This window comes from Misgurnus anguillicaudatus, chromosome 5 (assembly GCF_027580225.2).
Source record: "Misgurnus anguillicaudatus chromosome 5, ASM2758022v2, whole genome shotgun sequence".
NCBI classification, from domain to species: domain Eukaryota; kingdom Metazoa; phylum Chordata; class Actinopteri; order Cypriniformes; family Cobitidae; genus Misgurnus; species Misgurnus anguillicaudatus.
In genome coordinates, this window is record NC_073341.2 from 11,013,150 (window position 1) to 11,085,238 (window position 72,089).

Here is a 72,089-nt window from a genome sequence, read left to right on the forward strand (position 1 = left end):
ACAATAAACCATATGAACAATAGTCTAGCTCAGTGATTCTCATCCTGTGGGCCTCGGAGCGCCATCTGGTGGGCTGTATAAACAGTGCTGGACTATTGCAAAATTAATGTTTATGTTTTTTTTCAATTGACAAATCTTCTTGTTGCATCAAATGTTCTTATGAATTTCACAACGTCAGGCAGTGACGTATTTATTGTTGCATGTTTACAAGTAAAAAAATATATATATTTATATAATTTATTATTTTTTTACTTGCAACTTCTGAAAGATGGAACTTTAAATCGCTTTTTCCTCACTAGAATTGACTAGCAATGGCATTTCTAGTTCGTCTAAGGCCGTTTCTCAATCCAAAGGCTGCAGCCTCCGGAAGTTACATCTCTAGGCTGCTTATGTCATTAAGACTGTCTTATTTTAAAATATTAACAATTATAAAGTTCACTATTATTCTAATAAATTGTTGTAATATGCGTATGACTTGGAAATGTTATGTTTAGTTAACTTAAGTAAACAGCCTTAATGACGTATGGAGCCTGCATATGCGCCCTCATTTGGATTGTGAAATGGCCTATATGATGCATAGGGTTACCTCATAGTAATTGTACGTACGCTTTTAATTTTCTGTTATTGATGTGTTCATACTAGCATATTTGGAAAGGTGATCCTCTGAATGTTTTTAATCAATCATTAGTGGACCATAAGTTGCAAAAGGTTGAGAACCACTGGTCTATTTAAAACAAAACAATCCAGCTGACCATAATGTATTTTACAAACAAACATGACATAATAGATTTTACACATAATCCACACACATGGTACGCTAAGTTTACATATTAGCACAGTTAAACAGCACAATGACCATCACTGTGTCCTTTACATTAAGGCATGGGGTACAGTTTTCTCTAACTGATAAGGAACTCAGTAATGCTTACAATCACTGTTTTTTTTATCTGTGGGTTGTGAATCTTGGTTGATAAAAACAACAAAGGTGTATACATTCATATCTCACAGTACATTCATATGTGCATCATGTTTATAAACTGTAATGACATGCTGTGTTTAATAATCTTAGGAATTCAAATAAGGTAATGATGACATGCTTCTTGTATGAAGGCCAGCAAAAATAAATAAATTCATAATCAACAGGTTGCTATGATTGTCAGAACAAATATACACCACTTAAACTCTTGCTATAGGCTTCTCCTTGTACAATTTTTGTCATTTTTAGGTTGTTTGGTTCAGATTTGTGAATTCCCAATGAATCATCCTCTAAAAATGATCCATCAAATTTCTCTATTCTCAGATTACATTTTTTATTTAGAGACAACATTTAAGGTCCCTTAAGTAAAAACAGACAAAAAACATTGAATCTGCAAATGTTCCTGAGTGTTAAATGTAATGCTTTGTTGTAAAATAATAATCCTTTATGCCATACTGTATACGTCATGTATTATACAGATAAGGTTGCCCCAAGTGGAGGGATTCAATGAATGCATTTATATGTTTGTTATATACTGTATCTACATTTAAAGCACATCATCCCGTAGAAAACATTCATATGTATGGGTTTCTAATGTATAACAATATTCCTCGGCATTCCCTTGCAGCCAGCTACAGTACAACAGCCTAATGCATGCATGTCAGCTTTGAAATAGATGTTCTAGATATCAGCTAAATTAATGGCTGAAATGCATATTGCTATAAAAGCAAGTTGCTCTTTTAGCGCCCTTGGTATTTGTATTTTATAAATATCGTATAATAAAAGTGAGAAGTGTGAGCTAATATCTTTATTCAACATAAATGTGCTTTAAAAACCTACTATTTTTTTATTACGAGTCATCCTATGTTTAAACTGCTATGAGTCTTGCGTGTGTTAGGTCATAAGGGTTTAAGTCTATGAACCATGCTTGCGAAGTTTTCTTTCCTCTGGGGTGTAAACTTAGTTTAATGCAACTTCAAATACTCATGTTAAGGTGTGATACACCTTAAGTTACATTATTAGTAGCTACAGTATATTAATATTAAAAAACTAATGCACCCAGAATGGGACTCTGGTGTTCTACAACTACTTTCATGCTGTGATGCATCATGGGATAGCTTTGTCACGGGCCTGCCCGTAATACTTCAAACATCCAAAAGTTATTTGGGAGCATTCGAAATGACAGCGGTGTTTGTTTGTAGTAGGGATTTGATACATCTAACTTTGGTAAAGAGAGCAGCAAGTACCCACACTTTTATATACAGTCAGTACCAATAGTGTTGAGGCACCGTTTATATTCCCTGTAGAGAAACCGAAAAGTTTCCCCTGTAGATTGTTCACTTAAGTGTCCTGTTTTGAAATAAGTGGTTAGACTATTGGAGGTTGTTATGAGATTGTTATCAAGATAAATCGCAGCTTTTTTGATTTCGATCTGAACCTGAACTTCATGCTGTAATACACAAATATGTGACATCGCATGAGTAAATGCAGATTTTTTTGTAAACCCATTATCATTCCAACATTTCCCTTTCCGTCGGAGCCCATGTAGTGGACAGTGCTTCGATATATGGTGCATTTTCTGGGTTACTTAAGCCCTTTCAACAGCATTTGTGACATAATACACATAATACGTCAGAGCAAGGTTAAATCGTGTTACCTTTTAAGATACATTGTTACAGTTCCCTTTTGAGGGAAGTCACACTCCGGTGACACTTTGGGGACGCCTCCAGGGGTAAGTGTGTCTGAATGAGTATATCAAATTCAACCAATGGTGAGGCTTAACGACAAAGACAAGCCAGGAAGTATATCACTATATAAAATATTGCCCAAGACGGCATTACAGGGACACAGGAAGTATGGCAAGGGAGACGCAGCGTCTTGTTCCCTTTTCAGGGAACAACAGTTACATACGTAACCCGAGACACTTTAATGTGTCAAACACAACTATGCAAAAAAGCATTTTGGTATGAATCAACATTCGCATACAGAAGATATAAGCATTTAAAGCGAACAGTTTAGCACGTGTGCTTAAAAAGTCTAGAATTTTTATGATATTATCCTACACTACACAGGGAATAATATGGATTTTTTTCCAGAAAACTTCTTGCATAAAATAGATTCCAGCACTTTCAATGACCTGTATCTATGTATGTATTTTTCAAAAACTTCCCAGGGCCTTACATTTTTTTCTCATTCACAAACTTTCAAGGATTTCAAGGACCCGTGTGCCTCACTCTGTTTTCTGGAGGAATTGACAGATTGTTAGATTTAGGATTGGATTAGTGCACAGGTGCCCAAACTAGGACCCGCAGGCAAAAGTTGGGCCGCAATTACCTTTATTTTGGCCCGTCATGCCACGTGAGATAAGGAAAAAGGATAAACGTCCACTTTGATGCAAATGTTTATAATTCTAATAAACATTTTCTAAAATGTAACCTTTTTTGTTTTATTTGTACGTTATGTAAATTGCAATTAAATGCAAGAAATTAAAGTGAATAATTTTTAATGCACATGCATACTTGAAGATGTATAACATACATTACGAAACTGGTACTATAGGCTAATAATGGAGAGGTCGAGGTAGTGGCACATTACCGAGCCCCTAAGGTTACATTGGAGTAAAAAAAATCTAAAGTTTAGTTTTATGTGCTCACACGAAACCTTCATGTGCAGAATTTTTTTTTAGTTTCGCATGCGCACGTGAAACTAAACTTTATAAAAAAAATTCTCCATGTCCCCTTAGGGGCTCCGTAGCACACAGACAAAAGATTTTTTTTACAACAATTACCTTTGAAATTTGCAGAAACAGAGTAATGTTTGCTCATTTATTTCTTAAAATATTAGTCAATTATAAATGAGGAGTATCAGGGCAACTTTCATTTTAACATAACACAGCAACATTTACTTTCGGCCCACGGCCCTCAGTCAGGTTTGATTTTTGGCCCTTGGTAGGAAAAAGTTTGGGCACCCCTGCATTAGGGGCTTTTAAAAAAAATCTCAAACTATTATTTCACACTAATTTGATGGGTAAAAAATGGTTAGGGTTTGAGTTAAGGAGTAATTTGGGGTTTCTTTGATTAAAACGTTGATCCATGATGGGGGGTTTGGCTGGGTAGAGGCTTAGCTTTGAACACTGGCTACTAGTGAAACTAGTGTGTCTATTGTTGTTTACCCGGCGATTTACCCATGTAAAGTAACTGTAATTTTGCTTTAAAAGAAAGAAGTGAACATAACCAAATCAATTTTCTGTGTTAATTGACATCATGCCACTGATGCTGTTGATAGAACTTAAGTTATATTGAACCCGTAACATTCCTCTATACCAGGGGTGGGCATTCCTGATCCTGGAGGGCCACAGCCCTGCAAGAGTTTCGCTCCAACCCTAATCAAACACAAATGAAAAATCTAATTGAAGTCTTCAGGATTGCTTGGATTGCTGTTGGAGCTATACTCTGCATGACTTTGCCCTCCAGTACCAGGAATGCCCACCCCTGCTCTATACCCATTCAGATTTCATATGGAGCATTCAAATCGTAAATTATGAGAACATCGCTCTGGAGAAGTTGTTTGGTTGTAGATCACTAAATAATTCATCTTCTTCACTGGATGCTCTAAAATGTTCCTGCTATCTTGTTCTTTAGAGCTTAAAAGCACTTCGACAGCATTGCTTGAGTAGTTTGGTTTGTAATGAAGACTGCGATGTCACAGAAGGATGTCAAAGCTAGGTTGATCTCTAACAATCCCATGAATAATGTAGAGAGATTCAACAATACACCCGGTGTTGTTTTAACAAACTTTCTTCATCGTTGCATTTTTGCTTTTTCTTCCTCATCAGCTGCAACAAGCAGGGCTTGGGTATTTTCTACAAAAAATGTGGACTTACGCAGTATAAACCTTTGCTTAAATCCCATTTTTGGATTGTAAGGTGGGTCGTGCACCCTGAGAGCCAATCAGACGACTGCAGAGGAACCCGGAGAAGATGGAGAATTGGAGGAAGGTGAAGACGGCAGGTTCCAGAAGAGCCACTTGTGTTTACACTGGCGCTTTTGATACAAATAATCTTCTTTGTCACGTTCTTTACGAGCTCGCTGATAATGATCTTCTTCCTTCAGATACCACACTGGAGGCCAGCGATGCTTCTCAAAGTACATTTGGTTTTCTGCAAGATAAAGGAAGACAGCTGGCCTATAGCTTTACGCACAACAAACTTTGGTACTGAGCAAACGATTTAGTAAGAGTTGTGGCTGAGTTTGCAGTTGGCTGAAAAACTTTTTATATGGCAACTTAGAGCCCACTGCACATTTAAAGTATCAGCTATTGTGTTAGCTTGGAATTTAACCCACAATAAAACACCAAGCTTTATCAGTTTATAAAAGGAATTATGATATCATGATGCTACGATTTGATTTTTCATTTCGATTTTATTCATTATGATGTTTTTGTTTGATAAGTAGTTTATTTGATGTTAAAAATTAAAGAGCTCAGATGCAAAACCCTCTAAGTGCGTCTGACTTTTTTGTAATGAAGCAGACTCTTATGCAGGGTTCACACCAGACGCGGTAGAGACGTCAAGCGTGAGTGATTTACATGTTAAGTCAATGCAAAGACGCGATTAGGCATCCTGCGGCGCGATACGCGCGGCACGAATTGAGCGTTGCCACAGAAAACGCGCGAGTTGAAAAATCTGAACTTCGGTGGATTTCCGTGCCGCGTTAACCAATCAGGACCTTGCTGTAGTAGTGACGAGATTACAGGAAGCGAGCGGAGTCTCAGCTGAGTCTAGTAAACTCAAATGTTCAATCGTCCAACTACGCGTGAATAGTGCGTATTTGCCGCCTCTACCGCGGTTGGTGTGAATGCACCATTAAGGGGTTCTGCCAGAAAACCGACATTTCTGAATGGCAGATTTTAAAGGAATATTACACTTTCATAAGAAAAATTCAGATAATTTACTCACCCCCATGTCATCCAAGTTGTTGATGTGTTTCTTTGTTCAATCGAGAAGAAATTAAATTTTTGAGGAAATAAAAAATTTGAAGAAACTATTCCAGGATTTTTCTCAGTTTAATAAACTTTATTGGACCCCAACAGTTCACAGACTCAATGTAGTTTGAAACAATAATCTGACATAAAGATAAACGCTCCTCTTTCTCCACACTTGTAAACATTGGAGTGGTTGTTTCGCATAAGTCACGCTGGCGCATCACACGGCTAGTGCAAGATGAGCAGTTGTGGTTTAAAAGTGCATATTTTAAAATTTTCTTGCTGAAAATGACCATTGTTTCGCTAGACAAGACCTTTATGCTTCGTTTGGGATCATTTAGAGCACTTTGAAGTTGTGTTAATACACTGTAAACTGTTGAGGTCCAATAAAGTCTATCATATTGAAAAAATCCTGAAATGTTTTCCTCAAAAACTTAAAGGTCTTGTTCTTCCTGATCCCATTTTTAAACCCTAGTTAGTGTGTAATGTTGCTATTATAGCATAAATAATACCTGTAAAATGATAAAGCTCAAAGTTCACTGCCAGGCGATACATTTTCTTTAACAGAATTCAAAGCCTACAGTGAACGGTCGGTTTGGACTACAGCCCTCTACTTCCTGCTTTAATTACGTCAATACGGACTACGAGCACATCCGGGAACTTGACTGTAAATTTCGTCACCGCCCCTTTTCGGGGGTTAAAAAAGCAGCGCCTCCATTGGCTTCCATTCAAAATAGCGGAACAAAGCAACGGTTTTACACAGCCGGCAGGCGTAAATAACTTATGAAATCACTCAGATTAAACATGTCGAGTATTTATCTGTCCATCCTGCCTGCCATAGAGCGCGAAAGATACATTAACAGATTTAATTTGGTCTATATAAAAACATGTCCCTTTCATTCTCACAGCGTCAAATTTGTGTAACAACCCCATCCAGTGATTGCTGGAAATATCGCTAAGCCAGTTAATTGTATGGCTGGACAGAAAAGTGCACTCATTACTCTAAATATAAAGACATAATAAATAAATACGAAGTAACTTTAAAATACAAAGTAAAATCATTCACTTGCTTCCCTGTTGACTTGATGAGGTACGTGTTTAATGTCCGGGTAAGACACCTCTGGCCAATAGGGAGCGTTGTTACACAAATTTGATGCTGGGAGAATGAAAGAGACATGTTTTTATATTGACCAAATTAAATGTGTTATTGTATCTTTCGCGCTCTATGGCCGGCAGGGTGGACAGATAATTACTCAACGTGTTTAATCTGAGTGATTTCATAAGTTATTTACGCCTGCCGGCTGTGTACGAAGGTTGCTTTGTTCCGCTGTTTTGAATGGAAGTCAATGGAACGTCTAGTGCGATTTCCCCCAAAAGTGGGCGTGAACCTGTTCAGAGACATTCTATGACGTTGCGCCGGTTGTGCGTATAAAACAGTTTTTATGACTAAACTCCACCCACAGGAATAGTCAGTCGCCAGCTAAGCTAACGGCAAGCTAAGCTGCTATCGAATCACAACACAATAAACAAACTATCGTATTTTCCGGACTATAAGTCACTCCAGAGTATAAGTCGCATCAGTCAAAAAAATGCATCATGAAGAGGAAAAACAATATCTGTGTTTTGGTGTTGTCCTTCACCAGAGTTTTCACATGTCGTGCCATATCTCAAATATTATCTATCATAAATTAATAAAACAATATATGCATATGAATTAAATGTTACTTGAACTAATAAACTACATGCACAGATTAACCATATTTATAAGCATTTTGTACTTTATTTTGCGTAATTTCTACCTGTCCCATGGTTTAGCTGTCATTACCAACACACTCTGCATAAAGGGACTTTCTCACTGTTTTTTCATCAAAAGTTTATTTGGTAGCCATGGTAACCTAATGGCATAGTGGAGCACATGGATTTCAAGCTGCAAGACTGACGCCTTGATTTCCAAAAAAGTAATTAAATCTACTCTTTATTCTTTGTGTTGGGCATGTATACTAATTATGCATCATTACCATATGTGTTGTATTTCTGTATTTTTAAACATTTTTGAAATATTTTCATCACTTTAATAGTTAAATTGGCATACATTACATGTAGAAAGCTAGCTACACTTGCTTAGTCATCATTTTTTGACAAAAATGTCATTACCAGCACAGTCATTACCAGCACAATACAGAATTTTGCCAAAAAAATATGTATAAATAACAAAAGCATCCTACAATTATACATTTCTGACAATGTATTAAAAAGTTTTGATATATGGCATTCACTTAAATAAGCTTATATTCCACGCTAGGGTAGATTGATGAATCAGAAATTTAGATACGTAAATGACTATAATTCATCTTGCAAGTAAAAATATCATTAAGTTCAAGATAAATTAGTTTACATGTGAAGCCACAAAATGTTTTAAAAGCACTGATTTATCATTTAAGTTTTATTTTTAAATAAATTCCCTTATTTTATGGTCTCAATCAAGCTCATAACGTCACTCCTGACTAGGGGTGTCCATGGTTAACCGGTTATAACAAAAACGAGTAAGCACGCGGCTTCTACTATTGTCTGGTCATTCAGCTCGCCTCGCAAACTCTGACAGAAATAAATGAAATCTGACAGCTGCTGCTTTGTGACGTGACTCGCGTTCAGCTCCGCTGTGAATTCATGCAGCAGACACATTCAGTTATAAGTGTTTGCTCTCTCTAACGAAGCTGAATGATTTAATTACAAGAAAATATCAAAACGACGGTGAAAGACGGTGTCGGGGTGGGCAAGTGATCTAACCGGTGAGAGGCTGAAGCACCGGCAATCCCCGTTTCACCGACTATCGCGGCAAACCCAGCCAACACCCGGGCATCAGAGAGGCGGCCGCGGAGCCTGCGAGTACCTTCGCCCAGACTACCATCCCCGCAAACGCAAAAGTCAGTGACATACTTAAGCTGCTCTGTCCTTACCACTGCGTTTTATTTCTATAAATTAATTTTGTTTTAAATGTCGTCCAACCAGTTATTAAAGGTGTTAAAAATTAATAACTACCCTTTCTCGTGTGTCTGTATCTCTGGGTTGCCTTGCGCATAATATGGTTAACCGAGTATTAACCGCTAAGGGTGTCGGTTAACGGTTAATTAAAAACTTGAAAACGTGCAGCCCTACTCCTGACTTAAGGACTAATAATTTGATGTATACCAATTAGTCAAATTTGGAATTGTAATTTTCAAAATTGCAGCAACCCAATTTGGCCCTTAATCTGAGAAATACCCATATGAGTCTCACTGGACTATAAGTCACATTTCTTTAGAAAATGATTTCACAAAATCCAAGCCCAAGAACAGACATTTAATCTGGAAAGGCAAGTTATTCAACTAAACAATAGCACACAGAACAACATGCCGAAGAGGTGTACGTACATGTTAACGTAACACATTAACAGTTATTAGCAATAGCATACAGAACATACCTGGGAGGCTGAAAAGGCTAAATTAACATCATAAGCCAACAAGAATCAAGTTCATCAAGCTCCTGAACTCATTCAACATCACTGAATACTGAGCAGCATATAGCGCCCTCTCGTGGCTGTAGACGGTAATGTTTTCTCTTGGTTCATGTTAGTCGGTATGAATTCATTTTTATATATAAGTCGCACCTGATTATAAGTCGCAGGACCAGCCAAACTATGAAAAAAAGTGTGAAAATATGGTACACAGTTAAAACTCGATCCATATTTCTGAAGAAGGGACTTCATAGAACAAGGAAGACATCAGCCCGTTTTGAGGACAGTGAAAACAGCACTATACAGATAAATTGTGCGAAAAATACCGCACTTTTTTACATGTGAAACATGAACACATTTTATATTGTGCACAGTAAACACAATCAAAGCTTCAAAAACACAGGAAGAACGGGACCTTTAATTTCTTCTCGACTGAACAAAGAAAGACATGAACATCTTGGATAATATGGGCGTAAATCATTGGGATTTTTTATTGAAGACTTTTAAGCAAAAGTATTTTATGAAATACGTACCGAGAGCATTCAGTTAAGATTTTTGACAGAGGTGACGTTTAGCGCCTTTTGCGTCTGAGCTCCTCAAATGTTTATCATTATTTGTAGGCTCCACTTATTATAAACAACTTCCGTAACTTTTTATGGTAGAAAATAAACAAAAAATCTTATTAAGCAAATAGTAATAAAGAGTTAGTATGATTGGAGTGCAGATTGAAGTTTTTAATATGATTATCCCCAAGTTGATAAATAATTTTATTTAACTTAAAAACTTTATTTAACTTAGCATTATTTATAAATTTAATCTTTAGTTCAACTAAATGTCTAAATCAGTTTTTCTCAAACTTTTTCGGTGTGCGACCTCCCTGTGTACGGTGGATCCCTTCGTGGCCCCCCAAAGAAAATTTATGATATAAAACATTCCAAAGCCTAAAATTGTACATATTAAATTATACAGTGTAGTGGTATTGGTTAGTAGCCTTATTTTTCTAAGGTTTAATTACACAGAATTTATAATAAATACATGTTTTTTTTCTAAAATGTCATTAAACTGGGCCCCCTGGCACAATCTCAGGGCTCCCAGTTTGAAAACCACTAGTCTAAATGATGCATGTAAACAGTGGCGGCTGGTGACTTTTTTTGAGGGCGCTCGATACGAAATTCGTCACAACATGTATGTGGCCCATCATGTGTGTGGTTATTTTTTTCAAAATATGTGTTCTGCGCATCGAGAGATCCTGTGTGCATCACGTGTCCTGCCAAAATAAGTCCTTGCTGCAGACACATCTAAAGGGTTTATGATATAAAAGACGCTCGCGTTTGCCAGAATTTGCATAATCTCATGCGTAATCAGAGTTTAGTGTTAAGAGAGTATCTAGCGTGTATTTTGTGAACATGAGCGTCTCTTATTTTGACAAAACACGTGATGCACACAGGATCTCCCGACACGCAGGACACACACTTCGAAAAAGTGAACCACACACATGACACTCCAAACACTAATTTTAAATGAGCTCCCCTCAGATGAGGAGTCACGAGCTGCCACCGCATGTAAAGTGTTTAAATACATTCATGGCTTTTAAAGACAAAAACACGTCTTAACAAATATGCAACACTGGGGGGAAGGGGTCTTAGCATTAATTTGAGAGCTGTTCAGATAATACCTGTAGATTTAGCCTTCATGTCACGAGGGAATTTGCAACAAACTCTGTTGTAGTTGGTGCAGATGTGGTGAAGGCACCAGTCAGTCAACTGATGGGCACAGTGAAACTAAATTGGAAAACAAATGAGATAAATAAAAACACAAGGGACAAAATTACACTTTACTAAGATGTTACCCCACCTCCCCTCCTTTAAACCTCTTGTAATATATTGGCAAAAAAAAATGTGATTTATGTAGTCTGAAATGTATTTTTCACCTTAAATGAAAATTACCCAATTATTTACTCACCTTAATGCCATTCTAGGTCGGCTCCATGTCGGTAAGTAAGACTCGCGGTTGTGGTTCTCGCGTGTATCGTGATTGCGTGTTTTGTTGCATCACATATGAGTAGTCACAAGACTTGCGAGAACCAATGAATAAACTCGTTCGACTTCATGCGGCACCGCAAGAACCAAAAGGCGGATGACATCACAGTACCACAAGAATGATTCGAAATCACTCATCGATTTCTCCAATCGCTCTCGCTGTATTTTGATGTCATCTTTCTGTCGGTTCAGCCTATTGTGTTACCTGCCGACATTGAGGATGGATGGGTTTCAGAAAACCAGATACTTTTTAATGCATTACAAAGCTATGAAGAGCCAGGATATTATTTAATATAACTGATGATGTCTGGCTGATGAAAGGAGGTTGTATACACCTAGGATGGCATAACTGTACGTTTACAACGCCACCGGCAAGAGTTTTAAAAAACACTCTGGCTGCCCTGCCAACGACGGTTTTAGCAGTAACAACATAAACAAGCGGCGTTCGTGGTCCGCACGTAACTTCCGGTAAACTCCGCTAAGAATAAATAACAACAAAGTACTTTAAACGTAGTTTATTTATATAACAAGCAAAGAAACAACATAAAGTTGAGCTGATTTTTACTCTCCTTGATGCTCACACTGTCCATGAGGTGTTCAAGGAAGCTTGCTGCTGGCACATATTGAAAATAAATGACTTCCGGCCACTTTGACGCTCTGGCCGGTGGCGGTGTGAATGCACAGTAAGATGAGTAAATTATACATTTTTTTTTTTTTTTGGGGGGGGGGTGAACAATTCCTTTGAGCAAAATGTTCACCAAAATAAACAAAAAAATTGTCATTATTGACATTATTTTCGCCAAACGTGTATGCTAACATTTTAAACCAAAAATTGTCTATAACTTCAGAGGTCCACTTACCTGAGCCATATCCAGGTACAGCAGAACATCTCCATCTATATCAGCTCCCATCATGGCAGCTTCTGTTAGTACTGTCACAGTGTATAACTCTAGAAAACATATACACAACTATCTTTTAATACAAATTAATATAACACATTTGTGTTTTATCTTTGTTTATAAACATTCATCCGCATACCTGGACAGTACAGTACTGTGAAAAGTGTAAGGTACTTGTAAATATATGGTTATGTAACATATCAAAAATAATGTAATAAATAGATTTTGTTTAATTAACTTAAGTATTTGAGAAACATTTGCCTTTAAAATTGCTTTTGTTATTTTGTTATTGTCATTAACAGTGTCCACACTGTATAGATACTACATACACCGATGAGCTATTACATATTGTCCACCCACATCCTAGAGCAATGAGTGGACCTAGCAACCAAAGGTGGCACAGGCGCAGCTCATAAAGCAGTATATATACTGTACCATTTTATTAGAGGACAAATTGTGATGGCATGGCACCCTGGAATTTTTAATCTCAAAAGTGGCACGCCTTGTGTGTTGTTCACATGCCACTGTAGTGACTATATATTAAAAATTGTGCACGGATGGCCAAATGACGAACCGGCTGGGTGGTGTTATCTTGAGACATGTGAGGAAATGTATTCACAATTGCACCATCCCTGACAGCTGTTAGGTATCTGAACATGATTGTGGACCAAGTGCACCCATTCTTGGCAACTGTGTTGCCTGATGGTAATGGCCATTACCAACAGGCGCCATGCTACACTGCCAGAATCATCAAGGAGTGGTTCGAAAAACATGATGGTGAATTTTCTCACAAATTCACCTGACATGAACCAAACTGAAGATTAGTGGTTTCACTTGGAAAACAAGCTTGCGTTTCATTAGCACCACCTCACAATATACAGGAACTGGATGACCTGCTGTTGAAATTATGGTACCAGATGAAACCTATTGCTAGCCTGGCTAACATCAGACCAGTGTCATAGAGAATGAGACGTGGTCTGGGAACTCTATGCTCATTTTCTCATATTTGAGGCGTTGTTTACGAAAGCCCAGAGCTGTTTATTGGGCACTATGAATGTCTATCAAATGCGTGTGTATGTAGCTCATAGCCAATCGTTTCAATTATACCAGATGATGTATGTAGAGCGACATAAAATCAAGCGTCAACAACTTTTATTGGTACGTGTGCACACAGCTGAAAGCTATGCAACTAAACCGGTCGCTGTATATTGATATTGAAAAGCAACACAATTTAGTGGCACTGTGACAACCACAGTACAGGAATAATGACAATATGATATTAATAAATACCACTTACCATTTATAAGTTAAATGGACTTCGTCCATGACGATGCCTAGCAGGTTGGTCCTATAAAACTCAGTGGCTATCATGTCTTGCCATATCCAAACATTCTTCTTGGATATGAAATTGTGTAACGCCAAAAATTGCTCTTTTTTTAATAAACTTGCGTTCAAAACTACTTCGAACACTATCTAAGGCTGCATTGAAAAGTAACTTCGCGTCTGCTGCCATTTTGGATAAACAAAACGGCTTGGGTGTGTCGCATAGACGTCGTCATCGTCTTGCTGCGCCCTCCCCGTTCTGTGATTGGTTCCAGATTTCAAGGGCAAAATTGGTCCATAGTTTCCATGCTAGACTTGCAGCGTGAATAAATTTCCACCCAAGGCAGCATGGGGAAATCCAGGCTAACCTATTGCCACCTTGTCAAATCAATACTTCACCTCATAACTGCAGGTTAAAAGAGGCTCTACAGGATATTAGGCAGGTGGTCATAATGTAATGGCTCATCTGTGTATATATAAATATATACTGTATATCTGCAGAGGCCTATGTTTAAAAATAAGGTGATAAATAACTACAAAAAATCTATATGAATAATTAAGTACGATATATATATATATATATATATATATATATATATATATATATATATATATATATATATATATATATATATATATATATATATATATATATATATATATATATATATATATTCTTTTTTACTTTTTTCTGTTTGTTTTCTCTGTGTGTACCTTTGTATTTATATCTTCATAAATTGTCTTATGTAACAGTATGCTTATTTTGAATTGACCAATTCGCTTATTGCGTAATTATGTATAAAGGGTAGGCAAGATAAGCATAAGCTTCAGCCTGAACCTTTTTCGGTTGATATGTATGTATATATTTTCTTTGTTTTGGAAATTATGTGTGAGGACCGAAATAAATTCTGTTGATTGATTGATTGCCCACACTATGCAGAAACTGTGTATGCATTTGTAGGTTTGACCGTGTACCTGTGAGTGCCACCAGATGAGGTAGACAGAGACGGTTTGCGAGTACAATAAGCTCCATGGCGTCCAGATCTGGACGAGAGCAGAAGCGTCCGGTATACAGATACTCCAGCACAGCACGCATACAGCTACGTGTGGTGTTAGGAAATAGCACCTGAAACAACAGAACAGCAACACATGCAATTGCAAAAAATCTAAATGTTTTAACGTTTCAAAGTAGCATGCAAGAACATAATGTCTGGAAAAAATACCCCTGTAACTAAGAAAATAAGGTAATTTTTCTGAGCTCCATTTTATTTAGTCTCCTGTAATGAGTGCTTTAATCCCGCCCCCTAGTGGAACGTTAATTTCGCACCTAGAAAGGTGGGACTAATTAGTGAGACGAACACACGGAAAAGGAAAGAGCGCATGCTGCTTGAAAACGCTCTGAAATCGTAAAGATTGCTCTAAAAGGTTCTCAAATTTTTAAGGTAAGTTTTTAACATTGTTAATATTGACAGATGTAACATTACAAAAGGAGTTTTTTATAAATGTTTATTCGTGTTGGCCTTCGCCTAATGTTTATGTTCGTAAGAGCTGATTCTATGTTATTTATCTGCCCTGTAGCTCTTACGGTGTTTCATCAAGAAAAGGTGTTATATAAGGAAGGCAGATTTGTGTTTTTAAAGAAAAGGCTAACGGCTGAACACAAAATAAAGGCTTTTTGAAACATCAGTACGCTTCACCATTGTCTGGCTGGGGTTTTGCTACAACCCCGCTCCTTACCCAAAATCACATTATTTTTTTCTACATAATGTAAAGAGTATTCTGTAAAATTAGTTAAGGTCATGTCAAACATTGAAATCAATGAATAAAAATTGTACTTTTATTCTCCTTTGACTTTAAAGGTGCAGTGTGTAAAATTTAGTGGCAACTAGTGGTGAGGTTGCAGATGCAGCCAACGGCTCAGTTCACTGCTCACCCTTCGCTTTTGAAACACATAGAGAAGCTACGGTAGCCGCCACCGGAAAAACATGTCATCGTCAGAGACAACTCAGTAAAAAATGTTTGTCCGTTAAGGGCCTCCGTAGAAACATGGCAACTTCCATGTAAGGGAACCCTCATGTAGATAAAAACGTCTCATTCTAAGATAATTAACACAAAACGGTTAATTATGAAAGGTTTTTATACACCCCTGATCATATAGTTTTGTTTATTATTTTGCATTTCTGTCAAGAGATCCTTCAAAAAATTACACACTGCACATTTAAGATGGATTATTACAGAGTCACATATATAAAAATATGAATATATATAAAATACAAATTGTGCCAAAAAATATTACTTAAACAGTATGGCCACACAATAGGCACCAAAAGATTTACATAACATATTAAACTATACAGCATTTAAACTTTATACTTCAGTAATACAAACTGCTATCACTGCATCCACACAATTTCATTTCAATTAATTTAAGTTGTACATTATTTTTTTCATTTTAAATACAGATAATGTATTTTATAATACGGATTTGTTATTATTTTTAGCATACAGTGAGTGCGCTGTACCTCTTTTGTACAACTCTCCACAAATGGTCCACCAAACATGGCCGCCATCCAATCACAGCTTGAGATAAGCAGCGGTTTATGGGCCTTGATAGTGCCATCATCCAACCTGAACACCACATCTGAAGCAGAAAACACAACATTTTTTCTGAAGCTTTTCAAATCACTTTTACATTATAATAAACCTAGTGACCATCCATTAAAATAACCATCTATATGACATAAACATGCTTATCGCAATAAATCTCTCTTCTAAAAGTCCCCATGGTATCAAAATGTAAGTACTTTTGGAATTTAGTATAAATGTGTTAGCCTGAAGTATATGAACTAATGTGCTCCAAAACATTGACAAAATAAGTGTTTACTTTGAAACTTGCAATCTCTTATCTCTTCCAATACAGATCAGCGGTTTTTATGACATCACTCTGCACTTCAGTTTCTCATTAAACATCACGCTGTCAGGTGAACTAATTGCCCCTATTGGCTATTTTAAAAGGGGGAGGAATTACTCAATATGTATGCTTAATGACTTCATGTTTATGTAAAATTACGTCAACTGCACATTTTAAGGCACTTCAGTGGGTCTTTTTACATAGTTTTCAAAAAATATGGATATAGTATTCGTGACGTCACCCATTGTTTGTAAACAGCATTTTTGAAGCTTAAAGTAGGCGGTGCCTGTCGTCGCCATCTTGTCCGCGTGTCACAGTGCATCACTCGTGGATAAATGGGTAAAGAGGCGGGACAAGGGTGTAGCTGAGGTGGCTGGTTGCTGAAACCACAGCCACATAACTAAATTCTAGTGACAGCAGTGGCTCACTCAAGAGGCCACGCCCCTTAATTATGCAGAACTTAAACGGATGATTTACAAAAAAATTCACCCCCCTCACAGTTGTCATGAAGGGCAAAAATAGCTATACAGACCAAAAACACTTTTTGTACCAGGCTGTAAACATATTTTCTAGGGCATTTTGTAACATGGAGGTCTATGGGATTGACTCCCTTTTGGAGCCAACCTCTAGTGGCCAGTCGATGAATTGCAGTTTAAATCACTTCGGTGTTGGCTTCATCAGAGAGATCGGAAGATTGCCCCTAGGTCTTTAATCAAAAGTTGTTGTTTTTTAAAGAAAAAAAAATGTCATTCTTATCAGATGCCTAATCCACTTGTTTAAAGACCTATTATTTACAACCCAAAAAGCATTTTGTGTCAGTGAGTCAATATTACAGTACATTTCAGTAAATTGTATATACAGTGCTTAAGGGAAGTATAATAAAAATGCTTGTGTTTATGTTAGGGTGGAAAGTGTGGTCAGCGTTTGAAGACAGCATGATGTCTTTTAAACCCTGAGAGTGATGAAAAAAATGGCGCACTCACACAAGAAAAGCATTGATTATAAAATCTTAGAAAGCCAGCTGACAAAACATTAGAGACTTGTTTTCTCTACAGGGGTGAATGACTGTCAGTTGTTTCATTCTGCAGTAAAGTGGAGTGGAAAAATGCTTGTAAGGGATATTCTGCTTAAACAAATTTGTACAGTAAATAAATAAAAACATTACTTTGGTAATCTCACTGTAAAATAAAGTTGGTTCAGCTTAAAAAAGTAAGCTATCTGGTTGCCTTAAAATTATGACACAACATTTTACACTTGACCTTTTATTTTACTTTTTGGAGTAACTAATATTTTTAAGATTAATTTAATCAAAATTTTAAGGCAACCATGCAACTTTTTAAGTTGAACCAACATTTTTTTTTTACAGTGAAAAAATGCTGAACAATCTTCTTGTATGATGGACATTGTACAACCAATGTGTGCAAAAGCAACAAAAAAGGTTTAAATAAAAAAAATTTATGCAGCTTAATAGTCTTCATAACAGATGAAGGTTACACCAAAAAGATGAACATTGAAAATGCAAGCAGAAACAACAACGAATGTGTTAACTATGGCTGCCTCCAAAAGCTCTTAAATGTTGCCTTCGGAGGCAGCATCCCAAGGCAGGAAGGCATCAAGGCACGTCCGAGTCTGATGTTTGGTTTACTTCTTGTCTCCTGAGATACCTTTATCGCCTTGTTCCACAATTCCATGCGTAAGCGTGGGCGGGAAATGTGATTGGTCGAGCCTGGTCGAGTTCGAAAAAATAAAATGCCGGCCAAGAAAGTGGCTGAAGCACAAATTAAGTGTAAATGAAATTATATTTTCACATTTTACACTTGCATTTCAAGCAAGAAAGTAATATTGTAGTTTTCAAATAAGGGATTAGTCATTACAAACGCGCTCTTTGTTTATAACACAAACTGAATGCCATTACGCTGCCTATGAAGTCTGTCCGAATGTGTTTCCCAGAGCTGCCTTCATGCCACCAAAGTCATTGCAGCTTGGCAACAAATCAGCTGCCTAAGCTTCGGACGCAGTCTATATAAAATAGTGGGTGGATTGTCCAAACAAAATCCATTGTCTTAGGAAAGGCTATTTTAGGGTCACGTTTACCAGACACCAATGTATTTTAAATGCTTAGCACTGCCCATTAATAGGCTAACTGATAGATATTTAACAAATAAAACTACTTTTAGATTTTGATGTTCTCTGATGTAAAAACTTTATTCTTGCTGGCAAAAGTGGGCCTTAGGGAACATTACAATATCAAAAAATGCAGTTCATTACACCATTAATTCAGGATGAGCAAATCCCCAGTGCCACTTACCAAAGAACGTCCCTTTGGCCAGGCATTCTTTCACTCGATTGGTGCGTCTCACATGAAAGGCATTGGTGATCTCCTGATTCATGAAGGCTTCATCGTTCAGGATGTTAGCCACCATCATGCGCAGGTCAAACACTTCCAGCAGTTCTGCAATGTGAGCCACCTGCATCAGCTCCTTCTCATGCTCATCTAGTTTACCCGTGTATAGGTATCGCAACACTGAGTGAAAAGGACCGGGCTGCATCGAAGGGTCCATGTGCACCACAGTCACCCTTCTAGGGTTAAAGGTGACAGGGTCATCTACAGTTTCTTCCTGGATGCTAATGAAAGCACGGCTCAAAGCAGCGAGCAGGCGACCGCGGCGATCTCCATCTCCGCCCTTAAGAGTTCCATCACTGGTGCAGGCACGCAAGTTGGCTCTATCTCCGTCACCGTTGCTCTCGCTAACGTCAAAACTAGCTGCCCGCATAAACAGATCACGACCAGAAAGCGGCGGACCTCTGGGTCGTTCCCCGTCGTTCTCCTCAGAGCCCCGGGGTTCGGTCAAGAACAGGTCGTAGAACTTCGAGGAGGAAGTGGCGAGGTAAATGCGGTGTGCGAAGATCCTGTGATGTTCCTGCAGGACTAAGATGACGTCTGCACACAGTGGGTCCTCTAGTAGGCGGCTAGGGTGCTCTTCAATGTTACTTGGAGGGGGAGGGACCATGATAATGGGTGGAGGGGGTTTGGGAGGAAGGAAGGGGGCTTGGAGAAGGGGTCTTTGAACATTTCGTAAATGCGACTTCCAAAACTGCAGATGTCGGCGGGAAATAAGGGCTGCACGTATAGCATTGTCAAAAACGTCCTTAACTCCGAACTGAGCAACGACGCTTGTCTCATAATAAGGGACACCTAGCTCCTTAGCCACTTCACGGCCTTTCTCTGGGGCCAGTATCTCATTGGATTTAATGGGTCTGAAATAAAACGTGAAATTTAAGGAATATTAGAAAAAACTATCAACACTCAGCTATAAAGGTGTATGATAAATTGTTGGGAAACACTAGACACTGAACAATTTGGAATTAATATGGTGATAATACCTAGCCAATGGACGTCGAGCTCTGTTCACAGCCTCCAAGTCAGCATATCGCAGGTCTAGTTGACAGCCCACTAAGATAACAGGAGCTCTGGGACAGAAATGCTTGATCTCAGGATACCACATGGTCCTCACATGGTAAAGGGAGTTTGGGTTTGCAATGGAGAAGCACAATACCACCACATCAGACCTGTTAAGACAATTCAATTTTAACATATTTAACACACACTTTCAAACACATTCAAAGTGTGTCAAAATCGTTATGCGCTTTAACGCTGAATCAATTTCATACTTATACACATTTAAAGATTTGGGGGGGGGGGTTGCTGGGTTATATTTTTTGAGTCACTATGGAATAAAGTGACTGCATCAGTTAAAGGTGGAAAAGAGGATGTTTGTTTAATACATTTTTGCAATGTTACCTGAAACTGTCTTTACTAAATGATAAAAGACTATTTAGTAGGCGCACTGAAAGTAATAAAATTAATATATGTCATCTGTGCATAAGGTAGGGCCTTATAAACATCAGCCAATCGTTGATGCAATCATCGCAATCGTCATTGGCCCTCTGGCTTGTCAATCACTGCCATTACGTTTCTTGGGAGAGACGTGCGCGCTCCAGTAACGTTACACGAGTGACGCATGCGCATAGCGCATGAAACTCCGTCTTAAGTTTCGGTTTGTTTTCATTTTCGCTCCTGCTTTCCTCCTCGAATCTGCACCATGGAAGAGAAGAAACCCGAAAGAGGACGCAAAAGAGAGTTTTTAAGTCGCTGAGAAGAGGAGAAAATTGTCAGAAGAATGTTATCTAACCAGAGTCGTTATTGGAGAAACATTTCAACACTGGAGAGCAATGAAGGAACAGAGAGGTGTCAGACGCGCAGGTCGCAAAAATTCTCTTCGACAGATAACAGTGATTATTCTTTCTTTGTGGAATAATTATTGTTGTACTGTTATTCAGGTATATCGACGTTGTTCTTGTACTGTAGTTGTAAGTGACCAGGCTGCTACACGCTAGTTGAAATGGGAGTAGGTAGCGTCGACTGATCTAACGTCTTATGTGTTTATTATCATATCATTTCACATAATGAATCCACTGACGCAACACAGCATATGCCAGTGGTAAACAAACACTCGTGTTCAAATACTCGTGCACGAGTTATGGAAGGCGTTTCCTAGAAATGAGCTGTGAAGGAGGGAGGCTGTTCTTGCGCATGCGCTTATTTAAAAAACTCAGTAACGGTCTTTGGATTCTCAGTCGGCGGAAACATCCTCTTTTGCGCCTTTAAGACAACTTCAGTATCTTTAGAGTTAAACATTGGGAAAAGTGAACGTGACTTAAAGGAATAGTCTACTCATTTTCAATATTAAAATATGTTATTACCTTAACTAAGAATTGTTGATACATCCCCCTATCATCTGTCTGTGTGCGTGCACGTAAGCGCTGGAGCGCGCTGCGACGCTTCGATAGCATTTAGCTTAGCCCCATTCATTCAATGGTACCAATCAGAGATAAAGTTAGAAGTGACCAAACACATCAACGTTTTTCCTATTTAAGACGAGTAGATATACGAGCAAGTTTGGTGGTACAAAATAAAACGTAGCGCTTTTCTAAGCGGATTTAAAGGCGGAGTCCACGATGTTTGAAAAACGCGTTGGAAAAGGAGACGGGCCGACTACCAAAACACACTTATAGCCAATCAAATCAAATGCCGGGTTGCGTATGTGTGGGGCGGGTCTATCAACAGAAGGTCCAGATTCTATTGGGGTAGGGGCGTGTTTGTTTAGGTGATTTCAAATATCAACATTGGCTTTCAAACATCATGGACTCCACCTTTAAAAGAGGAATTATATTTTATGGCGTAATAGCACTTTTGGGAGTACTTCAACTCGGCCCAGTAACACCCTCCCTCTCCCATTACGAGAGGGAGAAGGGGAGCGGACTTTTCAGGCGAGTCGAAGTACTCCCAAAAGTGCTATTACGCCATAAAATATAGTTCCTCTTTTAAATCTGCGTAGAAAAGCGCTACGCTTTATTTTGTACCACCAAACTTGCTCGTATAACTACTCGTCTTAAATAGGAAAAACGTTGATGTGTTTGGTCACTTCTAACTTTATCTCTGATTGGTACGATTACAGAAATTACAGAATCATAAACAGCAGCAAATAAATGGAGATCAAATGTAACCTTTTTCTCTATCCTTACTGCTGCAAACAGTCTCTAACTTTTGCCTCTCTTTTGCCATCTCTGTTTGAAACATAAAATTGCAGGTGACTTTCCTACTTATGTATAGACCCCTTTTACTGTTTGTCCACAATAATGGCGTGGCAGCGTATGCGCGCGCAGTTTGGCAACGGAAGTATGGCAAGAATCAGCAGTAAAGCAACACAGACAGACAAAGCTAACACGTTAGAACCAATGGGGAATAACACCACTTCTGTTGCCAAAATGTGCGCACAGGCTATTTGATCACGTAGGCTGTAAAAGGGTCTATATTTGTGATAAATGATTGACATTTCCTGCAAAATCTGGGCTAATGGCTCAAATTATGAATCTTTATTACAGAGGTTTTAATCGCATGAGTGTACGTCGCGGTTATGCATCTGGCCCGAAGTTAACTTCCAGTCTCTGTTTGTTTAATGGTCTGGCTAGTGACCAGTGTTGGGCAATAACGCGTTACTAGAAACGCGTTAATGTAACGCGTTACTGTAACGCAGTTACTTTTGACAGTATACTAATACTCTAACGCATTACTTTTTAAATTAATTAACTCCGTTACCGTTACCATATGGTGCGTTGTTCCGTTGCTTTTTTTTAATTAATTCTTATTAATGAATTTTGTCTGAAGTGTAGCCCACAGCCTAACCTGTTTACAGCAGTGACGCATTGTATGATTGGCGGATGCCACCACTGTAAACACGAAGAAGACGCACTGTGGGCGTGTTTCCGTCATGGCGAGTCAATTATGCTCATTATTTCACTTTAGTTTAGCAGAAAGACAAAAACATTTTGGTCAAATGTAAGCTGTGTCTTTCTGGATCAAAGGTCCTATCTACTGCGACAAACAGCAACTCCAATCTGTTGAAGCACCTCCATAAACTACATGCCTCGACGAAGCTAACCCGGTGCCGGTGGACACATTAGAAGTGAGTGAAGCACCTCCAGCCAAACAACAGTGACTAGATTTTAACCGCACTGTTAGCCAAAGACAGATCAACAAAGCTATCGCACATTATGTTGTTGAAAACATGCAGCCTGTCTCTACTGTGGAGTCACCGGCAGCTTGTTAGCATGATAACATGTTCAGGGGGTACACAGCAGCAAATGGGATGAAAAACTTTTTCCAACTACTTGGATAAAGAATATTCAAAAATGGAAAATGAGCTGAAAAAAACATTTGAGGGGCTAGACTACATCGCGACCACTGCAGATATTTGGTCTGTCCACAACAAAAGCTTCCTAGGCATGACAGCCCACTGGATAAACACCGCTACTTTAGTGACTAAACTGACCTTTGGAACAAATACCTCGTCGAAAATAGAAACTTTTTTCCTAAAGACGAATGTTATTTTCTTTGCTTGTTATCAGAGAGAATCTTTGTGCATCTTTGTCTATCGGAAGATAAGGTTGGCCACAAAAACCTTATTGTTTTTGTTGTTGCCACTGAAACATCTATACGCTTAATTGGGCATTTCACAAGACTTTTAAAGATGTAAAATAAGCCTTTGGTGTCCCCAGAGTACGTATGTGAGGTTTTAGCTTAAAATACCATATAAATAATTTATTATAAGAGATTGCCAGGGGTGTGAGCAAAAATGTGCCGTTTTGGGGTGTGTCCTTTAAAATGTAAATGGGCTGACGAAATGCAAACACTGATCGCCATAATGGTGGTTTGTTGAAATTGAAGAGTTTGTTGCAAAACGAGATAACTTTAATTGTTCAGAAATCTCGTTTTTTGGTTGTGCATTCCAATTAATATCAATTCAACTGCAGTTGGTTTGTTTTGATTTAAACTTTCATAACTTAAAAAATACAGCTAAGTAGCACCATAAAACAAAATAAAAACATGATAACATAATAATAAACATGTTTTGACAAAATGTAAAAAAATGGATTTATCTCATTTTGCAACGAAACACTTCAATTGAAACTCAATTGTGCTGTCAAAAGTTAAGAGTAAGCTGATATTCAAAGTTCACCTGCCATACGCAAACCGACGGTCCTTGTGATGGTCACCAAAGGTGTCCCAGAGACGCAAAGACACACTGACATCATCCACCACATCCCTGGACCTTTCTAGAACCTGACCAGAGAAACATACCTATCACATGCATGGAGATTTACCCAAGAAATGTGCTTTCAAAAATGTATCTTTCATTTCATGAGGCAGTTTTTGAGTAGATACTCTATGATCAATAATAATTGCTATATTAAAATGCTATATAGAAATTCCATAAAGGTTCAGACATTTCTCACCTCCTGGCAGACTCTGTACTGATCTATTGCCCAAACAGTGGGCACATGTGTGGCCAGCAACTGGTACTGTGTAAGAGTGGCATTACAGGCCCGGGCACAGATGAGCCGCGTCTTTCCAACTGCGTTGTCCCCAACCACCACGCACTTGATAGTCTCGACATTAGGCCTCTCATAGTCCATGTCAGAATCCATAAAATGAGGCCTTTTACAAAGAAATCAGACATTTAATTATTCAAAGCATGCAGTAAAGTAAAGCAAAGCATGCATATGACTAAAGCAAAAAAAGATCAAACCACACTTATTTAAGTAACATAAATAATATACTCCAGTCCCATGACTGCCGTATAAGCAAATTGTCCACCATTCTCACATCTTGACTGACCCCAAGGTCTTCCTCCTGCAAGTCAAATCTATTAAACCCTGACACACACCTCTCCAAACAGAGCTGCTTCAGCATATTGAGCAAACACAAAATGAGCAACACATGGGATCAATAGTTTAATTCCCCCTTACTGTGCTCCATTGTCAGATAATACAGAATTAGGGTACTTTAAACTGAACTGCCTATTGTTTGCGTACAGTGTGTGTATACAGCTTTAGCTATGCAATCTTGCAAAGAAAAGATTTTTACATCCTCAGAATTACCCCGGAGGCACAGGCATCTTCTGTGACATAAATATTAACATTTTTCTGAGTCTGGTAGGAAATATAACCGCAGAAGAGGCTGTAGGGCAAACTTGTGAAGACTTTACCGCATTAAGTCATTTTCACATACTGTAAAAATTTAAAATATGATCTATTTGAATTGTCATATGGCTAACCAAAGGTTTCATCCTGCAAAGCATGCAAAGAGTTGCTGTCGGGCCTGCATTCAGCCAACTCATTTCATGCTGTTACCATCGCCATTAGACGGGGTATGCATAACAGCAGATGGGGTAACCTGCTGGGTAATCTTAAAAACAGAAGAGCAGATGCTGATGATAAAGTGCAGAAGTGAGATATTGCCTGTCTGTAACGGATGTGTCCCATCAGACCATTTTACCAGCACTGCATTTTCAGGATATAAAATTAATGTTATGCCATGGCCAGCAGAAATCAGATTAATATTAACTGTGTAGAGACTGGGTATTCAGAAATATATGAACTGACTTCATTCACAATGCAGACATCAAATAGCTATACTATGTGAAAAAAAGAAGGAAATGTACAAATACTACTGTCCCTGCACTTAGTTGTGAAAAATTTTGTTTAAAAGGTGCATGTGTTCATTTAAAATAAATGTTTGCTGTCATATTTTGTTGTTTAAAAGGGACATTTCACACTTTTTAAAGATGTAAAATAAATCGTTGGTGTCCCCAGAGTACATGTGTGAAGTTATAGCTCAAAATACCCCGCAGATAATTTATTATAACATGTCCTTTTTTAATGCAAATGAGGTTATGCACTAATTGGCAGCATGTTTGGATAGTGCAGATTAAGAGGCAGTATTATCCCCTTCTGACATCACAATGGGGAGACAAATTTCAATGAGCTATTTGTTCAAACGCTTGCAGAGAATGGTTTACCAAATCTAAGTTACTAGGTTGATCTTTTACACATTTTCTAGGTTGACAGAAGCACTGGGCACCCAATTATAGCACTTGGAAAAAATCAGATTTTCATGATATGTCCCCTTTAATTTAATATCAGTCATACACTTAATTTACAAGTGCGTCTTAAGAGTACAAATATTGTGTCCTAGGGTGAACAAATAATGATCAAATTAATGTGTAACTGGTTAAACTAATGTAAGTTACTTTTTTTCTTTGCAATGCACATTGCATGGTGTGCTAAACAAAGCTCTTTTAATGTTTTGACAAATTTCTTGTTCCAAATTGTAATATTATGCGGCTGCCGATCACCCTCACCATGCATACTTAGTTTAACATAGGCCTACTGTGTAAACATTTTATGATCAGTACATTTAAATCAGTATTTAGCTATGCTTCATAGTCAAAATATGAACCGTTTACGATCATTTTATAAAAGAGTGCCAATTCAGACATATATAATCATTTTATAATCAATGATGTCATAGTTACCTGCTCATCAGTCCGCGTTGTCAGCTAAAGTAACGTTACAGAGAAAAGACTAAACCACGTGACTGTATCTACTCGATCACGGGCGCACCTTAAATAATCACTACTTTAAATAGTCTACTATAACACGTGAACACGATTCAACGTACTTAATAGAGATGTCGACATAAACTCTGACCATTAAATCTATATTGCGAATATGGGACGGAATATGACGTTTTCAAATTCTTCTAGGAAAACAAATTATGCTTTATATAATAATAAACAGTCGTATTATATTACCTCGTGTCTTAAAAATGGAGGAGCCTGCTATCGCATCTCAGCCTCGTGGTTTCCAAGGAAACAATTTACTTCACATCGGCCGTTTCTCAATCCGAAGGCTGCAGCCTGCGGAGGTCACATATGCAGACTGCATACGTCATTAAGCCTGGCTTATTTAAGTTAACTGAGCATCACATTTGCAAGTCATAAGCATATTACAACAATTTACGATTAATTAAGAATAATAGTCAACTTTATAGTTATTTATAGACAGTCTTGATGACGTATGCAGCCTAGAAATGCGACCTCCGGAGCAGAAATGGCGTGTTTGCATACATTATTTGCCTTATGGTTAAGCTACGCGTTTAAGAGATAGTCTATAGTACGGTTCAAGCCTTTAAAAGTCCTCACGAGTCACTTGAAGCGTATTTTGCAGAAATAAATTACAATTTTCTCCATCAGAGTCAGGCGATTTGTATGTTTATGAAATGAAACACCGGGCGATATTTTCAATAAGAATTAAAGTAAAGAAAAATGAAATATTAACTAGGCTACTGCGACCAATTGAAATTAATTTCTTCATATTCACATCTTGATTCGTCGTCGTTGTGTGAGTGTTTTTCATATCACCTAAGAGTCAGTTCGCCAAATAGTAAAAGAAAACTATGTAAAACAAATAAACCACTGGTCAATATGTAATTGTAAACACTGGACAACATAGCCTACATACCCATTTGTGAACGCATTTATTGTTAATTTCACAGTAATAAGTTAGGCTATCTAACCGTGTACAGCCCAACTCACCTAATATTTCTGAATGAGTGTTGATGCGCCGCTCTTATGTAACCACAGATGTCTCTGAGAAATTATAAATATCGTCTTAAAGTAGGCTATCTGCAACTTGACAAGTTCCTCAAAACAAATAAATTAATAAATGGAAATAATAAGTTGAAAAAGTCACAGAGAGAGGGAGGGTGTTGTGAAGTAGGCTAGACTTACCGCATCAGTGGGAAGTGCTGCATCGGCCTGCCCGATGCGGAGAACCGACAGCTGAGAGAGAAATCCATCGGATGCTGCTTGAAACTGAGGGGAGTCACTGAACTTCATTTTCCTATCAAAAATATACGGCTTGGAATTGGAGCAGTCAAAGCAATCGGTCTCAAGATAAATCGTTGTTTGTTCTTCAAACGCCATTAGAGAAAATGTTGCATTTTCGGCTGCAGCTGCCAGGCAGCGAGGTCGGACAGTCGGGTTTGATGTTTCTTCAGTTACCGTATCAACTGTACAACACAGGCACACCAACACAGCGGTACTCCCATAGATATGTATATAAAGGCTAGATGGCTCGTCCGCGCTGCTGGCCAATTGAGTGCAACGTCCGCATTTTGGCGGCCATCTTACGACAGGGCGCTCGCTCACTCGTAGCATTGAGTTTTAATGATGCAGGTACTTTTAAATGACCATAACTTGCTTAATTTTTTACCGATTTTCAAACGGTTTGGTTTGTTATAAACGTCAAAGATGTACCTATGACACTGCATACCTATACTAAAAATAAAAAATAAATTCATGAAACATGTTAAAGCATCCAGAATTATAGCCACGCTAATAACGTTTGTAAAAACCCAAACCGTTTGAAAATCGGTAGAAAATTGAGCAAGTTATGGTCATTTTAAAGTACCTGCACCATTAAACTCAATGCTACGAGTGAGCGAGCGCCCTGTCGTAAGATGGCCGCCAGGTGATGCCGTTAGGGACTCCGCCTTGAGCCATCTAGCCTTTATATACATATCTATGGGTACTCCCCCATTCACTGTACCACAGGCACACTACACTACACACTCTTTCATCGCCTCATCTCTCTGTCCAGCAAAAGCGTTTAACAATATGTAAACAAAGACATTTGTAAGCCTCAAAGTCGAAACGTTAACTGATTAAATGTACTTTACAAATGCAAATGCTGGGTTTATTTATTAATACAAATTATAAATAAAATATTTTTTATCCATTATATGTAACCAGAAAGAGAGAGAGAGAGATTTTGATTTTTACATCACTTTTTTCTCAAATAAATAGGGGGTTTACAATACAATACAACACTCACTCACATTTACATAAAAATTAACACCTAAAAAGTAACAAGCAATTCATCAGCAAAAACAACACAGCCTCCTTGCAGCACCATATTCAAACGTGATTGTATCATTCACCATTTTATAATACAATATATAATAAAATAAATTGTTTTTTTATATTTAAAATTATCCATTTTATAATGTAATATGAGAGGGAGAGAGAAAGAGAGAGAGAGAGAGAGAGAGAGAGAGAGAGAGAGAGACATTTTCAGCTTACGTTTTGTGTTGTGTTTTTGCACATTTTGATGCCTTGATGATGGGGAAATAATAATAACATTCATCTCTAGTCCTTCTATTGATTTCAGGAAGCCTCTAGTACTTTCTTTAGTTTCAGGTAAACGAATACTTCACCTGAAAGCTATCTTAAAATTTAGTCATGTATTTTTTTCTTTAAGACTGATCATAACGGTTTCAAGTAGCCTACATTGCATAAAAAGGTAGATTGGTCTAATCCGAATCCATATAGTAAGACTAATTAGCAATAACAAATTGCTAGTTTGTACTTAAAGGTGCAGTGTGTAATTTTTAGAAGGATCTCTTGACAGAAATGCAAAATAATATACAAAACTTCATTATCAGGGTTGTATAAAGACCTTTCATAATGAACCATTATGTGTTTGTTGCAACATGATCTCACAAAGTTCCGTGGGATAGTCACAGAATTTTTTGCTCATTTTTCCGTGACATTCTCAGAATGAGACGTTTTATCTACATACACCGAGGGTCCCCTTACATGAAAGTCGCCATTTTGGGCCGCCATTTTTCTACATGGAACCCTTAACAAACACATTTTTTAACTAAGTTGTCTCCGACGATTACATTTGTCCGGTGTCGGCTACGGTAGCTTCTCTATGTGTTTCAAAAGCGAGGGTTGAGCAGTGGAGTAAGCCGTTGGTTTGCAATTCTCAACCTCACCACTAGATGCCGCTAAAATTTACACACTGCACCTTTAAGAAGACGCAGTTTTAACTTCACGGCTATGCAACCGGCCACAGGAGAGTTTTTTTTTTTTTTGACCAAGTTTTGGTTATATTACCCAAAATCAGCTCCTATTGTCTTTGACAGGCGAGTCAAGGAATCATAAAATTAAAATGATATAAAAATAAAGAGTTTTACCGAAATCAACAAATTGCTCTTCCAACACACTCCGTGGGCAAGCCAACTGCGCATCCATGACAGGTGGGTGACATCAGAGTAGCTCGAGAGCGATTTGAAATCCAACTCCTCATTATTTCCCGAATAAATCTCGCGGTACTTTGATGTCATGTGAGCATCAGATCTTGCAGCGTTAAGAGGTCTGTGCACGTGCGCTATCAGTGGGTAAACTGGGTATGAGGCGCGATGCCCGTCGCGTTTTCAAACAGCACAGTGAATCTAATCATACAGTGTATAAATATGACTTCAGCTAGAAACGTGGCGTTGGTTTTTTTTTAAGAACAGTTCAGACAGAAAATGAATGGAATCATTACAAGCATTTATTTTATTCAGTCCAGAGAAAGACAAATACTGTATCTTCTATGAAATAATTGGGTGTGTCTGAAACCGTTCACTGTTCCCTATATAGAGAAAGAAAATAAGTAATTTTAGACACTGCTTAAAACCAGAACCTCTCTACAAGTCAGCTTTATCTATACGGGCACTTCAATGCAGGCCGGATGGGCCTGCCTGAGGATTAAATGGCTCCACAATGTCCTCATTTCCGCAGCAACAGCAGGCTTTTTTAATAGCCCGCAATGCTCTGGCCAAGAAAGCACGGATTTTCTTCCGGCTTTTTGGTTTTAGTTCTAAAAGACAAAAATAGAAAAGATGAACAACAGATGTTACCACCTGATTAGAGCCCGTTTTTTTTGGAAACGCATAAAGTAATAACACTGGGAAATATATTTATAAACTTGAAATCAGAAAAAATCCAAAGTGCTCAAAAATAGCTGGAAAAAAATTTTGTTTGGGAAAAATTAGTTAGGTGCTCTTTGGTGTAGGGTATTCAAAACGTGAAAAAAAGGGGAATCCAAGGCACTCTTCATAACCGTAGTAACCAACGCGTAGCGGGACAGATAGCCTTCTTCAGGGTACCCTGAAGAAGGCTATCTGTGCCAAGGCTATCTGTGCCGCTACGCGTGGGTTACTGCCCTGTTACATGTTTTTAATGTTATAGCCATATTTAAATAAAGGGTTTTTACCTTTTGATATATGAAGAGTGCCTTGGATTCCCCTTTTATTTATATTTATAAACTTGTTTATTAATTTATTATATCGATATTTGATGCCAGCGTATGGATTGTTGTAACGCACAAAGACAGACAGTGATAAATCCGCAAATCGATTTATTGTCCCACCACTATTCCTGATCAGAGATCTGTACATTTAAATCTCACTAGCCAATGGGATTAAAGTATGGTTAAGTCCTGCCCACACAAGAGATTTGTGCCAGAATGGCAAATGTAAATTTGTAAACCTTAAATGAAAACCTTGCTTAGAAAACAGTTAAGAAAGAATGTGAAACCCGTGTTAGATTTTTGCCTTTGAGTTGTTTTCTTTCGTTCTCATTTTAAGTTTGTTTGTTTAATAAAAAGTTCCATTAACATCCATCATGACCGAGCGAGACAGCGGGGAACGAACTCAATCGCATAATTAAAAGAGGGGTAAAAGTCTTAATAATGATCTGTTTGCCCTAAAAAAGTGGCTTTAAGTTAAGTTAAATCAGTTATTTTTCCTAAAAACTTGTATTTTTAAAAAATCTTGCAATTATTGTGTAAAAAGTGCAAAATGTTTGGAGTGAGATCTTGTTGCTTTTATGTTTTCCCCAGCAGGTGTTTCGAGCACTTCAATCATTTCTGTGGCTTTAGCTGAAGTTTATTCTAGATTCATTTAATTGCAATTATATTATCATAAATATTTATTACATGTATTTCGTAAAGTAATGTACTTTTAATCAGCTCTTAACTTTACAACAAAAATAAAAGCCAACAGTGATAACAGAAATAGCTGCAGAGTAGCAGTTTAATGTATGCATGATTGGTGAAATGTTCAATCCACAGATTTAAATAAAATAAGTTAATCAAAATGTCTTGATGAATGAGAGAAATCATGCAAATGAGTAATGAAGGGTATATTTTAAGGTTTAGGTCAAGTGTACTTATTTATTTGAGTTAAAACAGCATCAGGTTTAACATTGTGTCTGATTGGATTTACTACGTTAACTCCCAGTATTTTATACCAAGGTCAAGGGTTTGATATTGGATATGAAAAACATGTACATAAGTAACCCAATCAGTTTATTTAATCCGTTTGATCAAATAAAAAAGATAAGAAAAGTCTTCCATATCAGTTCAATTTTATTTATATACTGTAGCACTTTTCACAATTGTTTAATTATTTCAAAGCAGCTTTACATTAATAAACCTGACTCCCTAAACTCCTAGGAGAAAAACCACCCTAGAGAGAGAGAGCCAGACATAGCTGATTCTATAGAGGATAAACTATATATTAGAAACTACAACTTTAAAATATAAAAACATTAAGAATTTAAACATTTTTTTTAATGTGTTCAAGGATGAGACAGGATCTGCATCAGACGTTCAGCCAGCGGTCTAAGATCATGAAGTCTGAGGCTGAAATAAAACCTGAAGATGAGAAAGAAAGGAAATGTCAACATTTAATTTTTAGTCATCATATTTATAGTATATCTAACCTTAAAGGAACAATATCAGTGGCGGCTCGTGACTGCTCATCCGAGGGGCGCTAATTGAAAATAAGTGTTCGGAGTGTCATGTGTGTTGCTTGCATTTTTAAAATATTTGTTTGTTGCGTCATGTGAACCATGTGCATCACGTGTTTTGTCAAAATAAGTGCCTGCTGCACACGCGTCAAAACCGTTTATGATAAAAGAGACATACATGTTGTGACGAACTTGAAGTTCGCATAAAGCGCCTTCGGAAAAAAGAAGTCACCGGCCACCAGTGCACAATATGTATGATTTTTGTAATAAAATATACAAAGATAAATGCAGTTGTGTACTTACATTATGCAGAAAGTGTGCAAAAATGGGTTACTCCTGAGAAATTGTGGCCCTTTTAATCTCGGTGCTATTCTCGCTTTCTGGTTGTAGAAACTAGGGAGACACAAGAGGACAAATGCAAAAGTGTTGATTAAACAACATCTAACACACAGCTGTTAGCTAATTCATTATGATGCCATTAAATAATGTGATCAAACGGATAGTTAAAAAAGCATTCATTTATTACCTTATTTATCCATAAACATGATTAGCAAACTCCATATGTCTCAGAATGATGAAAACAGCATCTCCAATCATTCCCCTCTCCTTCAGTCATTCAGCTTCATCCTTTTTATTTTTGTGTGGATAGTGCCCTGTAGTGGTGAAAATGTACATTTAAACCAATCTTACCATATTACTAACTACAGAAAATAAAAAGCATGTAATCTGCAAAATGTAGTTTCCTACTTGGTCTGTTACCTCATTTTGTATACGAGTAGCTCTTCTTCGTCAGACTCAGTTTTAAACCAGTCATGATCTAAGATCTGCTTGAGCGTCGGACGATCACTTGGATTCTCGGCCAGGCACCATCTTAACAGATTGCTGATTTCTGTACAAGATTTAGGAGAGAGCTGGTTAGTCATCATGACGCACAAATGGTAATAATGATCATGGCATAAAGAGACGCTTTTGTTGTCATTTAAAAATACTGCAAAAAAGTCTATCATCTAAAGGGACCCTGGTCACAGACAGACAGTACCTCAGGTTAAGATGATGGCACAGTGGCTTTGTGTGTGCATGTTGATCAGTCATTTTCACTCACCGTTTGATAAACTATTCGTAGTTGTCCTCTGATTCCTGGAATTCCAGAAAGATCCATGCACCATATAGTACAGCAAATCACCTAAGGCCCAGACGTTTTCTTGCACGGCATTGAATTTTTCGAACTCAGGCGAGGTGCACCATGAAGCTCCTGTACACAAAACATCATGTTGAGTCATTTTGTAAAAGAAACAGCAGGTTTCAATACTCCGCTATATATAAAAAAAAATTCAGCTCACCCCTAAAGTCATAGCCATCATAGCCATCATCATGCGTCAGATAACGTCCAGCCCCAAAGTCAATTAACTTCAGTCTCATTGTTGATTGCTGCACCAAGAAGTTTCCAGGATGGATGTCGGCATGGAAAACTCTATTATTCAGACAGTGTTGCACTGCCCGTACCGCCTGACGCAGGAGATGTCTTGCTGTATTTTCACTTAGTTTTTCTTCACGAATAACAAATTGCATCAAGGATTCGCTGTGCAGTGGGTACTCCAACACCAGAATGTAAAGGTGTTTAATCTCGTACCAGTCATACAACTTTATGACATTGTTGCAATAGGGCGCATGTCTTAACTTAAGCATCAGCGCCACTTCTGTAATGAGCGGTTTGGGGTATCCAGGCTGGAGAAAAATGGTCAACAAATTACAATTAGATAAAACAAATATCTTGTATTGGTGCGTAATCGCTATACTGTCTATTTTCTGTTTAGTTCACTTCATCAAATTTTATGACAACTTACAATCTTAATAGTGCTATGAATTATTTGTCTGCTTATTTGCTTGATGGCAACCTGTAAAGAGAAAAACAGCAAAAGTTAATTTCTCTTGAGCTGACTGAAGCGGCTCACCTGACACTGCACACATAACTTTAAGGTTTGAGAATCTACAAACTTTTAAACATGGTTTAGATCAAGTGGACATACACATTTCAGCAAACATTGTGTTTGATATAAATACGAGTGCATTACCGGAGTGCCATCCGATTTACGGATCCCTTTGTACACTTTGCCACCGAAACCTTGCCCAAGCACTTCATCCTCCAAGAGTTGATATTTAGAATCAAAAGTGTCTGAAAAACACACAGAAAAATGATGAGGTGACAGAACATGTTAAAGGAATAGTCTACTCATTTTCAATATTAAAATATGTTATTACCTTAACTAAGAATTGTTGATACATCCCTCTATCATCTGTGTGCGTGCACGTAAGCTGATACCCACACAGATGATAGAGGGATGTATCAACAATTCTTAGTTAAGGTAATAACATATTTTAATATTGAAAATGAGTAGACTATTCCTTTAACACTTCATATACTGACAGACGAAAGGTACAGCATACATTTCCAGGTACAGAAGAATATGATGAAGAAACCATTTCACATATTGGTGCAAAGTAGGAGTAATGAAGTCAGTACACTCACCTTTAGGCACTGAGGGATCAGCTGCTTTCTTCTCGCTTGGCGGTTCAAAAGCTTGTTGAACAAAATTTATAACTTTTGGCCTGACAACTTTATCATCTTCTGGTAAAGGATTTCTGGGATTTTCAAGGGCTTTTGCCTCAGGATTTTCATCTTCTTTTGACCCAGGATTTTTAGCTTTATTTGGGTCGGGATTTCCGCCACCTTTTAACCCAATATTCTCTGTAATGGCACCTAACGTCTGTAGCCTGGCATTGGCTGCAGCGATGCCACCAAAACTGGCCAGATCCGCACCATCCATGGCATCAGGAATAGCTGGATCGGCATCTTTTTTCACTTTTTTACCTTTTTTTCTCAAAGGGTTGTGAAATAAGCGGCTCTTTGAAGCCTTTTGTTTGTGTTTCTTTAAGCCAACACTCTTCGATTGAGAATCTGCCAGATCAACAACTTCCCTGGCATCAGGGATAGCTGGATCGGCCTCAATCTGTGGAATCGGCATCGACTCCACTTTGCCCCTCCGGAAGCATCCAAGCAAGCGTTCCCACAATGTCATGCCTTTATCCGGACAAATCTTTGGTTTTGATTGGGGGCAGGCCAGATCAGGAACATCCATGCCAACAGGAATATCTGAAATGGCCTTGGGCTGTTGAGTTGGCACAACAGTCACTTTTTCTCCCTGGAGGTTAGATTTGCGGCTCTTTGAAGCCTTTTGTTTCTGTTTCTTCGGAACAACGTAGGTCTTTGACTGTGATGCTAGATCAACAACTTCCCTAACATTAGGGATAGCTGGATCCGCTTTAAGCTTGGGAGTCGGCACTGACTCCACCTTGCCCCTCCAGAGACAGTCAAAGAATGCCATTCGTTGTTTTTCCGGTTTTACCTTATTGTTTAATTCAGAGCTGGCCAGACTAGCTTCATCCTTTAGATTAGGATTAGCTGAATCCGCATTAAGCTGTGGAGAAGACCAGAGGTGGGTCAGACAGACAGACAGACAGATAAATGTTTCAAAGCCATGTTTAGAAGCCATGTTTCCATCCAAGGCTTTTTACCAAAAAATGCCTTAGCGCATAAACGCAATACCTCAAAAAATATTTATTTTTTTAATAGCTTTAACGCAAATAAATGTGATGTCACATGATAGATCTTCAACACGCGCAACCTCTGAAGGGCTTAACAGCAAACAATGGGCGCTCTTATTGCAGCCTGAGACCTTCTGTTTTGATTTGCAGAGTCGATCCTCCATATACGCAGAGGGTACGCAAGCTGCACTGAACTAACTTCATGAAGTGCTGAAATGTCAATCACAATCCATAAAATGATTCATGTTTATTCTCCTAAATATTCAATTTTTTCTCCTCATAATCGGGTGCCTTTGGTGAAAGCACATTTATTTTAAATGACTGAGACCACAAACATCAGACTCGACCTGGCTAAACTTTTATTGTAAGTGCATTAGAGAAATTAGGTAGATAATTTGCTCAAGGTCAGATTTTTTGCGATACACCAAAACTTATGTGACAATTATTCGTGACATCACCACGGACACCATTTTAGCTCCATTTGAATAGAAAACCTTTTTTACACATATTTACTTGGTCGATAAACAAAACCTGGATGGAAACACGTCTATAAATGGACAGATAGTTGTAGTAAATGTAATGATGTAACAAACCTCTGAAGGAATCAGTGTTTCCACTTTATCATTACGAAGGAATGGCTGCTTTACATTCTTCCACCCCTTCTTTATTGATTTAAAGATTGTATTCTTGCATTTGTCTACACCAAAAAACAAAAACAAATGATAAACTATTAGAAAATTCATTATGACAAAAGTGAATGACAAAGAACCGTTGTCAGTAATGATACTTAATAAACACATTTAACAAACTGTCCACCCAGATACTATTTGATCAAATATGTAATTGAGTATCTAATTCTTTATAACAAATTCCTAAAAATACAGCAATGATTATTGCATTAATAACGCTGTTAAAATAAGAGTCTAAAACACACTAGCAATGGTCTAAACTTAATTTCTTATTGTAAGATGCTTTATTTTACTGACTTTAATGTAATAAGATATCAGTATCTGTGAGGGCCAACAAAACTATTGAGGAACAAACATGGTACAGATTTAAAGATTGTCAAGAACACAAAACTTCCATCTGACCTGTGGGGCTGTTCGCCTCCTCAAATGCAGGAGTAAACTCCTTTACTCCTCCTCGTGGATGTGAACTCCCGGCGCGTCTGTCTAACAAATGTCCGTTGTTCGGGACAATTTCAGGGACAGCACACGGAAGAACAAAATCCATTCCACGGTCATCACATCCCAACACTGCAATTCAATAAATAATGTTATGAAATGAATGCTTTAACTGAAGTGATCAATACGTGTCTAAAACTTGTCACTTATTTTAATGTATTATTTATTCAACTGTATAAAATAAATATCACATTTGCAATCATGCTGAGCAGAAACAATAAACATCAGACAGTAACATACAGGGATGCAAACAATGACATGATGTTGTGTATTGTGTTATTGTAAATCTGATGAGAAAAAATACAACTTTTGTTAACTTGAGATAACAAGAAATTAAGTTGTGATCATGAGAAAACAAGCAAGCAAAAATAAAAATAGTACACAACCTCGGCTTCCGTAAATGAACAAAACATTTGCAGTCTGGTATGCACTGCTAACTATTTATTATTATACATCACTTATGAAAATTAAACATTTACATACAACAAAACCTGGTTAACGGTACTGTAGTTAAACCATTGTTACCACAAAATAACCATGGTTTTGCAAATAGTACTCAATAGGGCTTGGGCGCCGCGTTGCATTCTGGGACGTGGCGGCCATGTTGGTGGCCTCGCGAATGTAAACATACAGCAAGTAGGAGAAGCGGCAGAGTTGGGAGAATAAAAAGAAATAAAACAAATGTTAAAATCCGGAAAAGGATGTGGAATTTACTGGGATACGTTAAACAGGGAAGCAGGGACCGGTGTTGTGTCGAATTCAGTTCCCCCTATGTTTCCCTTTAGTGTGGTGCTTTTATAGCGTTTTCATCACGTTACATTTAGAAAGATTAAAGATTTGAATTGGTTATACTAAAAAGGCATAATATCATGTATTTTATAATACAATTTATTAAATATTTCATAGATTTGACAGTTTTCTATTAGGGTATTTCTTTTAAAATATAGCCTCTCTTTTCCTTTTTTTTTCCTTTACTGGTTGTTTTAAAAATGTTTGCATACATAATTAAATAAATATGATACATTTAATATGATTCATACTGTAAAAATAATTGACTTACCATTCAGAACAATACAGATACATTACAGAAACGCACACATATACATCTCAGTAGCCATTAAAACTTTAAATATATAAATAATAAAACCTATAACGTGATAAAAACGCCAATAAAAACACTACACTGAAGGGAAAAATACAGACTTCGACACAACACCGGTATGTGGACAAAATCAGAACTATTAACGGTTTGGATCCATATGAAAAAAGAGTGAATAAAAAGCCTTTTAAGATAACAGCGTGGTTGTTGTGAGAGCACGATTTTACGCCAATCTGTAAGCAAAGTCACGTATGACCTAGCTTCACAAGAAGCTTAGTTAATGCAGCAGTTTTTGCTGTCAGCAGAGGGATAGCAACAGAAAGATGAATGTTGAAAATTTCCCGTATTTTGGGCGAGCAAACCGGGACATTTCCCTTATGTTCAATGTTGACTTAAGCTATATAAATTAATATTCAGATGTTATACTTCGCTGTCGTATATATAAATGTCATTTATATGTCATGTATACACATTACTGAGGGGTCGAGGTTAATGTTTGGTTTCCGATATTGAATAAAACATAATGAAGTTTTGTCCTTATCTGTCATTTTTAATGTAAATTACTTTTAATTATTAATACAGCAACGGTTTACCATGGTTGAAAAAAATAACGACAAATCAAGACGATTGAGAGAAAGTATGTCCATAAACAGAGCGCCACGACAAGTAATGACGTCACGACGCCCAAGCCCTTACTACACTTTTACCACATAAAAACCATATTTAATTTCCGTGAGGGATATTAAAAAACAAGGCCTCATACGGCGTAATTCTTATCTTAAATTGCGGGGATGTTTTATTCATTTCGGTCGCTTTTTGTTAAATTAATGGAGTCAAAATTTGTCTGCGTATTCTCCCGGTCAAGAAAAACGGCGGGTAAAATGTCAAGTACACGAGCACCACCTGGTGTGTCTACATGTACACGTGCATTAACAACACAATAACTGTATGTAATCAGCATGAAAGTCAGACGTTTTGCCTTAACTTGCATCTTACCTCTTTGGCGTTTCGCCTCATGTGTTGGATAAACATCCACCATCTCCTCCTCATCATCCTCCTCTCCTCCACATGGATTTAAACAACCGGCAGCGCGCCCGACTTGTGACGAAAGTCCGATATCAAGGACATAGTCAAAGTTCGGTACAGCATTCGGCAGAAAAAAATCCATATTTTCAACATCTGCTCCTTCCATGTCCTTGTCGGACAATGGTGTTACAGGACGAAACATGATGTGAAAAAATAACTGAAAGACTTAACTGTGCTAGACTCGGTTCACAGAGAGTTGAAATCTAAGTAAACTGTCTGTCTGTACACAGTGCGTCGAGCAGTTTAAAGTTGCGAACTTTTTGAAAGTCTGCAAATTCACTTGGTAATCTGTACAGTAGCGTTCAGAGTCAACCAAAGGCAAGCGTTCAGATCAGCCAAATGATACCGGTCTCATCTGGCTGAGCGTTTTTATAGGCACCGAGTGTGACGTCATAATGGTTCCATGACAACGATGTGTTCTACAGTATGGTTGTCATGGAGTTTAATGACTTTGTTCTGTTTACAGTTCAACTGTGATGAGTTTTTATATATATATATTTATGTCCCTTGTGTTGTTTCATTAAAACAATTTACAACTTTTGGACTTTTTATTGTAGATATATATATATATATAATATCAAAACTCTTTAATATGTCTTACTTAATGCTTATTACTACATTTTAAAATGTATTTTACAGAATGTATAGATTTTGTATTAATATTTTTTTTATTGCATGTTCACTAAACATTACAGAAAAGAAAACATACAACACTACATAACATACATAACAGGGGGAGACGCATAACAGACCCTAATACATTAATACATAGTTTACACAGAGAAACAAAAAACAAAAAACAGTTACATTTCCATTACAAAGCCACACGAACCAGATCATCATAAACTAGATAAGATTTTTCCCAGTATAAGAGATGTTTACTTCTTTTTCTTAATTTTGTATTCATATATTTAGACCTATTGTGTTATTCATTTACAACCACTAGATGGCGCTATGTCAATTACCAGTAATGTTAAAAGAAAAAGAGCATTAGTCGAGAGTAAAACACAGACATGCTCAGATTGTATGGAGATTTAATTTAAATCATTAAAAAGCATCAAAGGTCATATATTTTAATGCATGATACACACGAAAGGTTTTTTCATTGCTCAAAATCCTTCAGGCATATCAAAAAGTTAACAGAAAAAGGTCGAGAGATGCATGAACTCGAAGCAAAGAAACAGGAAAAGTCCTTCCATAAGACATATGAGTCCTGGAAGCAGGCTGCAAGAGAGGCTAGATCAAACTTAAAAACATTCTGTACATGTGAAGACCTGGATCAAATACAGCAGGACATTCAAGGCAGACACCATTCAGTCTATCAGCGATATGAACCAATTCTGCGTAACCACACTACTACTCCAGACATTGTTAAACGTATGGATGCCTGTGGTGCACTAACTGCAGAGATCACTGATCTTGTCAGTAAACGACTGGAAACATTTAATGAAAGTTACAACGAAGAGCTTGTGAAGGAAAGAGTAAGGCAGGTGCTGAAAAATATAATCTTGATATCTTGATACATTTTTTTAATAAGGTCTATCTCTATTTACAGTTGTATTATGTCACATTTAACCTTCTAAGACCTGGATGTCACATATGTGGATACTTATAGGTATATGTAATACTTAATTCTGTGTAACTGGAACCTATTATACACAAACATGGACAAATACACTGCTTCATGTTCATAGAAAAATATTTGGTTATTATATTAAACACTGGCAGTCAGTCAAAAACAGACATTAAGTTAGCTAATAATCCCTCATCCCTTACAGCAGTTAAAGCATCAACAGAGTTACATATTGCTGGGTTTACTGCAGGGTTAAATTCACTAAACACTACTTAATATTAATTCCCAAACACATTAAAGGACATTTGACTGATGAAGAACCACCACAGAGACTAAAGGGTCATGGTGGTGGACAAAATCCTGTATGAGATGAGAGGAAAAGATCTTAAAAAATGTTTCCAATACCAAAATTATTTTTTCTGCCCCAAACCAATTTATGCAACAATCTCCTATCTTTGGTCAGATAACATGAAGCCTAAATTAACCTCCTAAGACCGAGCTTTGATTTGTCTTTTTTTTTCAGATTTCTACCAGCTATTTTTGGGAACCAATTAACCTGTTAGCCAGCACTTCTATTTTTGAGCATTTTCTGAAAAATGACAACTCCAAACTAAAACATCTGCAGCTCTTAAACCCTAGGGTCTATATTCAGAATTCTGGTCTTGTTTGAAACTAGACACTTGACATATTGTTGCCTGGTAGTCATGGCAACTCAGAGTGGTGGAGAAGCAGAGTAAAACAAGGTAAAATATACATTAAATGACTTCCGTTTTTCTTTGAATGGCATTCACTTAGCAAAAGGGGTATGAAATGGTCATGTGAGACACCTGGGGACACCATATAGGTGAACTGAATGTCTGACCATGCTGTGATTCAAATTTGAGAATGATACTCCAAAAAATGTTGTTTCTGTGAGCTTTTATTTCAAAAAAGTCCAGGCGTCCTTTCAGAAAAAGTGCACTTGGAAACTCCAAATATACACATGATAACAAAATGACATTATTATCAAAAGAAAATGAGTCAGGACTACATATGACATGATGTATATCAATTCAGAACTTCTCTGCCCACCAAAGCACATAGAAAAAACTATTTCAGAAAAAAACATTTGCACATTATAACAAAATACTTGTTATTTTGAATGTGGTCGCTCATGAATGCACTGCAGATTCCAGTCCTCTTCTCTGTCAGTCAGGTGAAGTCCTGTTTTACATCACATCACACACAAAGCAAGAGAGGATTTTAGTTTGAGTCAAAAGTTAGAGACATACAACTATTTGTATGAGAAACTATGATGTAATATACATGAACATAACACACAGTCTCACACACACACACACACACACACACACACACACACACACACACACACACACACACACACACACACACACATGAATATATTTATTTATAATTACAAATGTCTTATGTTTGCCAAATAACCTATATTTCTCAGCTGGTAATACTCATTTTCCACCACATATCTTATTTTCTAGTTTTTAGTTTGTATGTCCTGTGCATTGGATTCCTATAACGTTAGCTATAAATATGATGCACTTATATAACATGTCATAGAAAAACGAAACCATGTAAAACTCGTATATTCATCTCCAGTGTTACTTTATAATCAAAACAGCTAACATGAAACAAGAAATGTAACGTAAAATAAATAATCAACCAAAAGAATCCACTTACTTTATCCAAGCGAGCGCAGCTGAGCTCATAATCCGGTCCATCTCTCCTCGACGACGCGGTTTGTTTATATCCAGTCTTGCATTGTTGCTCCGCGATCATGCTCTTTATCAACTTCTCCAAAACACCTTCAACACAAAAAAGTCATCTGCAGTCCACGATCCACAATGGAGATGTTATATCTAACATTTGAAGAAGTTTCTCAGCGGCTCCGGAGAGCCTAGCCGGCTGCTATGCTACCCAAACAAACAAACGCGGACGGAGAGGGCGTGGGCATTTCTCTCCATGCGCTTCTGTAGATTTGCGCAGAAGTACACTTTACTGACGTAAGTTGAATCCTTGTAATCGTTTCATGATTGGTTACTACCCCTGTCCTTCAAACTTTGCTCACTATGCATTGGCTGGCTTTGTTTTGGCGTAATCCAGTCAAAAGCCTATGGTGAGCTGAAGGACATCTAGCTCGGCGAATCGGGTATCCCATGGCATTTTGAGTTGTCAAATCTTTTCTGATTGGACAAAACAGAAAAATAGGGCGGGATATTTATCGGAACAGTCTAAGCAGGAAGAGATGTATTTTCACTGATAAAAATCGATATTTGATAGAAAATAAACATGATCGACCATACTTAGCGGACGCACGGATGTAAACAAAGGAGGATATTGCTGGATTTCTCACTATTTTTCATTGTTTTGGATTAAAACGTGGGATGCTTTTTGAAGAGTGGACCCTTACCTTGAGATGTACGTTGAAGTTTTTGGGAATTGTCAGAAATGATCAGAACCATATGGCAAGACATGTGAGTACCCACAAAACTTTTTATATGCATTCCGTCTGCATTTCATTTAATCTTATCCACACCAGTGTATTGATTGCAAAAATAAGCTCAGAACATGAATTTGGAGTGTTTAAACTTTCAAATAATGCAAAGTTTATGATTGTTGATTGAATATTTGATGTTAAACAAAGTACAAAAACACGTAAAAACGGCATCTAGGGCCCGCCGCCGGGCCGGTGCGTGTTAAGAATTAAGCTTCTTTCACGTGAACTTGCTCTGATCTGTTGGACTGGTGGGTTGCTTATTTCTTCAGCTGGAAGTGGCATCTCCTCAACTTGTTTGACTTCATTTTCAGGTGGGTTTTCCATGGCCTCTTTAATGTTGTTTGCTTTTTTAAACTAGCCAAATTAAGCTTTAAGTGATATCATTCCCATCAGACCTCTAAAATGTAAGCACTAAAAATATTAGCAAGGAGAATCAACACAAATACACAACAGTAAACACTTTTAACATTTAAATATGTCCCTTGTAAAAGATAAGAAATTTCAGTGTTTACAAACAGTAAGTAAATTAACTGTACTCTTTGTGTATGACTTTTCTCCAGGAGGGCCAAGCTCAAATCGCGGCAGCTAGTAGTGGCACTTCCGGCATCAGCCTCATTTTGAGGCAGCTAGTAGTGGCACTTCCGGCACCAGTAGTGGCACTTCCGGCATCAGTAGTGGCACTTCCGGCATCAGCCTCATTTTGAGGCAGCTAGTAGTGGCATTTCCTTGCGGCAGTGTCAGCTAGTGGTGGCACTTCCAGCATCTGGCTCATTTTGAGGCATCTGACTTATCTTTTTTGTGGCACCTCAGGCATCTTAAGGCAGCTAATCGTGGCACTTCCGGCAGCTAGTGGTGGCACCGTTGCTGCGTCTGAAACCGCCTACTACATACTATATAGTACGCGAAAAGCAGTAGGCGAGGCGAGTAGTATGTCCGAATACATAGTATTCGAAAAACAGTATGTGAAAAGTACCCGGATGACCTACTGCTTCCGGATAGATTTTGCAGTGTGCATACGATGGACGCTTCACTATCCCATGATGCCCCGGACGAGGAGTTATCCAACGAAGAAGAAGAGGCACGCGGCTGTTTTCGCGCTGAAATGACACGGCGTGATGACGACGTATGTCACGTGATGTAACAACATGGCGGATGTAGTACGTCCGAATCTCATTCATACTACCAGGATTCATACTATACAGTACCTACTGTTTTAACGCTAAGTAAGTAGGTACTTCATCTAATTCAGTACCTACTATACAGTATGCGGTTTCGGACGCAGCCTGTGACTTTTTGAGGCAGCTGACAGTTTTTGTGTCATTTAGGGATGGCACTTCAGCGTCGTATATTTGTACCAGCTGTTTTACGCGGTCTTTGTGCTGTCGTAATGTTTGCGTGCTGGCTGTTAGTCGGGCATTTCGGGATGCCTCGGGTGCCACCGCTCTTGGCGCTGTGGGGCATTCTCGGCCGTCCATTTGATTCGCGCGGGGTGTGTGGGAGTGGGTGTGCGCGTGCGCTGGCTGACAGTCCTTTGTAGGTGCGGGCATTTCGAGATGCCACGGTTACTCTTGAGATGCCACCACACTGCCCCTCGGAATAGAAATAATAAAATTCTACTTTTCTCACTTTGTTCATCTTATCTTATTATTTCAGCGGGCAGACTGAGAAACACGTGGCTAAAATATTTCTAATTTATTTAAACAGTATTTTAAAACCACGAAGCTCCCCTCTCTTGCTAATAGTAATGCAATTCTCTTGTCTACCGGTGGGTGCCCCCAAGCACAAACAAGAGAAACAGCCTACCGCTTTTACTTATTTTGCCCCCTGCGAGTTGTTGGTTGTCAATTTTTTATATATATCTTTTTTGTTCTGCAGATTAAACTAAGTAATACAGATTTGTAAAGACATGAAAGTGGATAAATGATGAAATAATTGTATTTGAGTTTAGTTTTTACACATAATTTTAATCATTTTAATTCATAATTTTTGTTACAATAGAAATTCTATTTCGTTCATTTTGTGCCCAAGAAAAACGGCATGAGAAACAAAAAATTACTTTACAATAAATTAAATCAAGATAATAAAATATGTATTCGCTATATGCAGTAAAATACATACAAACAAACAAAAAATAAATTTTTTTATAAATTGTACAGTTGCTCAATAAACAGTATGAACGAGGAAAACAAGAGTAGCCTATAGGTAACAAGAAATTTGAAAATAACAGGAATGTCACAGTAATAACTAATTGTTATATGATTCTGTGCCGGTATAATTACATATAGTTTTGTTACATTATCTTAATATTTTATATATTCTCTTAATTCACATGATACAAACCTGCACATTGTGGTGGTGAGGAGAATGAGAATGTTTCACTTACAGTACATAAAGTGACACAACTACCAATCATTAGTACACATAATGCTCTTTTTGCAATATCAATTGTGGATATGAAACATATCTTGGTTGTTTGGTCTGATAAACAAACTGTGACGTTTTTCTTTTACTTATTTTTAAAAAGTTTTACATTTACAACACAATAACTAAAAAGAGTCATTCAAAATTTATATTGAACGTTTATTCACACTAAAATCACAGGTGTTAATGTACACTGCTGCACTGCTGGGCCTGGCGTACATGTGAATCTCCACCCTGTGTGGTCAAAGACAAGTAATAGCAGTATGGTATTTTTTATTTTAGAAAAACAGTTTAAACATAAAACACCTTATATCAGAACTTGATATAGCCTTGGCACCGGCATTTCCCGTTTGGGCACCTACCGGTAGACAAGAGAATTACAATACTGTAAGATTAATAAAAGAGGGGTGTTTCCTGGTTTTAAAATACTGTTTAAATAAATTAGAAATATTTTAGCCACGTGTTTCTCAGTCTGCCCGCTAAAATAATAAGATTAGATGAACAAAGTGAGAAAAGTAGAATTTTATTATTTCTATTCCGAGGGGCAGAGTGGTGGCATCTCAAGAGTAACCGTGGCATCTCGAAATGCCCGCACCTACAAAGGACTGTCAGCCAGCGTACGCGCACATTCATTCCCACACACCCCGCGTGAATTAAATGAACGGCCGCGAATGCCTCATAGTGCCAAGAGTGGTGGCACCCGACGCATCTCGAAATGCCTGACTAACAGCCAGCACGCAAACATTACAGCACAAAAACCGCGTAATTTAACAGCAAACTATATATAGCGCAAAGAACAAGTACTAATGATGACAGCAAGCGCACACAATCAGTGTTAGTATCCACAAGCAGCCAATATGCGACGCTGAAGTGCCCTAAATGACACAAAAACTGTAAGCTGCCCCAAAAAGTCACAGTGCCACCACTAGCTGCCTCAAGATGAGTCCGACTCCGATGCCGGAAGTGCCAGGATTAGCTGCCTTAAGATGCCGGAGGTGCCACAAAAAAAGATGAGCCAGATGCCGGAAGTGCCACTACTGATGCCGGAAGTGCCACTACTAGCTGCCACTGCCGCGATTTGAGCTTACGCCCCGCTCCTTTGAATGCCCCGCCCCCAGTTAATGGAGTACTCGTTCTTCAGACCTATGGATTAATGGAAATGAAAAAATGACATAAATCTGTAAGTGGAAAAGTAATTCATACGTGTGTGTTTTCTCCCAGGTTAGCACGAATGCATCCAGCATAATTTTGGATCTTTACCATTGAGGAGACTGGCTGACTGTTCTCAACCAACCATCATTCACACGCTAAACTTTAAAGGTACCACATTGATTTAAGTTGTTAGTATACCACAGTTCTGTTAGTGAAACATTTATTCATACTTTTATGTTTTCTCACAGGTAAGTATGAACGCGTCTAGAGCAGTTTTGGATCTTTACCATTGAGGAGGTTGACTGACTTTCATCTATGACCATTAACACAACAAAAACTAAAGAAATGTTACTACTAGTGGACCTATTCAGTTACTCATTATGCTGTGAGTACACCACAATTTTATCAGTGAAACAATAATGTTTGTTGTTTTCTCAATGCTTGGCATAGACAAATGTAACCCTTTGTCATTTGGATATTTCATGGGAAAAGTGTACGTCTTAAACATGTATAAATGTTGTTTGAATTAAGGAACAGTACACTGATTTATTAAAAGTGTACAATACACTGAGTCTATTAAAGTCATAAAGGAATACTTGATATATTTCATAAGGAATGTGAAAATCTTATATTAGTTTTGATGTGAATTTGGACTGAAAAGCAAACTTTTGTTTTATGTTTAAAATAATGTTTGTAAAATAAACGATTGTTTAATAAACTGTAATGATTTTCCTCAAACGGTTTAAGTTGAGTTAACTTATCGGGTTTTACAGTGTAACAACAACAATGTACAAAATCAAATAGGGGAAAGCATATTTTAAGAAACAAAAAATGTCATTGGATCCCATTAAAATCCTCTACAAATTTTTGTTGTGTCTTAAAATCCTTTAGAAATATCCTCTAATGAATCCTATAAGATTTTTTTATAATGGAATCCTATAAGATTTTTCTAATGGAATCCTTTAAGATTTTTCTAATGGAATCCTTTAAGATTTTTCTAATGGAATCCTATAAGATTTTTCTAATGGAATCCTATAAGATTTTTCTAATGGAATCCTATAAGATTTTTCTAATGGAATCCTATAAGATTTTCTAATGGAACGGTTCCAAAATATGATAGAAATTCTAATTAGATTCCTGTACAGAAGAGATTGTAGTAAAACCAAGGTTAATTTTCGTGGTATTTCTAGTAACACTCTGGTCATACAAATGGCATTAATTTCACCAAAAAACATGGTTATTACACTTTTACTATAATAACATTTGGTTAATTTTCATAAGGATTTGCTAAAGTAATAGCTTGATCTGTGTTAATGCCCAAATCAAGTTATTTTCAATATTACTTTTTATTTTTAATTGCCACACTATGACCAAAAGCCTATAAATCTCTATCACCTCATGTAAAATACTGTACAGTGGGGGAAATAAGTATCATTTAAATTTTCACCTGACTTTGTGCATTTATAATGTGTACACAGATATTCAAATTTGCTCACTGTGACTGTAAAACCCCTAACCTGAATCATGACCTTCTGTATTTGTCATGGTAATTTTTTATCATTATGATGATTATAACAGGCTGTTTCCTACAGGAAGAAGATAGATCCATTGCTGCCCAAGCTAAGCTTTTTTGACACAAGTGTGACATCCCGAAAAAAAAAAAAACCATTAATAACCGGTGGGTGAAGGACCTCCTCCTGAGGTATGTGCAGCTGTTCGGTCTCCTGCTACCTCGAGGTCAACGTGGACAGGGCAATTCATGGGCAGGGCCGCCTCAGGTCGTTCACTTTCCTCGAGATGCGGCAGCCTGAACAAGCTGGGACCGGCCAAGAGAGGAAATGGTGCAGTAGACGCGTACACCTCTACAAAGCAGTGGCTAGTGATGAAGGAGGAGGAGGACATCACCACCAAGTCCCTGAAGTGCTTCAGGCGCTACATTCTCGATAGAGAGGTAGGTCACTGTGACTTTAAACAGCCTTGATTGTTACTAAACACATGCTATGTTAAGGCAAACCTCAAAGCTGAAACTTCCCTGTAATTCACAGAAGCCTCCACCAGATGCCACTCTTCCTGCCGCGACTTCCAGCTCTTCAAGAAGAGAACCAGGATCAGTCAGAGCTTTATTTGCAAGTATGTTTGCACATACAAGGAATTTGTTTTGGTGACAGAAGCTTCTACAGCACAGAATAAGTGTGACAGGATACAGACAATAAAAATAATACAATTAGAATAAATAAAATACACAATATGCAAAAAATAGATTAAAAAAAGAAAATATATATTTTTAAAAGACAATTTACAAGATGGTATGGGAATGTTCATCCCTATACCAAAGTTATCATCGTTGTGATATGTCTTTGAATAATCTCTTATTATTATCATCACACAGGTCCACGTGCTCATCTCCACTGAAGCCTTTGCAGAGAAATGAAACAGTGACTGCATGTTTGATCCGGTGGTGATGAAAATGAATAGTATAATAGAAAGTATGACTTCAACATGTTTTTGGTGGTATGGTACAGTGCTTTATATAGATTAATGGTACAGTCTTCTTTAGCTTAAAGGTAAATATAACAATGAATGAAGATAATTCTTAAACTGTGTTTAGATGTAGTTCAATAAAGTTCAGAGTATCAGTGAAGCAAGTTTGAGAGATTTCTACATAAAATCTGTAATGTAAAAATATAATCTTGAAGGTTAAATTTTTTTAATAAGGTCTATCTCTATTTACAGTTGTATTATGCCACATTTAACCTCCTAAGACCTGGATGTCACATATGTGGATACTTATATGTATATGTAATACTTAATTCTGTGTAACTGGAACCTATTATACACAAACATGGACAAATACACTGCTTCATGTTCATAGAAAAATATTTGGTTATTATATTAATTGGTTCCCAAAAATAGCTGGTAGAAATCTGAAAAAAAGACAAACCAAAGCTCGGTCTTAGGAGGTTAATTTAGGCTTCATGTTATTTGACCAAAGATAGGAGATTGTTGCATAAATTGGTTTGGGGCAGAAAATATAATTTTGGTATTGGAAACATTTTTTAAGATCTTTTCCTCTCATCTCATACAGTATTTTGTCCACCACCATGACCCTTTAGTCTCTGTGGTGGTTCTTCATCAGTCAAATGTCCTTTAATGTTTTTGGGAATTAATATTAAGTAGTGTTTAGTGAATTTAACCCTGCAGTAAACCCAGCAATATGTAACTCTGTTGATGCTTTAACTGCTGTAAGGGATGAGGGATTATTAGCTAACTTAATGTCTGTTTTTGACTGACTGCCAGTGTTTAACTTTTTGATATGCCTGAAGGATTTTGAGCAATGAAAAAACCTTTCGTGTGTATCATGCATTAAAATATATGACCTTTGATGCTTTTTAATGATTTAAATAAAATCTCCATACAATCTGAGCATGTCTGTGTTTTACTCTCGACTAATACTCTTTTTCTTTTAACATTACTGGTAATTGACATAGCGCCATCTAGTGGTTGTAAATGAATAACACAATAGGTCTAAATATATGAATACAAAATTAAGAAAAAGAAGAAAACATCTCTTATACTGGGAAAAATCTTATCTAGTTTATGATGATCTGGTTCGTGTGGCTTTGTAATGGAAATGTAACTGTTTTTTTTTCTCTGTGTAAACTATGTATTAATGTATTAGGGTCTGTTATGCGTCTCCCCCTGTTATGTATGTTATTTAATGTTGTATGTTTTCTTTTCTGTAATGTTTAGTGAACATGCAATAAAAAAAATAGTAATACAAAATCTATACATTCTGTAAAATACATTTTAAAATGTAGTAATAAGCATTAAGTAAGACATATTAAAGAGTTTTGATATTATATATACAATAAAAAGTCCAAAAGTTGTAAATTGTTTTAATGAAACAACACAAGGGACATAAATATATATATAAAAAAACTCATCACAGTTGAACTGTAAACAGAACAAAGTCATTAAACTCCATGACAACCATACTGTAGAACACATCGTTGTCATGGAACCATTATGACATCACACTCGGTGCCTATAAAAACGCTCAGCCAGATGAGACCGGTATCATTTGGCTGATCTGAACGCTTGCCTTTGGTTGACTCCGAACGCTACTGTACAGATTACCAAGTGAATTTGCAGACTTTCAAAAAGTTCGCAACTTTAAACTGCTCGACGCACTGTGTACAGACAGACAGTTTACTTAGATTTCAACCCTCTGTGAACCGAGTCTAGCACAGTTAAGTCTTTCAGTTATTTTTTCACATCATGTTTCGTCCTGTAACACCATTGTCCGACAAGGACATGGAAGGAGCAGATGTTGAAAATATGGATTTTATTCTGCCGAATGCTGTGCTGAACTGTGACTATGTCCTTGATATCGGACTTTCGTCACAAGTCGGGCGCGCTGCCGGTTGTTTAAATCCATGTGGAGGAGAGGAGGATGATGAGGAGGAGATGGTGGATGTTTATCCAACACATGAGGCGAAACGCCAAAGAGGTAAGATGCAAGTTAAGGCAAAACGTCTGACTTTCATGCTGATTACATACAGTTATTGTGTTGTTAATGCACGTGTACATGTAGACACACCAGGTGGTGCTCGTGTACTTGACATTTTACCCGCCGTTTTTCTTGACCGGGAGAATACGCAGACAAATTTTGACTCCATTAATTTAACAAAAAGCGACCGAAATGAATAAAACATCCCCGCAATTTAAGATAAGAATTACGCCGTATGAGGCCTTGTTTTTTAATATCCCTCGCGGAAATTAAATATGGTTTTTATGTGGTAAAAGTGTAGTAAGGGCTTGGGCGTCGTGACGTCATTACTTGTCGTGGCGCTCTGTTTATGGACATACTTTCTCTCAATCGTCTTGATTTGTCGTTATTTTTTTCAACCATGGTAAACCGTTGCTGTATTAATAATTAAAAGTAATTTACATTAAAAATGACAGATAAGGACAAAACTTCATTATGTTTTATTCAATATCGGAAACCAAACATTAACCTCGACCCCTCAGTAATGTGTATACATGCCATATAAATGACATTTATATATACGACAACGAAGTATAACATCTGAATATTAATGTATATAGCTTAAGTCAACATTGAACATAAGGGAAATGTCCCGGTTTACTTGCCCAAAATACGGGAAATTTTCAACATTCATCTTTCTGTTGCTATCCCTCTGCTGACAGCAAAAACTGCTGCATTAACTAAGCTTCTTGTGAAGCTAGGTCATACGTGACTTTGCTTACAGATTGGCGTAAAATCGTGCTCTCACAACAACCACGCTGTTATCTTAAAAGGCTTTTTATTCACTCTTTTTTCATATGGATCCAAACTGTTAATAGTTCTGATTTTGTCCACATACCGGTCCCTGCTTCCCTGTTTAACGTATCCCAGTAAATTCCACATCCTTTTCCGGATTTTAACATCTTTTTTCTTTCTTTTTATTCTCCCAACTCTGCCGCTTCTCCTACTTGCTGTATGTTTACATTCGCGAGGCCACCAACATGGCCGCCACGTCCCAGAATGCAACGCGGCGCCCAAGCCCTATTGAGTACTATTATTTTGTGGTAACAATGGTTTAACTACAGTACCGTTAACCAGGTTTTGTTGTATGTAAATGTTTAATTTTCATAAGTGATGTATAACATAATAAATAGTTAGCAGTGCATACCAGACTGCAAATGTTTTGTTTATTTACAGAAGCCGAGGTTGTGTACTATTTTTATTTTTGCTTGCTTGTTTTCTCATGATCACAACTTAATTTCTTGTTATCTCAAGTTAACAAAAGTTGTATTTTTCTCATCAGATTTACAATAACACAATACACATCATCATGTCATTGTTTGCATCCCTGTATGTTACTGTCTGATGTTTATTGTTTCTGCTCAGCATGATTGCAAATGTGATATTTATTTTATACAGTTGAATAAATAATACATTAAAATAAGTGACAAGTTTTAGACACGTATTGATCACTTCAGTTAAAGCATTCATTTCATAACATTATTTATTGAATTGCAGTGTTAGGATGTGATGACCGTGGAATGGATTTTGTTCTTCCGTGTGCTGTCCCTGAAATTGTCCCGAACAACGGACATTTGTTAGACAGACGCGCCTGGAGTTCACATCCACGAGGAGGAGTAAAGGAGTTTACTCCTGCATTTGAGGAGGCGAACAGCCCCACAGGTCAGATGGAAGTTTTGTGTTCTTGACAATCTTTAAATCTGTACCATGTTTGTTCCTCAATAGTTTTGTTGGCCCTCACAGATACTGATATCTTATTACATTAAAGTCAGTAAAATAAAGCATCTTACAATAAGAAATTAAGTTTAGACCATTGCTAGTGTGTTTTAAACAACATGATCTCACAAAGTTCCGTGGGGTAGTCACGCAATTTTTTGCTAATTTTTCCGTGACATTCTCACGGATCTCCGCATATTTCCGTGGCCCTGCCACGGACTTTCTTTTCCGTGGCATTCTCACGGATTGGTTACTCAACTGCTTTTTCCTATTTTCAAACCATTGTCGCTTCGGTTTAGGGTTAGATTTGGTGTTTGCATTAGGATGTCACTTTAACTATTGGTTTATACAATTTTTTCTGATGTATTCTTTTATATTTTCTAAACTTTAATCAATTGTCACCTGGCATTGGGGTTAGAGTTGGGTTTGGGTAGGGATGTCATTTTATGTAAATCTAACCCTAAACCGAAGCGAAAATGGTAAGAAAATAGGACAAAACAGTTGAGTAACCAATCCGTGAGAATGCCACGGAAAAGAAAGTCCGTGGCAGGGCCACGGAAATATGCGGAGATCCGTGAGAATGTCACGGAAAAATTAGCAAAAAATTCCGTGACTATGCCACGGAAATTCGTGAGATCAGGTTTTAAACTCTTATTTTAACAGCGTTATTAATGCAATAATCATTGCTGTATTTTTAGGAATTTGTTATAAAGAATTAGATACTCAATTACATATTTGATCAAATAGTATCTGGGTGGACAGTTTGTTAAATGTGTTTATTAAGTATCATTACTGACAACGGTTCAACTTTTGTCATAATGAATTTTCTAATAGTTTATCGTTTGTTTTTGTTTTGATATTTTTGGTGTAGAAAAATGCAAGAATACAATCTTTAAATCAATAAAGAAGGGGTGGAACAATGTAAAGCAGCCATTCCTTCGTAATGATAAAGTGGAAACACTGATTCCTTCAGAGGTTTGTTACATCATTACATTTACTACAACTATCTGTCCATTTATAGACGTGTTTCCATCCAGGTTTTGTTATCGACCAAGTGAATATGTGTAAAAAAGGTTTTCTATTCAAATGGAGCTAAAATGGTGTCCGTGGTGATGTCACGAATGATGTAAGCAAATTGTCACATAAGTTTTGGTGTATCGCAAAAAAATCTCGGTAATTTAAAATAAATGTCCTTTCACCAAAGGCACCCGATTATGAGGAGAAAAAATTGAATATTTAGGAGAATAAACATGAATCATTTTATGGATTGTGATTGACATTTCAGCACTTCATGAAGTTAGTTCAGTGCAGCTTGCGTACCCTCTGCGTATATGGAGGATCGACTCTGCAAATCAAAACAGAAAGTCTCAGGCTGCAATAAGAGCGCCCATTGTTTGCTGTTATGCCCTTCAGAGGTTGCGCGTGATGAAGATCTATCATGTGACATCACATTTATTTGCGTTAAAGCTATTTAAAAAATATATTTTTTTGAGGTATTGCGTTTATGCGCTAAAGCATTTTTTGCTAAAAAGCCTTGGATGGAAACATGGCTTCTAAACATGGCTGGAAACATTTATCTGTCTGTCTGTCTGACCCACCTCTGGTCTTCTCCACAGCTTAATGCGGATTCAGATAATCCTAATCTAAAGGATGAAGCTGGTCTGGCCAGCTCTGAATTAAACAATAAGATCAAACCGGAAAAACAACGAATGGCATTCTTTGACTGTCTCCGGAGGGGCAAGGTGGAGTCAGTGCCGACTCCCCTGCTTAAAGCGGATCCAGCTATCCCTGATGTTAGGGAAGTTGTTGATCTAGCATCACAGTCAAAGACCTACGTTGGTCCGAAGAAACAGAAACGAAAGGCTTCAAAGAGCCGCAGATCTAACCTCCAGGGAGAAAAAGTGACTGTTGTGCCAACTCAACAGCCCAAGGCCATTTCAGATATTCCTGTTGGCATGGATGTTCCTGATCTGGCCTGCCCCCAATCAAAACCAAAGATTTGTCCGGATAAACGCATGACATTGTGGGAACGCTTGCTTGGATGCTTCGGGAGGGGCAAAGTGGAGTCGATGCCGACTTCACAGATTGAGGCCGATCCAGCTATCCCTGATGCCAGGGAAGTTGTTGATCTGGCAGATTCTCAATCGAAGAGTGTTGGCTTAAAGAAACACAAACAAAAGGCTTCAAAGAGCCGCTTATTTCACAACCCTTTGAGAAAAAAAGGTAAAAAAGTGAAAAAAGATGCCGATCCAGCTATTCCTGATGCCATGGATGGTGCGGATCTGGCCAGTTTTGGTGGCATCGCTGCAGCCAATGCCAGGCTACAGACGTTAGGTGCCATTACAGAGAATATTGGGTTAAAAGGTGGCGGAAATCCCGACCCAAATAAAGCAAAAAATCCTGGGTCAAAAGAAGATGGAAATCCTGAGGCAAAAGCCCTTGAAAATCCCAGAAATCCCTTACCAGAAGATGATAAAGTTGTCAGGCCAAAAGTTATAAATGTTGTTCAACAAGCTTTTGAACCACCAAGCGAGAAGAAACCAGCTGATCTCTCAGTGCCTGAAGGTGAGTGTACTGACTATATTACTCCTACTTTGTTTGCACCAATATGTGAAATGGTTTCTTCATCATATTCTTCTGTACCTGGAAATGTATGCTGTACCTTTCGTCTGTGAGTATTAGGGTTGTGCCGATAGACGATAGTATCGTGTATCGACGATCTTCAGACATATCGTCAATGGCAGGCTTTCATGGCGATCGTCAAGACGATAGTTGGCGAATGGTTATTATTATTATTATCATCATAGTTTTATATTAACACCGACAATGCATGCTTTTCCTCACATGAGGGTTTGTGGGCTTCACTTTAAGCGGAGAGCTTGTAAATAGAGAATTCCTTCTTGCACGTACCTGCACTTAATGCGCGCGTCTTGGTCTCCTCCTACCACTAAATCCAGCGCGCCGCGTCATGAGCAGCTGCGCTTCTCTCTGTCTCACGTGCACGCGCTCTCGCGTCTGTCCGCAGTCTAAACATAAACTAAAGTAGTAATCCTTATTTGTTCAGTTTAATGCGTTTCATGCGAGCTGATGCAAACTTTACTTTTTGTTTAAAATATGACCCGCTGCATATAAGCGCCTCTCTCTCACTCTCGCGTACGTGCAGAAAGCTGCGCTCTGTCCGAAGTCAGATCACTAGGTATTAATCCTGTTTATGATATGCATTTGATGAGTTGTAGCAACACGTCCCTCGTGTTTAATATATGATTGTGTTTAAAATATGATTGCGTTCCGCTGGGCCGATGCGTTTAAAAAGGCACCTCATGAGAGCACCACTGCGTGACACGTGTAGTCTTCTGCAACAGCACTAAATAAATGCATTGAATAGTTTGTATGTGCACGCACGTGTGTGTGCGTGCGCAGATGCATGTTTTTACAGTTATTAAGTAATCATGATAGGATTTTAATGACGCGCTCGCATTAATGGCATCAGTTTTAAGAAGATTGCAGTCATGACGGTGTAACGGTCTTGTTTTTTTTTTGTCCACCCATCAAGTGACTTGTTATAATGAGTAAAAATTAACAAATAAAAAAAAGAGTAAACTACTGCCACGCCCCCCGATAATATCGTGTATCGCCGATCTCACAGGCTGACGATAGGACGATCTAAAAATAGGGCATATCGCCCAACACTAGTGAGTATATGAATGTTAACATGTACTGTCACCTCATCATTTGTCTGTGTGTTTTTCAGACACTTTTGATTCTAAATATCAACTCTTGGAGGATGAAGTGCTTGGGGAAGGTACCTTTGGCAAAGTGTACAAAGGGATCCGTAAATCGGATGGCACTCTGGTAATGCACTTGTATTTATATCAAACACAATGTTTGCTGAAATTTGTATGTCCACTTGATCTAAACCATGTTTAAAAGTTTGTAGATTCTCAAACCTTAAAGTTATGTGTGCAGTGTCAGGTGAGCCGCTTCAGTCAGCTCAAGAGAAATTAACTTTTGCTGTTTTTCTCTTTACAGGTTGCCATCAAGCGAATAACCAAACGAAGGAATGAAAGCACTATTCAGATTGTAAGTTGTCATAAAGTGAACTAAACAGAAAATAGACAGTATAGCGATTACGCACCAATACAAGATATTTGTTTTATCTAATTGTAATTTGTTGACCATTTTTCTCCAGCCTGGATACCCCAAACCGCTCATTACAGAAGTGGCGCTGATGCTTAAGTTAAGAGATGCGCCCTCATGCACCAATATCATACAGTTGTATGACTGGTACGAGACTAAACACTTTTACATGCTGGTGTTGGAGTACCCACTGCACAGCGAATCCTTGAAGCAATTTGTTAAGCGTGAAGAAAAACTAAGTGAAAATACAGCAAGACATCTCATGCGTCAGGCGGTACGGGCAGTGAAACACTGTCTGGATAATGGAGTTTTCCATGCCGACATCCATTGCGGAAACTTCTTGGTGCAGCAATCAACAATGAGCCTGAAGTTAATTGACTTTGGGTCTGGACTTTATCTGACGCATGATGATGGCTATGACTTTAGTGGTGAGCTGAATCTTTTTTAATATATAGCGGAGTATTAAAACCTGCTGTTTCTTTTACAAAATGACTCAACATGATGTTTTGTGTACAGGAGCTCCATGGTGGATCGAAAAATTCGAAAAATTCGAGGCCGTGCAAGAAAGCGTCTGGGCCTTAGGTGATGTGCTGTACTTTATGGTGCATGGATATTTCGTGGATTCCAGGAATCGGAGGAGAACTATGAATCGTTTATCAAAGGGTGAGTGAAAATGACTGATCAACATGCACACACAAAGCCTCTGATCAAATCCACAATAAATATTATCAGAGGATACGGTCCGTCTGGCAAGATGTATTTTATTGTGTTTAGCTAAACAGTCATTTAGTGGCTCGCCAATGTATTACATCACTGTGCCATCATCTTAACCTGAGGTACTGTCTGTCTGTGACCAGGGGCCCTTTAGATGATAGACAGACAGACTTTTTTGCAGTATTATTAAATGACAACAAAAGCATCTCTTTATGCCATGATCATTATTACCATTTGTGCGTCATGATGACTAACCAGCTCTCTCCTAAATCTTGTACAGAAATCAGCAATCTGTTAAGAGGTTGCCTGGCTGAGAATCCAAGTGATCGTCCGACGCTCAAGAAGATCTTAGATCATGACTGGTTTAAAACTAAGTCTGACGAAGAAGAGCTACTCGTATACAAAATGAGGTAACAGACAGAGTAGGAAACTACATTTTGCAGATTACATGCTTTTTATTTTCTGTAGTTAGTTGTATTGTAAGATTGGTTTAAATGTACATTTTCACCACTACAGGGCACTATCCGCACAAGGGGAATGATTGGATATGCTGTTTTCATCATTCTGAGACATATGGAGTTTGCTAATCATGTTTATGGATAAATAAGGTAATAAATGAATGCTTTTTTAACTATCCGTTTGATCACATTATTTAATGGCATCATAATGAATTAGCTAACAGCTGTGTGTTAGATGTTGTTTAACCAACACTTCTGCATTTGTCCTCTTGTGTCTCCCTAGTTTCTACAACCAGAAAGCGAGAATAGCACCGACACTAAAAGGGCCACAATTTCTCAGGAGTAACACATTTTTGCATAATGTAAGTACACAACTGCATTTATCTTTGTATATTTTATTACAAAAATCATACATATTGTGCACTGGCGGCCGGTGACTTCTTTTTTCCGAAAGCGCTTGATGCGAAGTTCAAGTTCGTCACAACATGTATGTAGCCCATCATGTGTGTGGTTCGTTATTTCAAAATATGTGTTCTGCATGTCGAGAGATCCTGTGTGCATCACATGTATGGTCAAAATAAGTGCCTGCTGCAGACGCGTCTAAAGGGTTTATGATGAAAGAGACACTTGCGTTTGCTAGATACTCACATAATCTCATGCGTAATCAAAGTTTACTGTTAAGGGAGTGTCTTGCGTGTATTTTGTGAACGTGAGCGTCTCTTTTATCATAAACGATTTTGACGCGTGTGCAGCAGGCACTTATTTTGACAAGGCACGTGATGCACATGGTTCACATGACGCAACAAACACATATTTTAAAAACACAAGCAACACACATGACACTCCGAACACTTATTTTCAATTAGCGCCCCTCGGATGAGCAGTCACGAGCCGCAACTGATATTGTGCCTTTAAAGGGCCCATGGCACAAGACTTTTTTAAGATGTCAAATAAATCTTTGGTGTCCCCAGAGTACATATATATTTAGCTCAAAATACCATATAGATAATTTATTAAAGCATGTTAGAATTGCCACTTTGTAGGTGTGTGCAAAAATCTGCCGTTTTGGGTGTGTCCTTTAAAATGCAAATGAGCTGATGAAATTCAAACACTGATCACAATGATGGTGGTTTGTTGAAATTGAAACTCATTTGTGCTGTCAATTATTTTCTCTCTTTGCACTAAATGGCAGTGTCATGGTTGGATAGTGCAGATTAAGGGGTGGTTTTATAGTAATAAGAACTCCTTATGACATCATAAGGAGAGCCAAATTTCAACGACCTATTTTTTCACGTGCTTGTAGAGAATGGTTTACCAAAACTAAGTTATTGGGTTGATCTTTTTCACATTTTCTAGGTTGATAGAAGCACTGTGGACCCAATCATAGCACTTAAACATGAAAAAAGTCAGATTTTCATGCCATGGCCCCTTTAAGGTTCTAGATATACTATAAATATGATGACTAAAAATTAAATGTTGACATTTCCTTTCTTTCTCATCTTCAGGTTTTATTTCAGCCTCAGACTTCATGATCACAGACCGCTGGCTGAACGTCTGATGCAGATCCTGTCTCATCCTTGAACACATTAAAAAAAAATGTTTAAATTCTTAATGTTTTTATATTTTAAAGTTGTAGTTTCTAATATATAGTTTATCCTCTATAGAATCAGCTATGTCTGGCTCTCTCTCTCTAGGGTTGTTTTTCTCCTAGGAGTTTAGGGAGTCAGGTTTATTAATGTAAAGCTGCTGTAGCAGCCCGGTTGAAATAAAGTTGAGTCTTGCACTGATGTTTGCGTTTGACTCTATTTTCCAGTTTTATTTTTCCTTAAAATGCACCTTATTTCACTTCACATTGCCTTTTTTTTAAGTCCACAACACCGTAAGAGCTAAAACACACAATAACATTCACAAATAATTAAGATATATACAAAATGAAAGTAAATAAGATGATATTTAACATCAAAACTATAACATTTAAAGATAACATCTAATATAGACAAGATAAAATTACTTGTATAACAAGCAAACACTTATAAGCAAGCATCAAGACTGTATTAACTATATTAAAGTGAACAAATACACGTGACTGACCTTTGTGCCTCTTTCAACCAGGTGCTAAAATAAAAGAAGGCCAAAAACTAACCAAAAATATCCAAAAATAAACCAAAATAAACCGTGTGCTACACGAATCAGGCAACTATTATTACTTAAAACTACTTTTTAGCTGCTTTAACTTTATATTTAATCATTTAACTCCGTGACCGTGTTGCTCCTTCTCTCCGTGCACGAGCGATCTCCCCATGTGCTCGATATCCGTGCATGCGCGATCTTCGCGGCAGTCCGTCATTTCAAAATAAAAGTATCTATAGGCTTAATAACTTTGCATGTAAATAAAACATTTTTAAATCAGAATAAACACAACTAATAATTAGAACTTAAACTTATGCTTAATATAGTGCATGTAAAGGTATCAAAAACTATTCAAATAACAGGGTTATTTACACTCCCACCAAAATCACGAGTGACTATAATCTCAAACTTAAATCACGAATGATTTTTAAAATGAATTAACCATTACTTAGCTTAGATGAAAGTAAAACAAAGAACTAATCATCTATTATGAACTGCTAAGCTTAAAGGATACATGAAGTTGTTAAGCTGCCTCTAGCAGCAGGACCAACTTCTGCACTGGGCGCTCTACTACTGATGGTTTGCTTAGACGTTTACCATCCTTTCCCAGTTTTCTGTCTCCAAAGCGTATTTTTACTCTTCTCACTAGATTATCCTTGTCAATCACAGTCTCAATGACTTCTGCCATACGCCACTCATTTCTAGGCAAGTCTTCTGCTTTTTCCAACACTATATCTCCAACTTGTATGTTCCTCTTGGGGGTTAGCCAGCATTGTCTGGTTGCAATGTTAGACAAGTACTCCTTTCTCCAACGACTCCAGAACTGTTCCGCTAAGTACTGGACATGGCGCCATCTCTTGCGAGCATACAAGTCTTCTCTGACAAATTTGCCAGGGGGTGGTAAAGCTTGGGCAGTTTTTAAAGTGAGCAGATGGTTTGGGGTTAGAGGTTCAGGACTTTTAGGATCATTTAGATTGTCTACTGTCAGTGGTCGACTATTTACAATTGCCATAGCTTCGTAGAAGAAGGTCCGTAGACAGGAATCATCCAGTCTTCCAGAAGATAAGGACAGAGTGCAATGAAGAACGCTCCTTACTGTCCTAATCTGTCTCTCCCAAACTCCTCCTGTGTGACTTGCATGAGGTGCGTTGAAGACAAAGTCACACTGCTTTTCTGCTAAGAATGTCACAAGACGGTTGTTGTCAATCTCCCTTAAAGCCTTTGCAAACTCGTTCTTGGCTCCAATAAAGTTACTTCCTTGGTCACACCTTATCTGACGAACTGCTCCTCTGATGGCAATGAAACATCGCAGACTATTAATAAAGGAGTCTGTGGACATATCATCCAGCATCTCACTGTGGATAGCTCGGCAACAGAAACAGGTGAAAAGAAGTCCGTACCTCTTGCATGATCTACGCCCTTGTTTTGTGAAGAACGGGCCGAAACAGTCCATTCCACTGTAAGTGAAAGGAGGGGATGGATCTATGCGCTCTGAGGGCAGATCTGCCATTTTTTGCTGTTCTGTGGGTCTGCGGTGTTTACGACATCTTATACAGTGTTGCACAAAAGAGGCTACAGTCCTGTTTACTCCTGGAATCCAGATCCCTCTTGATCTGATCTCATTTAAAGTTAAGCCTTTACCTTGATGTCCAGTTTTCTCATGACAATCAGCAATTAGGAGTTTTGTTAGGTAATGTTCCTTTGGAAGGATCACCGGATGTTTGAGAGAGTGTGAAACAGAAGCATTGCCAAGTCTTCCTCCCACCTTAAGTAATCCGTCATGATCCACAAAAGCATCAAGATAGTATAGCCTGTTGCTGCGAGGTAGCGTCTTGCCCTTATTCAACAATGCCATCTCCTCTGGATATGTCCGACTCTGTAAGTCCTTGATAATAGTGCGCTTAGCATCCTCACGCTCCGCTACTGTACTGTGATCACTTGACTTGTCCTTTCTCACTCTACGAAGTAAGCGTGCCACTGCTTGGATGACTTTGGACCATGAAGATAACCTTGTGAGTCGGTCAGATAAACAGGTGTTCCCTACTGTATGAGTAATCAGTGATGTAGCCTTTTTAACCTCAGGGTCTTCCATTTGAAGTTGAGGGTTAACATCCACAGGAGGAGGTATATGTCTTTGCCATAAGATGTTGGGTCCAGTGAACCAGCAGGAAGTGACAAGATCATCAATACTTAAGCCACGTGATGCATAATCGGCCGGATTTTCATCCGAGGGAATATACCGCCACTGTTGAGGAGTGGAACTGTGATGAATTCTCTGAACTCGATTCGCAACAAATGTGTGAAAGCGACGAGCTTCGTTACTGATGTAACCAAGTACCACTTGGGAGTCAGTCCAGAAATATACCTCTGCATCAGTAAGATTCATTTCTGCTTTCAGCACATCATTTACTGCAACTGACACAACCGCTGCAGTCAACTCTAACCGAGGAATTGTTGTGACTTTGAGTGGGGATACTCTAGATTTAGCCATGAGCAGAGTACAATGGACGTCACCTTGTTCATTTTCGATTCGCAGGTATGAGCACTGGCCATACCCATTTGTACTGGCGTCCGAAAAATTATGAATCTCCTTCTTTGTGATTTTTCCAAATCCAGCAGGTACAACACAACGTGGAACCTTAACCTTTACTAGGTTGGCGAGATCGGTCTTCCAGTGCTCCCACCTTGGATTCAACACATCAGGTAAGGGATCGTCCCAGCCCATGCCACTTCTGCATGTTTCTTGTAGAATAGCCTTTCCCTTCAGTATAAATGGCGAAAGAAACCCTAAGGGATCGAACAAGGAGGCCACAGTTGACAGTATACCTCTTCGGGTTGCTGGTTGGTCCTTAAAATTAGCATGAAATATGAAGTTGTCATCATCCAGGTGCCAGTAAATGCCTAAAGCTCTTTCCAAGGGTTCGTTGACGAGGGAAAGATCAACAGTATTAACATCTGTTGCACGTTCAGAGGATGGTATGCTCTCTAAAACTGTCTTGCTGTTAGAGACAAACTTATGCAGCCTCAAACCTCCCAGACTACAAAGATGACGTGCTTCTTGTGCCAACTGAATTCCTTTCTCTGCATTTTCTACACTGGAAACTCCATCATCCATGTAGAAATCTCGCATAATGAACTGTGAGCCTAGGGAGTGTGAATGCTCACCCTTTTTTGCAAGATGCTTCAGTCCAAAGTTGGCACATCCAGGGGACGACGTGGCACCAAAAAGATGTACTCTCATTCGAAAGGTTTGAGGTGGTGAGTTGACATCTCCATTTCTCCACCAGAGGAATCTTAAGTAGTCTCGATCCGCTTTGTCGACATGGAACTGGTGAAACATTCTTTCGACATCACACATCAAGGCAACTGGATGCTGTCTGAACCGTAAAAGAATTCCAACCAGGCTATTCATTAGGTCAGGGCCTGTGAGCAGATGATCATTTAGACTGGCTCCCTTGTATTTCGCAGAACCGTCGAAGACTATGCGAATTTTCCCAGGCTTCTTCGAGTGATACACCCCGTGATGGGGAATGTACCATTTTTCTCCTTCCTTTCCTTCATCAAGGTCTCCTTCAGCATCTCCATTTTCTATTATCTCCTCCATGAACTTCACATAATGTTCCTTATACACTTTGTCCTTCTCGAATCTCCTCTTGAGATGTTGAAGTCTTACCACTGCAAGGGGTTTGTTATCTGGAAGGAAGGGTCTCTGTCTGAAAGGAAGGGGCATTTCCAAGTGATTGTCTTTGTTCATTTTGACATTTTCTTCTAGTTTGTTCAAGAACATTATGTCCTCTTGAGACACTGCCTTTGTGTTATCATTAGTGTCTTTAAAATCTGACTCTAGTAATTTAATAAGATCTGCTGGTGTAACAGAAGGCATTTCCTTGATAGATACTCTGTGACATATGTTGACACCACTTACTGACTCGTGATTCTTCAACGAAGGGCCCACAATGCTCCATCCAAGATCGGTCCGAACAGCATATGGTTCGTTGTCTGCTCCAATGATCACTTCTCTGGGTGCTAGAGCTCTGGAACAGTTATACCCTATCAAGAGTCCAACCTCACAATCTTGAAGTGGGGGAATTTTATCTGTTAGAGCAGTGAGATGTTTCCAGTGTCTGGCGGTCTCATTGGTAGGGATGTGTGCACGATCCACAGGGATGCATTGCTTTGTGTATGCAGGAGGAAGGTCTAGAACGATTGTAGAATTAAAGCCTCTGACTCTGAGACCAGACACTCTTTCACTTGTTGTTAATGAATCTTTCCCAATCATAGTAGTGAGCCTAAGAGTAACTGGGCATGAGTTTACCTTTAGACCTTGACTTACTGCCTCTTCAACGAAGACTGAGTCACTTTGTGTGTCTAGAAGAGCATAGACAAGTTTCTCAGAGACTGGGTCCCTTTGTGAAGACAACCACACAGGTACAATCATTGAGGTGATGGTGGATGTGCAACCAGATTCTACGCTCAAAGACGTTGTTACAACTCTCTCAGGTCCATTTTCTGAGGCATGACTAGGAGAAGACCTCGACCTCATAACAAAGGTGTCATCGTGTAGGCATGTAGGATGTCGTCTTCTGCATGTATTACATGTATGTCTGTAGCGACACTCTCTGGCACTATGACCGGGCTTCAGACATCCATAGCACAGCTTATTTTCCTTAATGAACTGCCTTCGCTCTTCAAGAGATCTAACAGAGAATTTAGAACAATCATGAATTCGATGCTCTTCACTTTGACAGAACAGACAGGGTTTAATGACTTTAATAGACAACCTTGGATTCTCATGCTGTGTGACCATCTTTGTATGGAAGACATTGGCCTTACTCCTAACAAGCTTAGGGTTAGGGCTCTCCTTGTTAGCTTCAGAAGCATGGAGGGCAGAGTAGGAAGTAATAGGGTTGCAGGCTACTTCAGCTTCTGCAGAAACAAATCTCGCAAAGTCATGAAAGGTTGGGAAATTCTGAGTCTCACTCAACGCTTGTGTGGCTTGACGATTCCAACGGGCAGCCGCCCAATCTGGAAGTTTGCAGACGAGTTTTCTGTTCTCTTCACAATCATTCAATATATCCAGTCCCTTTACGTGAGGCATAGCATCTGTACATGCATTTAGGAAATCTGAGAAATTTCTGAGTCCTTCAGCGTCCTTGGTTTGTATTCTGGGCCAACTCGTGAGTTTTTCTCTGAATGCTCTTTGTATGATGAATGGCTGTCCATAACGATCTTGCAGTCTTTTCCATGCATCTTGGTAGGCTTCCTCATCGTTTCTGTAAAAGATGCCTTCTAAAGTCTTACGAGCAGGACCAGTGACATACCTTTTCAAGTAATACAATTTATCTGCTGGAGAGATTTGCCTTTTGTCAATGAGTGATTGGAATGAAGTTTTCCACTCAACAAAATGAATGGGGTCACCACTGAAGATGGTAGGCTCTGGCATAGGAAGTCTGTTCAACATCATGCTATCTTGGACAGCCTGTGCTAGGTAAGACACATCAGCATTGGTTGGTGGTGATAATGCTTTCTCATTCAGAATTGGTTTAGCTGAGGTTGCGCGTAAAGGCTCTAGCATAGGAAGGTTTACATGTTGCTGTAGCTCACTGTTCTGATTACCAGAATGAATTGTTTCTTCCCTATCATAAACTTCTAGTCTTGCTCTAGCTGCCTTTACCTCCCTTACTGCTTGTAAAGTTTGCAACTCACTTTTTTCAGCATTAAGTTCTTGCCTTTGCTTCTCTTCTAGAAGTTGAATTCTTTTCCTTTGTTCCCTTTCCTCTATTATAGCAGCGTATTCTGCTTCCTTAGCCGCAAGCTCTGCTGCCGCTTCAATTTGTTTAGCTCTTAGCGCAGAGTTTAATGAGGACTGACTTGGTTTGGAACTGATACGTGACACTGTAGAGCCATAAACAGAGCGAGCATAATCTCGAACTAGCAGTTCACGAAGACGCACCTTTACTGCTTCGCTGTCAAAGTCTCCATCAACGCCCGAGATCCTCTCATAAGCCATCTTTACAATGTCCTTTGTCACCGCATCACAAGCATCAATCCGTCGTCTTATATCTGTGGAAGGAGTGACATCACTGCGGACCTTTATGTATGCGTTCATTACTTTGTCTCTTTCACCTTCCATCGTATCTACAAGCATTGCTAATTCACTCTCAGAGATGTCTGTTTTCAGCTGCTCTCTTGCCTTTCGAGCTTCAGCCTTCCACTGCTCATATGTTTGCATAAGCCTGCCTTCTGCCTTTTGAGACATCTCCATCTGATATGCAAGCATTTTTTCTGTTGGAATATGTTTGCGAACAGAACGGCGTAATTCATTTCCTTCTCCTTCTGAATGATGTTCTAGCTCATCATCTAAAGCTTTACTTTGAGAAGGTTGCACTTCAACCGTTTCCATTTCCTTCACTGGAATGCATGGTTCTGATCCTTGGCTAGTCATCATTTACATCAGCATAGAGAATAAATGAGATAAAGCTCTTACTGTAGCAGCCCGGTTGAAATAAAGTTGACTCTTGCACTGATGTTTGCGTTTGACTCTTTTTCCAGTTTTATTTTCCTTAAAATGCACCTTATTTCACTTCACATTGCCTTTTTTGAGTCCACAACACCGTAAGAGCTTTGTGCCTCTTTCAACCAGGTACTAATATAAAAGAAGGCCAAAAACTAACCAAAAATATCCAAAAATAAACCAAAATAAACCGTGTGCTACACGAATCAGGCAACTATTATTACTTAAAACTACTTTTTAGCTGCTTTAACTTTATATTTAATCATTTAACTCCGTGACCGTGTTGCTCCTTCTCTCCGTGCACGAGCGATCTCCCCATGTGCTCGATATCCGTGCATGCGCGATCTTCGCGGCAGTCCGTCATTTCAAAATAAAAGTCTCTATAGGCTTAATAACTTTGCATGTAAATAAAACATTTTTAAATCAGAATAAACACAACTAATAATTAGAACTTAAACTTATGCTTAATATAGTGCATGTAAAGGTATCAAAAACTATTCAAATAACAGGGTTATTTACAGCTGCTTTGAAATAATTAAACAATTGTGAAAAGTGCTACAGTATATAAATAAAATTGAACTGATATGGAAGACTTTTCTTATCTTTTTTATTTGATCAAACTGATTAAATAAACTGATTGGGTTACTTATGTACATGTCCAATGTCAAACCCTTGACCTTGGTATAAAATACTGGGAGTTAACGTAGTAAATCCAATCAGACACAATGTTAAACCTGATGCTGTTTTAACTCAAATAAATAAGTACACTTGACCTAAACCTTAAATATACCCTTCTTTAATCATTTGCATGATTTCTCTCAATCATCAAGACATTTTGATTAACTTATTTGATTTAAATCTGTGGATTGAACATTTCACCAATCATGCATACATTAAACTGCTACTCTGCAGCTATTTCTGTTATACCTGTTGGCTTTTATTTTTGTTGTAAAGTTAAGAGCTGATTAAAAGTACATTACTTTACGAAATACATGTAATAAATATTTATGATAATATAATCGCAATTAAATGAATCTAGAATAAACTTCAGCTAAAGCCACAGAAATGATTGAAGTGCTCGAAACACCTGCTGGGGAAAACATAAAAGCAACAAGATCTCACTCCAAACATTCTGCACTTTTTACACAATAATTGCAAGATTTTTTAAAAATACAAGTTTTTAGATTTAACTTAAAGCCATTAAGTCAAACTGTTTTTTTTAGGGCAAACAGATCATCATTAAGACTTTTACCCCTCTTTTAATTATGCAAATGTTTGTCATTAAATCTGTCTATAAATAAAAACTAGGCAAAATGGTAGCGTTATCAGTCAGAAGGATAAATGTTTTATGAACTTATAATAGTAAAAACCGACCAAAGTTCACCTAAACCAGGGGTGTTCAAAGTCGGTCCTGGAGGGCCGGTGTCCTGTAGAGTTTGACTAAAACTCCCCTCACAACACCTGCCTCAAAGTATCTAGTCTGCCCAGTAAGACCTTGATTAGCTGGATCAGGTGTGTTTGATTAGGGTTGGAATAAAACTCTGCAGGCCCTCCAGGAGCAGGATTGGACATCCCTGACCGAAACCATATTAGACACTGCTCATTTGTGATCGGATTTTCGAAACAGTTATCACAAAAATGAAGTCTTCAGACTGGATTTGGCGTCTAATTATCATTCTTTGTTATTATTATAATTACTGACAACGGTCTATTAACAGTGTTTTTATCCCTCTTTTCTTTGATTAAATGTCTTCACCTCTTTTGACTTTGTGTCAAATGCCTTTCTTAAAAAAAGATCAATTCAATGAGCTTTACCATTTGAAATCATTCCTAAAACCTATTTTACATATCTAAATGTTAGCAGGTGCACGTTAGCTTAGCAGGTATTAGCTTAGCACACCATCAAAACAGGAGAACTGGTGGGATTCAATTTTTGTTTTGCTACAAACTGACAGAAGTCGAGTGTTTTAAATAACCATATGTGAGCTGACGTGGCTATGGATAGCAAAATCAAACACACAGATGCACCATATATAATCCCAATCACATTTAATGTCTTCTTGTTTTATCCATCAAAACATCTTCATGTGCATGTTTCAGCCATAGGTTTTTACCAGCAGGGCGGCTATGCCCTTATATGGGCACCATGATGAAACGGATCCAAGCTGTTGTTCGTGTAGTTCGGCTACGGTGTACACAACCCACTATGTAAATATTGGTAGGCATCGGTATTTTAATAATTTTCAATGCTGCTCCATCAACTCCTTCTGACAGGACAAGGTAATTAAATATGTCCCATAAGTTACTTGCCGCGGCCACTTCATATTGTCGTGACGATTGATGGGACAATCTGAGACTATCCAAGTGGATAGTGGATAGTTTTCTCCGTGCTATTAATTTAAAACATTTACAGCAGTGGCATTATTTGTCATATCGCTAAAGTTATAGTGAACTACAAATCTTCTAACCACCAAACTAGCTACCAAATGCGTTGTGCCATGTTAGTAGCGGAAGTCGGTTGACAAAATGCGGAAGAGCGAAGAATTAAAAAGAGGCGTGGCGGAATAAGGTGACTAGTGGACGGTCTCTGCACGAGGGCGTCACTCACGTATGAATGAGCACCAACATCAGTGACTCATATCGCCGCGTAAAATGGATTAAACATTACTCCTCTTTACAAAAAAATGTAAGTAAATACATCAAATCAATCAACATTTCTCCAAATATGCACGCCTCCGAACCAAAAGCCCTGAGGGATGTTTTGTGAAGTGCTTTCATGACGACCACGCGTAAGCTTTTTCACAATGACTGTAGCTGTGGCTGAAACCATTCCATCGTTCACTCATTCACTATATGGGGAATGACAATTGAGTCCACTATATGGGGAAGAAGCAAATGAAAATGAGTGAGCGATTTCGGACACTGAGGTAAATACCATATGCGTCAGAGAGCTGTCGCGAAGATCATAAACCCTTACACCCGTGTGGCTTATTGATTGTACTGTGAAAAAAAATTGATTGTACTGTGAAACGGGGAAGTTTACTTTCTTACTTGTTTGTCACATAACTTGTCATTTTTATTGTATTAGTTAATAATAAAGAGAACAAAACAAATACTTCTCATATTTATTTACTGTTGTTTGTTTATTTATTAATTAATAAAAATGTGTATTATATTTTAAATTAAAGATATCGCAATTATTTTGAATTTGTTTAATTTTAAAAAGTAGAAAATAACTGACAACAAGAATGTGTATCAATGTAAATCTTTGGTTTTTACTGTCAGTATCCGTTAGCTAATGCTGCGTTCCAGGCAGGTTTTTGAGCACGTGAATTACGACGTCCAAACCACGACTTATGACTCTAAAGTGGGAGTATGCGTTCCAGGCCGCCTGTAACCCGTGTTTTTACAGCCTTCTACCTGTGAAAGTGCACTGGAACGGCAGTCAAACCCGTGACCAGTGGCGGAGCCAGAGGGGTGTCCAGGGTGGCACTGGACACCCTTGACATGTCACTGGCCACCCCGTGTGCCACCCCAAATTTAATGCGCTACTTCACTTAATCGCTATGTTTATCTTCGACGTGCGGCAGCGCAGCACATTGTTAAAAACAAACATTATGAATATTAACCCTCCCTGCGGTCGCGGCGCAAACTCTTTATTTTCAATCACTGCGCAAAGAGATTTGGATTACTCTGCTGATTTTGGACATACAGATATGATTTATACATCATTTAAAACGTTAAAGTGTCATTTTTTGTGCGTCTATAAAAACTGAATGTTGTGCTTTTCACAAAATTTAGAAAATATACATAATGCGCGTTCTGTTATCTCTCCAACAGTGACGTCTTTTCAAAAACACGTCATAAAAATTACTGTAACTTAACGAATACTTTTCATACCATCAGAAGATAAATGTCATGTCTACATAATGCTTGGAATCTTTAAAATGATGTGAAGTGAAGTCGCACATGATTTCACAGTATATGCTGGAAGTGTGGTAATTTTCTTGTGGACTGAATAAAGTGTAATATTGCCAATTCTTTTTACAACAAAACCCAGCACCGTGTTTTTATTCTTGAAGTGATCTTTATAGGCTACTGTATGATTGTTAATTCGACTGGATTGCCACATTGAACTTGAAAGCGCGACGCGCATATCCGTGCTCGTGCACAGCTAGAGCTTAACCGGCTGTTCGTGTCTTTTTGGCTTAAACGGACAAATGTTCATAATATGTCAAAATAGCTGTCTTGGTGATTTTCATACTAAACATTTGGTTACTGTACGTCTTAAACAAATAAATATTTTATTGCATTCGGTCTTAGCCTAACCTTGAAGTCTCTCTGTCATTAAAGTTAATTAAATATCAAAAGAAAAAAAGAAAACTTTTGCATTTTCTGTATCTTCGTAAATAAAGATTAATCGAAACATCCTTTGTGTTGAGCTCTGCTATTTGAAGTAAGTTTAAGGTTTATCATAGAGTTTAGATTTCCTGATCTTTTGCTTCATTAAAGGGATAGTTCACAAAATGAAAATCCTGTCATCATTTTTACATCCTTAGGTTTTTCTA

The 72,089-nt window shown here is 38.1% G+C and overlaps 3 protein-coding genes across 8 annotated transcripts; 1 reads left to right on the forward strand and 2 right to left on the reverse strand.

Annotated features, from left to right (window-relative positions):
• Window positions 1-3,662: 3,662 nt before the first annotated feature.
• Window positions 3,663-28,131, reverse strand: rhobtb2a (Rho related BTB domain containing 2a). 6 transcript variants are annotated; one of them, XM_073867524.1, is made up of 11 exons: window positions 27,820-28,131; window positions 27,625-27,678; window positions 24,482-24,683; window positions 24,205-24,308; window positions 20,009-20,194; window positions 18,933-19,882; window positions 16,236-16,354; window positions 14,689-14,839; window positions 12,352-12,440; window positions 11,128-11,233; window positions 3,663-5,135 (listed from the first exon to the last, which is right to left on the reverse strand). In XM_073867524.1, exons 1-11 carry the CDS (start codon window positions 27,885-27,887, stop codon window positions 4,927-4,929), a joined length of 2,238 nt encoding a protein of 745 aa, XP_073723625.1. In that variant the 5' UTR covers window positions 27,888-28,131; the 3' UTR covers window positions 3,663-4,926. The 6 variants fall into 6 exon arrangements, with proteins under 6 accessions (XP_073723625.1, XP_073723626.1, XP_073723628.1 ...); XM_073867525.1 differs by lacking the exon at window positions 27,625-27,678; XM_073867527.1 differs by lacking the exons at window positions 27,625-27,678; window positions 27,820-28,131 and adding an exon at window positions 26,842-26,966.
• Window positions 28,132-32,284: 4,153 nt separating this feature from the next.
• LOC129413741 (uncharacterized) lies at window positions 32,285-39,874 on the reverse strand. Its single transcript, XM_073867369.1, has 12 exons — window positions 39,556-39,874; window positions 37,368-37,532; window positions 36,870-36,973; window positions 35,201-36,149; window positions 34,746-34,846; window positions 34,518-34,568; window positions 34,014-34,398; window positions 33,776-33,925; window positions 33,433-33,562; window positions 33,200-33,326; window positions 32,977-33,066; window positions 32,285-32,578 (listed from the first exon to the last, which is right to left on the reverse strand). Exons 1-10 carry the CDS (start codon window positions 39,785-39,787, stop codon window positions 33,305-33,307), a joined length of 2,289 nt encoding a protein of 762 aa, XP_073723470.1. The 5' UTR covers window positions 39,788-39,874; the 3' UTR covers window positions 32,285-32,578; window positions 32,977-33,066; window positions 33,200-33,304.
• A 15,217-nt stretch (window positions 39,875-55,091) lies between these two features.
• Window positions 55,092-58,951, forward strand: LOC141363907 (uncharacterized). Its single transcript, XM_073867531.1, has 6 exons — window positions 55,092-56,133; window positions 57,320-57,420; window positions 57,598-57,648; window positions 57,758-58,133; window positions 58,222-58,368; window positions 58,700-58,951. The coding sequence occupies exons 1-6, from the start codon at window positions 55,107-55,109 to the stop codon at window positions 58,831-58,833; spliced, it is 1,836 nt and encodes a 611-aa protein (XP_073723632.1). The 5' UTR covers window positions 55,092-55,106; the 3' UTR covers window positions 58,834-58,951.
• Window positions 58,952-72,089: the final 13,138 nt, after the last annotated feature.

Bases quoted from the DNA above. Each gene is read 5' to 3' on its own strand.
- LOC129413741 (XM_073867369.1), bottom strand. From the start codon at position 39,787: ATGTTTCGTCCTGTAACACCATTGTCCGACAAGGACATGGAAGGAGCA. The intron at 37,533-39,555 runs GTAAGATGCAAG...ATTGAATTGCAG, and splicing joins TGAGGCGAAACGCCAAAGAG to TGTTGGGATGTGATGACCGT. The intron at 33,563-33,775 runs GTGAGTGAAAAT...AATCTTGTACAG, and splicing joins TACGAATAGTTTATCAAACG to AAATCAGCAATCTGTTAAGA.
- LOC141363907 (XM_073867531.1), top strand. From the start codon at position 55,107: ATGGAAACATGGCTTCTAAACATGGCTGGAAACATTTATCTGTCTGTC. The intron at 56,134-57,319 runs GTGAGTGTACTG...TGTGTTTTTCAG, and splicing joins TGATCTCTCAGTGCCTGAAG to ACACTTTTGATTCTAAATAT. The intron at 58,369-58,699 runs GTGAGTGAAAAT...AATCTTGTACAG, and splicing joins TATGAATCGTTTATCAAAGG to AAATCAGCAATCTGTTAAGA.
- rhobtb2a (XM_073867524.1), bottom strand. From the start codon at position 27,887: ATGGATTTCTCTCTCAGCTGTCGGTTCTCCGCATCGGGCAGGCCGATG. The intron at 12,441-14,688 runs GTACACGGTCAA...TATGTTTTCTAG, and splicing joins TCATCTGGTGGCACTCACAG to AGTTATACACTGTGACAGTA. The intron at 5,136-11,127 runs GTATTATCTGAA...TTTATCTTGCAG, and splicing joins CATGAAGGCTAAATCTACAG to AAAACCAAATGTACTTTGAG.